This window comes from Cupressus sempervirens, chromosome 1, assembly GCF_028749045.1.
Source record: "Cupressus sempervirens isolate cs-2001-9-10 chromosome 1, ASM2874904v1, whole genome shotgun sequence".
Lineage (NCBI taxonomy): Eukaryota > Viridiplantae > Streptophyta > Pinopsida > Cupressales > Cupressaceae > Cupressus > Cupressus sempervirens.
In genome coordinates, this window is record NC_143118.1 from 250,656,110 (window position 1) to 250,728,198 (window position 72,089).

The following is a 72,089-nucleotide window of genomic DNA, read 5'->3' on the forward strand; positions in this document are numbered from 1 at the left end:
TATATATTAACTATGGTAATATTGTGAGTTTATGACATTATATGTTTTGAGATTTAAGATTTGATGTCATTGTATACTCAGTTCATATTTTAGATTGGTCTCATGATGATGTGGTTATCAGTATTTGGTTTGGATATGTATGATGACTTGTTGGGTCTACAAGTTGTGCAATGTTGTAAGAGGTCTATACTTACAGGTTGCATTTATAGCTTGGTTATGAGTTTTATTTTCTCATTGATCTTTCATTATTGTTGCATAGTTAGATTGGTGGCTTAGATTTGGGTTGTCTATGCCCTTAAGTCACATGATTTGCTGATTTTTTCTTCATATAGAAAGGATGAGATGTTGTTACTAGGTACAATCATGGTGGAGGATTGTGGTTGACTATTTTATGTTGATAGGTTGGACATATTGAAGGTTACATGCTCAATTGATGGATGTGATCACGATGTCATAGATTTTGGTATGACATGATTGGATATAAAGGTACATCCTTAATATTTATTGGCTTGAATTCTTGATTTGGTTATGGTGGTATATCTTCTTGGTTGAGGATCATGGTTATTTGTTTTTTCTTTCTTTTGAGGAGCTCATGATGTACACTTTGAGTTCTTTGATAGTTTTGATGCATTGATTGATTCTCATGGTTAGAGGAATATTTTCCATCATGATGTCATAGATATCTTGGATACATAGTTTAGTGGGAGATTGTGATAGTGATGAGGTGGTAGAGTAGATTAGTTCCTAGTTTGGTTTGAATCTTCTTGGTTTGGTGATCTTGGTTTCACTTGGTATTGACACTTAGGTTTTATGTATAGACTTAGAGGATCTTTATTTAGGAGTTGGATTTTATGATGCCATAGGTGACTTGATACCACAATTGACTGGGAGTTTTTGGTATTGATATATTTATTAAGTGTTTACATATGTTGGAGGTTTTCCTTAGATCCTATCACTGCAGAAGAATATTTGAAATTTTCATGGTTCTTGGTTATCTTTATGGTGTGTGGAGATGGTTGCATCTTGAGGACTAATGGGGTTCTGGGTAAAGGTGTGGTTTATACTTTCATTTTACATATTATCCTTGGTGTGAGGATGGTTTCATGATGCAAGAGAATAGAATTTGGATTTTGGTGGGGTTATAATTTTCATGGTTAGGGATGTGTTGGATACACATTTGAGAACCTTTTCTCATGATTGCATAGAGATTGGATGGATTGAGTTGAAGTTTGAGCTATTTTTACCTTACTGTTGGAACTGCATTTTTCTAGTTTTTGGGTGCCTGTTGTAGAGCATGTAACTAATTTTTCTTAATTAATGAGAATATTTTCACTTTAGGGATTAAAGAGGGCCTATATTAATATCTTTTTTTAATATAAAAAGTCCTAGTTCATTATAGGTTTGGAGATGTGGTGATTGTCTTGTAGTATCAATTTTTGGTAGTTTTGCATGACAGTCTGGTATGTGTGACTTTTAGGATGGATGCACACTTTTAATTAGGGAATAATAATTTAGGAATTTAAAGGGTTCTAAAGGACCTATATTTATACCTATTTTTTGAATCATGAGTTCTATATCAATTGGAGGTAGGTGATATCATGATTTTACTTAGATATCGATTTGTAGACATTTAATTACTGTTGTAGGCTAACTTGTGGCATTTAATTTATGTATTTGTATTTAATTTGTGTTCTAAGAATTTTTTTGGATTAGATTGGTATAAGTAGGGGTTTTGGGGAAGTATTTATGAATTATTCATCCATCATGGAGAAGAGGAGGCGGTCGAGGAGTAAATTTGGAGAAGAGCTAGTAGTTGCGGCTTGGAAAACAAGGAGATTGCTTGGTGGGCATGTGAGCACAAATTGAGATATTCCTTTGAGGTTTCTACCAGAGGGTGGATCTAGAATAGCTAATTTTTGGATTTGATCTTAAGGTATCTTGCATAACTATTACTTGCTTTGTATTTGGCCATAACTGGGAAGTCCTTATAGCCCAACACATTACAGGAAATCAATTATATTTTATGAATATATTATTGTAATTTGGTATTAGATCTTGCATTGTTTTTTCTTACTATTGTGTTTCTACTATGTGGTTGTGAAATGTCCCTTTTCTGATTTTTCATGATATTTCCAACCTCTAATCAGATCTTTAAAATCAAACAGCTAATATCCCAAAGATCCACCAAATTCCTCAAGAAACCCCAAATCGGGTATGCTGAAAATAGTGCTAAAAGCTTCACAACTTCACAAATTATTAATGAATCTGAAAATGGGAATTTTTACAGAACTTTCAGCAGCATAACAGACTACAAATTTACATTTCCAGATCCGTATAGCCTTTACACAACAGCTCGAAAATGTAGGACCAAAAACTATGCTCATCGGGCTCCCGAAATAGCACAAAATATGCCCGAAAACACCACAAGAACACTAATAATCTATCCCATAAGTTTAATCACGTCCCAATAAATATATTCAGATCTATTTTAACAGCTTAAAGTATAAAATACAGCAGCAACCAAAACTGATATGAAATACTCAACCGGAAACATCAAACTCTTACAAAAATACACCCGGAAACTCACAAATCCGCACTGTTCAGCACAAAGGCAAACTCTGTATGAGCATGCACATGGAATGGCTTCAAACTCCTGTCCTTAGCCTTCCTGGAAACCTGCAAACTCCCGTTCTTGGGTCTCCCTAGAAACCTGCAAACTCCCGTTCTTGGGTCTCCTTCTCCACAGGTTTGGCAGCCTCTGAAGAATAACAAAGAATGAGCAAAAATCAAGTTCTGGAATGTGCCCAAAATGCCTCCAAACCCCTTAAAAGAGGGCATAACTGTAACTCACGTCCAAGAGAGGTTAATGAAATTTATTTTAATAATAATTTTCATTTATTAGTCCAGCGGTTTCCAAAGATTAACCCCCTTTTCCGAAACTTCACTTTCTTGGGCCTGCCTGCCTTAGCAAAGATTTTCTTTTTTAATTATTTGAAAAGGGGACATGACAAGTCCTCCCCTCCCAATCATTGCTTGTCCTCAAGCAATGGCTGAACAATAAACCAATCAATCCACCTGGATCCCAAATGTAGTCATGAACTATACTACTACCAATTAACACAGGCTCCTTCGATATCCTCTGCAATATGACCAAGAGGAATCCATAATCAAATTGACAATTATAGCTCAACCAAACTCCAAAATCACCACTACCACAATCAAAAACCCATGAGGCACAAACTCTTAGAACATCAGAACCCAAGTAAAGTGGACAAATCAAACTACCAACACAGTAAATACCATCAACGCATCCCACTAGCCTATATGGAATGTACAATCCAACTCTGCAACAATGGTGAACCCTCTCGAATGAAACTGTACCAAGTATGGAGAATCCACACACTGTACAACTCCTGCAGTCAACACAACTCTGCAAATCATCGGCCACTATCTCATAACCATAACTCCCATACACTGCTGATGGTGAAAAGACATTACAAGATAAAGAGTAAGAAATGGAATCCAAACCAAATTTGTCTGCCATCAACTCCTCAGCACAAGGATCAAATGCTAACTGATGTACATACCCTGTAATATAATGTTGATAAAAAAAACCAACCTCAGTCAACAGCTCACCATGAAGAAGTGATACAACCCACTGTGACTGATCACCAGCTAAGTCAAGAGATGTCATAGCCAAAGGAGTAGAATCAACAACAACACCTGCTAAAGCATCACTCCAAAACTCCTGCTCTAAGTCATGTATTATCAACCTGTCAATTGCAGGACCTATCACCATGTCATGCCCATCACAACTCTCATCCCGAGGCATCAAACTATCCCATAACTGATGATAAGCACTAGGGACCAAAGTACATCTCTGTATCATCATCTCATCAACATGGTCATCAAAGGTAGATAGATGAGCATACCTCACAGTGTAATGCCGATAGAATGCACCAATCTCAGTCAGTGGCTCAGACTGCAATCCAGATGTAACTAACTGCAATTGATCATTAACCAAGTTGGAACTGACTACTACCTCTGAAGACATTGCGAAGGGAGTAGTATTACTAGTAGGAACCATGCCAACTATCAGCTCACCAACGTCACACATGGTCTTAGATACAACATCTCTAGTCTTCGTGCCATTAGTACTAGAGGTCACCACCATGTTAGGCACACCAAAAAAATCTGCTACAGCACTCAACTCAATTGAACCTGACTCTAGTGGGAATGAACCTGATATGCCAATGTTAGTATCAAGGATGGATGCATCCCCATCTCCACTGTCTCTAACAATCTCGGCCATGGACATCCTCGGATCACCAAACACCACAGCTTGTGACTGTATAGAATCAGGTAAAGACTGTAGTCGCTCTAACTCCATGGTCACCTTAGCCAAATGAAACTGTGACTCCTTGAGAGCCAACTGTGTACTCTCAAGAATCTCAGAAGTCACCTCAAGCTGCTCAGTAAGCTCACTCACCTCATCTTCTTTGGCCAACAATGCATCATATGCTGTACTGCCCCACTCCATAAGATAATCTCTGTCGGCTACCAACTGCATATAATTTTGTCTCAAAATCCGAATAGCCTCCCATAAAGAGTGGATCTCTGTCAAGGAAAGATAACTTCCTTCCTGCTCATCACTAGTAGGAGAACCCCATCCATAAACTGCTAACAACTGACGAGCAGCATCGAAATGTTGGCAAGTGATAGCAATGCCTTGGTCACTAACTCTCAACTGATTAGACACATGATGGCACTGGCTTGACTGTCTCCTACAAACCTCCTCTGATGCACTGTCTGAAGGAGTGTCCTCAAAGTTATTAGTCTCTAGAGTATTACCATCCATATCCTGTGAATCAAATCTAAAGCTCATATCAACATACAGAGTATCAAAAACATTAGCATTGCTGTCCAACTCCTCTGTACCCAAGGAAACTAAGTCTTCAAAACTGCTCACTGCATCCTCCTGGATGTCATCAATGCCAATATGATCCTGGGACTCATCTATACACACTGCCAAATATGAAATATCATCAACACATTCCAGAAAGTATGGTTGACTGGATATATGAACAAAGCCCAACATTGGTGTATAAAAACTAATACCAACATCAAACAAGATACTGGCACAAGAAAAGACAACACCGTGTAATCTGCTAATCAAATCCATGATAGCACCCAAACAAACACTGCTACCAAAAAGTGTTAAAGATCTCCAGTCAACTGAATCCCAAATGCCAATATAACAATCTCGAGTCCATATCCGTAAACTAGAATCAACTGGTAACTCAAGCAAACTCCTCACCTGAGTAATATGACCAACACCAACTAACTCCACATACCTGTCATGATGAGATAATGAAGTCACAATACTATCTTGGTTCACCTTCAGCTGGCTGGACAAATCATGTGAAGTACTACCAGCCTCAACCTCATGTGATGAAGCATCTAACTGTGCCTGGTACTCTTTCTCAGAAAAGTCATGAATGCTCAATGTCTGCTCATCTCTACCAGGTATCTCACCATCCTGCACAACAACATCCTCATAATCATCATCTAAACCCACTACACTGTAGTCACTGCCTGTTGTAACTATACCATCTTGAATACCTGTGGCATCACCCTTTGACGACCTGTAAACAATTGTCTCAATTTGAGTATCAAGTTGACTGTTACTATCAATCTGTGTGATATCCTTTCCCACCACCTCCTGTGGCAGAGTAGAATCTGAGACCTCTACCTGGCTATCAGCTAGTTTCTCAAACTCTTCATTCAATTTCTTGGGAATTGTGTCATCTGTCCTGTGAGAAAATCTGCCAAATAGAAATCTAGTCAACTTATCCACCTTAGCTGGGTCAGATAACATGTCATTTATACGATGGTGCTCAACCAACTGTTTAGACATGTCATGGCTTATTTTCATAAGTTTATCTCGAATGTCTAAATAACCATCATTTCTGCTATTTTGACTCTGGCTATCAATTGTCCAAGATCGTTCCCTCTGAGACTCTGTACTATACCTGTCCATTCTGGATAAAGTAGAGTGTAACCCCAATAGGATATAACTTCTTCAAGCACCAAGAACTAACATGCAAATGATTAGAAGTAGCATGCAACCATAGATTTGGACATGCAACTGATTAGAAGCAACATGCAAGCACCAAATTATGACATGCAAGATCTGGGTAGTTGTCAAAACTGACATGCAAGATCTGGGTAGTTGTCAAAACTGACATGCAAGATCTGGGTAGTTGTCAAAACTGACATGCAAACTTCTACAACCACCAAATTCACTAAGAACTAACATGAAAATTATTAGAAGTAGAATGTGACCATAAATTTTAACATGCATTTGATTAGAAGAAACATGCAACCATAAATTATGACATGCAAAATCTGGGTAGTTGTCAAAACTGACATGCAAGATCTAGGTAGTTGTCAAAACTGACCTGCAACTTCTACAAACCCTCAGGCTGGCAAGATCATGGCTCTGATACCACTGAAATGTCCCTTTTCTGATTTTTCATGATATTTCCAACCTCTAATCAGATCTTTAAAATCAAACAGCTAATATCCCAAAGATCCACCAAATTCCTCAAGAAACCCCAAATCGGGTATGCTGAAAATAGTGCTAAAAGCTTCACAACTTCACAAATTATTAATGAATCTGAAAATGGGAATTTTTACAGAACTTTCAGCAGCATAAAAGCCTACAAATTGACATTTCCAGATCCGTATAGCCTTTACACAACAGCTCAAAAATGTAGGACCAAAAACTATGCTCATCGGGCTCCCGAAATAGCACAAAATATGCCCGGAAACACCACAAGAACACTAATAATCTATCCCATAAGTTTAATCACGTCCCAATAAATATATTCAGATCTATTTTAACAGCTTAAAGTATAAAATACAGCAGCAACCAAAACTGATATGAAATACTCAACCGGAAACATCAAACTCTTACAAAAATACACCCGGAAACTCACAAATCCGCACTGTTTAGCACAAAGGCAAACTCTGTATGAGCATGCACATGGAATGGCTTCAAACTCCTGTCCTTAGCCTTCCTAGAAACCTGCAAACTCCCGTTCTTGGGTCTCCCTGGAAACCTGCAAACTCCCGTTCTTGGGTCTCCTTCTCCACAGGTTTGGCAGCCTCTGAAGAATAACAAAGAATGAGCAAAAATCAAGTTCTGGAATGTGCCCAAAATGCCTCCAAACCCCTTAAAAGAGGGCATAACTGTAACTCACGTCCAAGAGAGGTTAATGAAATTTATTTTAATAATAATTTTCATTTATTAGTCCAGCGGTTTCCAAAGATTAACCCCCTTTTCCGAAACTTCACTTTCTTGGGCCTGCCTGCCTTAGCAAAGATTTTCTTTTTTAATTATTTGAAAAGGGGACATGACAGGTTGTATAGCTAGGGGCTAGGACATATCCTTTGAGGATTCTCCTACCCTACACTACATCAGATGGTATCAAAGTGAAGGTTGTTCCTAAGTATGCACATAGATCACTGAAGCTGAGGCACTTTGTACAAAGACTTGGGTTAGAGAAGTAGATTTGATGGTTTGCAAGATGGATTGATGGATGTGAAGATGGAAGATTGATCTTGTTGAGGCATTATTGTAGAGGTTTTTTGGATTTTAGATCCATTTTCTTGGAGTTTTGATTTGGTTTTGATTGTTCATGCAAGTTGGTAGCTTGCAATTTGACTTGCAAACAATTTAGTTTTGTCACAAGAAGCATGGGAAGGATTTGTTGCAGAGGCTTTATGAAGATCTTGGGAGATGGCTTTGAGAGGATTAGGAGCTAAGATGATTTTAAATCTCCATGATGTAGTGGAGAGGAATTTTTCTAAGATGTCAGCTTGGTTTGAAGCTAGTTTGGCTAATCAAACTAAGAAGGTGGTTGCTTAGTTAAGAGACTTGTTCATGAGAGAAGATGGCATGACAAGGTCAAGGTGGAAGAGGTTTTTTTGGTTGATTAGTTTGTGAAGTCTGATATATAACTTGTAGAGTAGCTGGAGGTTGTTACTAAAGATATTCCTAACCTTGTTGATGCTGAGATAGAGATTGGTTTTCATGATCAGTTGGTTGGATCTGACATAGAAATTGCAGAGCACTTGGTCATGGATGATTTGGTTACTATTGGTGATGAGTTGAATGTTGCAGAGCATCTTGTTGTGGGCAATAGGATTATTGAGATTGCTGATTATAAGGATTTGTGTGTAGTTGTTGATATGGATTTGAATTCATAAGTTGTTTTCGAGATGATTGAGAGTATAAATGTTTCTGTTGATGTTGCTAGTGTGGATTCACTAGTTGCTGATTTGGTTTTGGGTCTACATGATATTATGGATTTTTATGTTCTTGATTTGCCTATGGTTGAAATGGCTAAGGATTTACATGTTCTTCTTATTGGGGATTTGAATCTACATGCTGCTACTGATATGAAGTTTATTACTGTTGGTATGGATTCACTAGTTGTTGATGTGGATGAGGGTTTGCTGATGAAGCATTATGTTCAATTTGTTCTTGGGTATGAGCATGTCGATTGAGTTGTTGATATGTATTTGATTCTAATTTTTTAGTGGAAAAATCATATATGGTTGATTTTTTAGATTTTTTCTATTGACTTTGATGAAGTGGAAGCCTTTGGTAAAGATGAAGTTGGTTGCAGGTCTTTCTTTGGGCATCAAAGTATGGGATATACTTTTCTATTTACCTAGGGAGTTTGATGCATGAGCATTGAGTTTGGATTTTTGTGGGGTTATGATTTTCAAGGTTAGTTATGTTTTGGAGACACATTGGAGAACCTTTCCTCATGATTGAATAGAGATTGGATGGATAGAGTTGAAGTTTGAGCTATTTTTACCTTGCTATTGGAATTGCATTTTTCTAGTTTCTAGGTGCTTGTTGTAGAGTAGTATCTAATTTTTATTAATTAATGAGAATATTCACACCTAAAGGATTGAAGAGGGCCTAGAGTAATATATTTAGTTAGGAGTGAAAGTCCTAATTCATTATAGGTTGGGAGATATGGAAATTCTCCTAGAGTATCAATTTCTGGCAGTTTTGCACAATAGTTTGCTATGTGTGACTTTCAGGATGGATGCACACTTTTCCTTGGGTAATAAGCCTTTTTAAATTTAATGAGTTGTATAGGACCTATATTTATACCTAAAATTCAAAGTAAAAACTCTAATTCAATAAGAGCTAGGAGATATTGCAATTTTACTCAGATATCAATTTGTAGACATTTGATTATTGTTGCAGGCCGACTTGTGGCATTTAATTTATGTATTTGTATTTAATTTGTGTTTTGGGAAAGCTTGTGGATTATATCAGTATAAGTAGGGGTTTTTGGGAATTCTTTAGGAATTATTCATACATCATGGAGAAGTGGAGGTGGTAGAGGATCAAATTTGGAGAAGAGCTAGTAGCTACAACTTGGAAAACAAGGAGATTACTTGGTGAGTTTGTGAGCACAAGTTGAGATCTTCCTTGGAGGTTTCTACTAGAGTGTGGATTTGGACTAGATAGTTTTTGGATTATATCTTGAGGGATCTTGCAAGACTATTACTTTCTTTTTATTTTTCCATAAGTGGAAAGGTCTTACAGCCCAACACATTGGATGTAATTAGTTATATTTTAAGAATATATTATTGTAAGACTCCAACACCTTATTAAAAGTGTACCTTTCTAAAGGATTTACAAAATATTAACTTGGAATGTCACCTTGTTAAAGGATTTACAAAATGGCTATTAAACCAACCTATCTTCATAGGATTTTCATTCTCCTAATACAACAACTAGAAAGTATAGTAGAATGTGTTGACTTGATCACTTACAATCTTCAATTGCTAATTTTAGATCGATGTTTAGTCCATTCTGATTTGATCCTCTTTGATCTAATATGATTTTGTATGAAGTGCTAATTATCTATTTTCTTGTTAACTGATCAGACAATTCTCCTATATTACTAAGTCACCTTGAATGCACTCTTTAGCCTTTTGTTGTTCACTCTCTTTCACTCTATCATTCCTCTCCTTCTCAATTCTCAAATTATGGAGCTTTGTCCCTCTTAAAAGGTTTTGGTGACTTAGGGTTAGGTATGAATCTATGCCTAAGATTCATCTATTTTGCCTCTTTAGCATTACAATTATTTGATTGGTTGCATACAGAGTACATAGGAAATCTAATAGATTAGATCTTATCTTTAAGATTCAAAATCGATATATTAGCTATCATGCAACATGATTTGCATATGAGTTTTTGAAGGCATATGATGTCAAGTCTCCTTCCAAGCTCATAATCCTCTGGCTAGTTTCCTATGTGAAGATGGAAGGATCACATAGCTTTGTGTACAATGATAAAATGTTCTCAAGTACTTCCTTCATTTTTTCAATTTTCTTAGCTAGTTCAACTTGTGAAAGTGCAATTTCAATAGAGATTTTCTCATTTACCTTCATTTGAAATTTCCTTTTTGACCATTGTAGTAGTTTGGCATTTGTATCAAGGTCTTCATTTTGCACCTAGTCCACTATATTTTAAAGTTGTTCCATAATTGGCCTTGTTTCATCAGGTGTTTCCAAGCTAAAGGAATTTAGAAAGATGTCCTTGATTTCATGTAAAGCTTGCCTTTACTTGTACTAATTTCTAAGTATTTCTTGCTTCTTTTTCCTCTGTAATGCCTCTTGCATTAGATTGATCTTCTCAATAGTAATATTATCATATTCATACTTGGGGATGATTATGTTCTCATCTAATATAGGGTCTCCATAGTGAAGTACCCTTGCTACTCTTATTGAGCTCGAGCCTAGTGCAAATATTTACAATGGCATGGCATTAGTGCTCAACTTCTGAAGCATTGTTGGAGTCCCTATTGTAGGAAAATTTACCAATGTTTGTATTGGCTTTTGCTCCTTCTCCTTAGGAATTTCCTTGTCCTCTTCAAATCTTTCCTTATCAATTATTATGATTTGTGGGGCTGCACCTTGTACTTGTGCTTTAGAGATAGATGTATCTATCTATCCTATTTGCTCCCTTGTAGGCTCTTTCTCCTCTGTACTCTGTGTCTTTTTTTCAATCATCAAGATTTGAATTATGGAGTCAACCTTTGTAGATGTGTCTACTACTATTTGCACTATTGGTTGTCCACTTGTAGCTATAGGGATGTGAGAAGGTGGTTCTTGTGGATTCACCTTATCCCTTGTTATATCTGCTACAACCTTTTGGAGTTCTTCCACACTGACCAAAATTAGATTTGTACACAATTGTGCTTGCAATGTAGTTTGGTCAAGAATATTTTTGAGATCCTCTATAGTTAATGGATTGATTTTCTAACTAGAGTTTTTAGGGACATCCTTTTGTAGTTATTATATTTGTAGGTGTGGTGGTACCATGTGGAGGACTCAAGGGTGATAGTTGTGTGTGTTGTACACTCTGTTCTTGTTGCTGCTCCTCAGTAGTTACCACTTTATCTATCCTTTGTTGTGTCTCCTCCATTGTATTTTCCCTTGAATCTTTTTTTGCTTCCTCCTCCTTATCATTCTCTTCTTCTTCTTCATTTTCTTTATCTTCAAGGGGATCTTCTTCTCTGGTTTTATTTTTGTCAATCCATTTATCAACTTCCATATCTTTGTTGATTTATTTACAACATCTTCAATGTTATTCTAAAGAATGTTGAAGGCTCTATACTTGGGAGAGAATTTACTCCCATGCTTTTTACTTTCCTTAGTGATCTGACCTTTCATTAGCTCAGGCATTACCCTAGCTAAGGTAGATTTTATTATTTCCTCTTCCATGTTAAGGTAGTAATGCCATTTATCTTCAATAATTGAATACAAATCTTTTGGTATTATGTTGTCAAGTTGAACTAGAGTTATCTTGAACTTGGACACCATGGTGTAGATAGATTCTTCCACCATGTTTTTCTCTTCTCCACTCAACTTACCAAAATCAACACTTTTCAAGCTAGTCAAGTCAGTATTATCTTTAATATTATCATAGGTGTTCTCTAAACTAGATTTAGATGCATGACTTACCATTCTAAATTTTCTTATGTCCTTTGACTCAGTCTTCTCTTCATTAGAGTTAGGTTGAGAAACATATTTTCTTCTCAACTTTTTCTTTACTAGCTCTTCTTGCTCTATTTACTTCTTCTTCTCTTTGGCCTATTCTTTGACTTTCTGAGTGGTTTCCCTAGTGCTTGCTCTTGTTGTGGGCTTGATAGGGCTTGGCTTGGCAACTTTCTTGGGCTTTGCAACTAGTTTGGTGTTAGCTTTTCTTTTCTTTGACTAAGGTTTAGTAGGTGCTTCCTTGACTTCCTCTTCCTTGGCATCTTCTTATATGTCTTCTCCCATGCCTTGTGTCAAGGCAAGTGGCTCTTGATCCTACTCTGCTTCTTCCTCATCTTCTTCTTCATCATCCTCTTCACCTTTTGCTTCTTTACTAATTTGTCTTTCTTTTTCAAAACTGATACTATTTTTAGTTCCATCTCCACCTTGGAACTGACAACATTATAAGTGCCAAAGGTTTCAAAACTTTTATCTAATTCCTTTGAAAATAAAGTTGTTATTATCACTGAAGCTTCATCAATATTGATTTCATAGCCAAGTGGCCTTAGCCATCTAACTATTTGCACTGTAGCTTGAATATATGTATAATTAATTCCAACTAGGAAACATATATCATTTTTGTGCTACTCAACTAAGGAAATAGGTATCCTAAGCCTCTATTTCATAGACTTCTTAAAGTCTTCAAAATATCTTGTCAAAATTGTTTCAAAATTTTCCCCCATCTACTCTATGTATTCATTGATATGTACAACAACTGATCTATTTTTTTTCCAGCCTATCTTGCCAAAGGAAGGGAATTCATTTTGAACATAAAAGAATATGCATATCAAAATTGATCCAAATTTGAATTGGGCACTCTTGGACCTTCTTATGGCTCCCAAGTTCTCCATGATTTGTTGTAGTTGCAACTCAGCTAGGTCATATGTATTATCCTTCTTCACAATCTTATATCCTACATCAACTGCAATGTAGGGCACACTGTTCAATCTGCTTGATTGATAGAATTTATGAGAGATAATTCTAACAGAAAATTCTATGAGAGGGTCCTTAATTTTTTAAATTATCATACCCCTCTTATTCCATTGAACATTAGTGTTCTTTTAAGTGATCTCCTTTGAGTCACTTCTTAAGGTCTTAGGCCGATCTAGGGTTGGATACCCTATAACTTAGTGAATGATTCTCTTGGTTATCTTTATTGGTCCTCCTTCTAACCATAAGAAAACATCATGAATTATGCTTAGAAAAAGTATAATCCATTCCATTTTAAAGACTATAGGGAAGTCTAGGGCATGAGTAGGTCCCTTTTTCTCAACTATGCTGTATTCTTCCTTCAAAACTCTGTTGTCACATAGTTTATTATATACTTCCCTAATCTCCATGTATCCTATCCCACCTACTTTGCAATTATAAAAATTTTGAACATCTTCAACCATGACTACTTTAGGGGGAATGATGGATAGGTCACCAATTTGATCTTTCTTGTAGGCTACCTTAGGGATTGGTTTGAATTTTGGCTATTTTACCTCCCTACTAACTAGTTGAACTTCAAACAACTCCTTATCATTAGGGTTTCTAGAGCTAGATGCCATTTTCACAAACTAGGGTTTAACAAATTCAAACACTATGTAGCTCAACACTTGAATAAATACCTTTAGATTGATGAAATTTCTTTGAATCACTGCTCAAATCTATTTGAATATTTTTCCTTCACTTGAAATTGCTTCTTTGCTCTACTCATTCTTTTCTCTAATTTTGAATGATGAAAATGGTAAAAAAATCAAACAAATAGCCTTCAATACCTAACATTAAATGCTTAGTTCTCATACAACTGTTAACTCATCTTGTATACATTTTCCTATGTTACTCGACATCAATGCAATTTTCCTTTTACTCGACAATTGAAGGATTTACCCTTATTCGACATCAACTATCACAATTTTACTCAGAAATAACTAACTGCTCAGCTTCCACTAGTTTTGTCTAACAAATCAGCACATACTATAATTTTTCTTGGCAACTAAAGGTAACTTTTCATACTTGGCAACAATATGAAATATTTTGATGATAAACTTGCATCTTTATTCATGTTGTTTATATCTTTTGCAGTACTGACTTGTCTTAGAACTGATGTATGATAAAACATTTTATATCAGTTCCTCATACCTTCTTTTTCTTAGTTGGATGAAGTGTGACCACTTGACCTTTTAGGTGAAGTGATCCCTCCATTGGATGTGCTACTTCCATCTCTTTTCTTCCATATCTTATTCATCTCTCCTCTGATGTGTTCAACATCAACTTTCCCTTTTCCTTTGTTGAACTCAAAGTTGGGTGCCTTTGATCTTGTTGGAAAATACTTGCTGATGTGTCCTATCTTTAGGAAGCTGAAACAAGAGGTTTGGAATCAACCACCTATTTTATTTTCCACTAAAGTGTGTTCTTATGTAGTTCTTAGGAATGTGTCCATATTCTTTACAATAGTGACAACTCTACCTAGTGTTATAGTCCCAATTATAGTGATGTCCATGACTATTTGTCTTTTCTGGTTGGTGTGGTGTCCACATAGGCTTGGATATGCATTCAAAGGCTTTATCTCCATATTTCTTGTAATTGTAGCAGTGACCTTCAAATCTTGGTGTCCTGATGGTTCTAGTCTTGCAGTCATGTGCCTGATGACCTTGCTTGTTGCACTAGTAATAGTGACCCATGTTTTTAGGTTTTTCATGCTTATTAGCATTCTTTCTCTTACACATATTAGAGGTATGTCCATTTTTACCACAAAAATGACAAGTGGGTTTTGTGTTCTTACCTTTGTCACTTCTTTCTTCTATAGTCTTAGATGACTCTCCTTCTTCAGTGCTGGTGTATCCTAGTCCTAAAGTGTCATTATTGGATCTTGGTGATTTTAGTAGCTATTCAAAGTACTTGATGGCTTCATTAGGTTTGTTGAATATTTTTTTCAATTTATTTTTCTCTTGTCAAGTCATTTTGCATATTTAGTGTGGAGATCTCAATGTCCTTGACATTTAGCTCATGATGGGCATTCATCATTTGGCTTAGGGTGTATAGCTACATGTTGGAAACTCTTGAAAAATCACTTGAATTTTCCTCTAGTATATTGGCAAGGTTTCTCTTATCATCTTCTATCATAGCTTTATCTTCAATGGCTATCTTCTTCTGCTCAGTCACTTCACAAAGCATCATGGCTTGTGATTCTTGTTCAATCTTTAGAGTTTCGATCTCTTCTTCTTGAGCTTTGTTCTTCTCCATTAGGTCTACAATTGCTACATAATACTCCTTAGAATCTCCATTGGTAAACACTTTTGTGGTGTCAATCTCCTTGTACTATGTATCATTCTCATCTATGGAAATGTCTTTTCTTCTCTTTAGGAATTTCCTCAATTCTTCTCTAGCTTCTTCCAAAGAATGAAGAATGAGATGTATTTTAATCTCTCAATTCTCTATAATCTTCCCAAGCTCTTAGACTTCCATTTCTAGATATTTCTTCAAGATGTAAGGCTTCTCCTTGTAAGAACTTAGCTTTGATACTAATTGTTGGAATTTACAAGTAGGAACTATACTTCTAAGAGGGGGGGTGAATTAGAAGTACCAAACTTTAAGCTATAAAACTTTTAACTAAAATCAATACATGCATGTAACATTTCTAATTAACATGAATGTAAAGGCATGCATGAAAATAGATAACACAATATTTGATCACCTAGAAACCATCCAAAATGAGAAGGTAAAATTGGGGTGGGGATGACACCCACAACTTATCATTGCAACAATATGTAACTTGTCAAGGTTACAAAGTTTGACCATCAACAATGGTTTTCCTTGTGAGAGGCCTACCTTGTTAAAGGCTCCAACACCATATTAAAAGTGTACCTTTTTAAAGAATTTACAAAACATTCACTTGGAGTGTCACCCTATTAGAGGATTTACAAAATGGCTATTAAACAAACCTATCTTCATAGGATTTTCATTCTCCTAATACAATAGTTAGAAAGTATAGTAGAATATGTTGAACTGATCATTTGCAATCTTCAATTGCTGATTTTAGATTGATGTTCATTCCATTTTGATCTAATCTACTTTGATTTGATATGATTCTGTATGAAGTGTTGATACTCTATTCTATTGTTAACTGATTGGACAATTCCCTTGTTTTATTAAGTCACCTTGAATGTACTCTTCACCCTTTTGTTCTTCGCTCTCTTTCACTCTATCATTCCTTTCCTTAATTCTTAAATTATGGAGCTTTTTCCCTCTTAAAAGGTTTTTGTGACTTAGGGTTAGGTATGAATCTATTACTGAGATTCATCCATTTTTCCTCTTTAGCATTACAATTATTTGATCGGTTGCATGCAGAGTACATAGGAAATCTAATAGATTTGATCTTATTTTTAAGATTCAAAATCTTTATATTAGCTGTCATGCAACATGATTTACATCTAATTTTTTGAAGGCACAAACTCATATCTCAATATTATGTCACTCAACACTTGTTGATTACTATTGCTTGGTACATATAGAAATTCTATCTTGCTTAGCACCTATAGTTTACTCGACACATATATTGGCTCGATATCTATTAGTCACTCGATAGTTGAAACTTGCCCAACACTTTCTATCTGCTTGGCATTTGAATGAATTGACACTTGTTGAATTTTTGGCTCAGCACATATTATAACTCAACATCTATATTATACTCTACATAAACTTAGAAAGTTTCTTAAGTGTGTTGACACTCAATTGTCAAAACTAATCTAAGATCAAAAATTTCATTATTATGTCATGGAGTAGTCTTGATATGTGTTTAGAGTTTTGACATATTATAATATGTTCATATGGAGCATGTTGTCTTTTTTGAGATGTTTTAGATCATGTTGTCATGTTTATGTTCCTGAGGCCATGGTTGGAACTTTGACATTGATCTTGGTTTAGTTTCTTGGTATTGAGTATATTGATCATAAGATGGATACTTCATGTTATTGCTATGTGGAATTTGGAGTTGGCATGGATTGATCAATTACAGGTGCTTATGGATACTTAGAGATGGTGGTGATGCTAATTTCTCTTGGATTAGAGAAGTGTTTGTTGGGACAATTGATGGTTTCAATAGGAGGGTCTGAGGGGCATTCACCTTATATGGACTTGAGATGAGGTTGTTCTTAGATGAGTTTTGGTTGGAGAATTGGATATCTTGATGAGCATTCTCATTACCTACTCTTGGTCTACTCAATGATTTGGTACTTGAGAGGTATAGCCCATTGTTTGGCTTAGGTGCATTTTATTTATGCTTGTCTTTGATAGATATGTATCTTGAGCTACAATGCATGAGTTATTTTTAGAGAGTTAATTTAAGATATGGTTTAACATTACTTATCTCAGTTTGAATATGTTGTTATGCTGGTTGAGTGTGGGAGATGGTGTTATATTGGACATATTCCATGGTTTAGGAATGGTTATTCCTTGAGTTAGGAATGGTTTATGAGGTTGATCTTCTTGTAAGAGGCTTACATCCATGATTAGTTATATGATATGGTTTGGGTATTATTGTGGCTTCTTGGTTGGGGTTTTATGGAGGAGATTATACTTGCATAGTTTACATCTAGAGGTGTGTGTAGAAGCACATGATACAGGTTATGATTTTCATGGTTTATCTTTGGTCTTGGTTATCTTCCTGGATGTTTAATTTTTCCTACATTGGATTTGAGATTGGTTAGAGATTGTGATGACTAGTTTGTGGTCATGTATGTCATGTGAGAGATGACATGGTTATTCCTTTATCTCTTTCCTCTATTGGTTGTGGGAAGCTTGGGAGAATGTTGGATATTTTTTATGAGAGTTGTTCTTGTAGGTTATTGGTTTATGTGTTGTGGATGTCTTGAGACTACATGGATTCACTTCTTTGAGATGTTGCGAGTGGATTCATTATAGATTTGACATTATCTTTTTTCACTGGAGCTTCTTGCTATATGTGGTAGGTATTGCTCTTGAGGCTTGTGATTACAGGTTATAGATTGGATATGTTGATGATGTGAGATTCACTTGGTATACCTTTGGAGGTATGGATAGTTGGATGGATTGGCACTTGCTATGAGTTTTATTTCAGCTATGGATATTTTGACAAATACAAATACATGTGATTACCTTTGGATTAGGTTTTTGTGCTTGGCATTTTAATTGATACATGATTTTATGATCTTCTAATGTGACAGGTTGGGTGGCTTTCTCTTTGGATGGCTTCTATCTATGTTCAGTGGTAGTGGCATAATAGGAGGTGAGATCATTCATGTTTGAGATGTTGGATACTTTGATTTTATTATAGGTACTTGGATAGAGCACATGGTGTACTCTGATCCATGATGGTGGATGTGCTAGGAGGACTTGTTCCCTTATTCTTTTATGTGGCTATAGATTGACCCTATGAAATGTATACAACAAGTGGGAGATTGTTGAAATTATGGGTGTTGCACACATTGCATAATATTTTTATATTTTACTATTTTATTTTATCATGTGATGTTGCACCTAGATGGACACAGAACATGTAAAGATTTTTATGGGATATACTTGATGAGTTGTATTGTAACATCGTGATAATATTTCTTGTAATTATTTAATATTGGGGAAAAGAATTAAATTTCTAATATTAAATGTGGGGTCAATGGGTTAGGTAGCACATGGTTTTAGCACATGGTTTATATAATACCCCTTGGTGGTTTTGTGGGACTTGCTACTATATAAGAAATCACAAGGGTAGTTGTTGTAAGAGAAGATATAAGGAAAACAAGGTAAGAGTCAAGTAGGACAAGGCTTGATAGGTTAGCCAAGGGAGCGTTGTGAAGGTTGGAAGCATGGAATGGGATATGTAGATTTATGCTTGTATACATGGATTGCTTGGTTGTGGCTATGGCTTTGAAGGCCTCCATAGATGTATTACAATGGTGTTTTTGTTGAATAATACATGGTGATGGATGCTATTGGAGGTTGGGTTTTTCCCTCAATGAGGGTTTCCTAGGGTATATCTTGTGTCATATTTTTGTTGGTATGTTGTCTATTCTCTTGCATGTGGATTTCAGTTGCATATTTATTTTAGATCTATTATGAGTTATGTGGAAATGGTTATATTCTTTATTGCAAGAAGTTGAGATTATGGGTGTTTCACACATTGCATAATATTGTTATATTTTTATTATTTTATTTTATTATGTAATGTTGCACCTAGATGGATGTGCACCATAAAAAGATTCCCATGGGATATATTGGATGAGTTGTGCTATAACACTATAATAATATTTCATGCAATTATTTAATTAAAGAAAAGAATTAAATTTCCAATATTAAATGTGGGGTCAATGGGATAGGTGGCACATGATTCTAGCATATAGTTTATGCAATACCACTTGGTGGTTTTGTGGGACTTGCTACTATATAAGTAGCCATAAGGGTAGTTGTTGTAAGAGAAGATAGAAGGGAAACAAGGTAAGTGTCGAGTGGGACAAGGCTTGATAGGTTAGCTAAGGGAGTACTTGTGAATATTGGAAGCATGACATGGAATATGTGGATTCATGCTTGTACACATGGATTGCTTGGTTGTGGCTATGGCTTTGAAGGCTTTCATGTTTGTATTGCAATGGTGTTTTTGTTGAATAATACACAATGATGGATAATTTTGGAGGCTGAGTTTTTCCCTTAATGAGGGTTTCCCAAGGTATATCATGTGTCACATTTTTGTGGGTATGTTGTCTATTCTCTTACATGTGGATTTCAATTGCATATTTTGTAATGCCCCACCCAGAGATCCTTGGAAACAAGGATTCAAATCAAGCCAAGATATATATATATATATATATATATATATATATATATATATATATATATATATATATATATATATATATATATATATATATATATATATATATATATATATATATATATATATATATATATATATATATATATATATATATATATATATATATATATTTACAAGTATGAATGCACAAGACAACATCATACAGGGATCACAAAGATTGCAATGGAAGACTTCAACACAATCCCAACAACCAACGAATCTCCAAACACCACTACCAAAAGACAAACACGAACAAAAGCCAACAACCACCACAACGAGATGAGGGTACAAGAAATGAAAATTCATCAACAAAACACCAAGTTGGGTTAAAATGCAGAATCCTGGAATTTGGCTAAGCCTGAAATCTTGAAGCCCTAAAAATTGGCTGTCTGGATTTCTGAAGCCCTCAAATTTCCTAGAATCCATAACTTATCTCCGAGAGGTCTGAAACCTATCTCAAATGATTTGTTGCATATATTAAAATATATCTTAAGTAAAAGTAATTAAATATACTTAAACAATATATTTTAAACCCCAAGAGACTAAAACAGAAACACAAAAACTCGATTCCAAGAGAAACTAACATAATTCAAAATGCAACAACATAGGGTCGAAGATCGCCCAAAAGGGTATCCAAAACCACTCTCGAGAAGATCGGATCATGAAGAAAAGTGCCCGCTGATGGTACGTGCAGGTTTTTCACAAAAATTGTGCGACACTTCTCACTAAGGGAGGGTGACACTTCTCCTTTACTGCGTGTGACACTTCTCAAGAAGGTGTGCGATACTGGAAAAGTATTGCGCAACATTTCTCATAAAGTCGTGAGAGACTCTTCCAGTGTCGTACGACACTTCTCCAGTAATGCGTGCGACACTTTATAGTATCGTATGACATTCTTTATTGGGCATGCGATACTTTATCAGTGCCACACAATGCTGAACAAATGTCGCCCATAGAAAGTAAAAACACTTCCAAAACTCAAAAATGGGGAAAAACCAACAAAAGAACCTCCACACCGGGGAGTACTGGATCCACAAAGGTTCAAGGAATGAACACTTGAGTGCAAGAACAACACAGAATGAAGAACACCAAACCATCTAAACTACAACAACAAAGACACACTGAAAATAAGCATTGCAGAGAACAAAAGCAATATTGCAATGTACATAAACACATCTCAGGAACAAAACAACCAAACTAAGTACGCAGTTCCTCTCAACCGTCAATAGCATCATAAGACCATCATGGGTCCTAGCCATCCCCCGCGCGTAACATCCCAAGCCACCGACCAGATCATTAGTACTGTCAAAATAGGGATGTCACTACTAAAACATGCAACAATATAAGCATAAGGAAATCTAACATGCTAGTAGTAAAGCATAAGATAATCCTACAGTAGATAACATCTCCTATTACATGCTAAATAGCAATAAGCAACATATGTACTACTAAATCAAATAGCATCATCTAATCATATGCTAAACATCATGATAAGGGAATGCGTCAAGTAAACTAACATAATCTAAACATGATATCCAAGAATTCTAATGAAAGCATAAATCGAAAGAAAGCATACTCTGAAACCCGAAGTACCGAGTGAAGCCATCCAACAATGGTCGCACTAGGACAAAAGATCATCTTTGTACATTGATCCCTAGCAGTGGTGAAGGTAGCTACGCCTCCCAACCATGTGGCACCCATAGGTCCACACCCACCGTGTTGATGGAGATAATGATCCAACCACAAACACACATAAAGCACAACATCCAAGGCTAACACTCATGCCAGATAGTATGATGGCTGCAACCAAGAACCTAAGACAATGCAAGGAGTACAAGTCCTGGTCAGACACTCAAAAGGCTACTAAGTAGGGGCTAACATCATGGAGAGTCACTTGGCATCTAAAATCCCAAGCTAGAATAGGCAGCTACTCTTCTCAATAGAAGGCGCACAACCTAGGGTAGCAACTCTTCTCCATGGAAGGCGCACAACCCCGGGCAACAACTCTTCTCGATGGAAGGTGCACAACCCACACATGTTATTAACTTATCACTTAATCAAAGCTCCTCTCAGCCATACCCGTGGCGTCATGATCACCCGACTGTGAGATAGAAGCCCCCTCCATATGCTACCCTACCCTACCCATGCTCATCCTATGACAAGTGCCTATGGGCATGCATACTCCCATCCCAACCCCAATGATCATAACTTCTGGAAAATCCACGGAAGATCGGGCCTCACAAGTCACCCAAAAAATGTACGCGTACGTACTCATGTGTGGCGCATCACCATCACGAAGATCATAACACAAGGATAGGAATGAGAACACAATATAAAACAAAACACCAATTGAAAGCAACTCAAGAGGACAGATTCTACACGAATCCCAAAGCCAATAAAATCATACATCATGAAATCACTCAATCGGCCTCAATTTGAGAGTATGGATTCTACATGAATCCCAATGATGTAACAAGACCAAAAGTCATGAACTTACTCAACCAACCTCAATCTGAGAGTATGGATTCTACACAAATCCCAATGTCTATGAAACAAGGCAAAGATCCAACAAAAACCATAACAAGTGTAAAATCACTCAACCGAACACAACGTCGAGAGTACGGATGAAACACGCATCCCAATGCAACATAAAAGTGCAAAAGTGGTCTGATTGATATCTAAACAGATCATCCAAGTCGACAACCCACATTGTGCCAAGAAAACCCGAGAAAATAGGGCAGCACACAAAATGAGGTAAAAATCTCAAATTTTGGAAAAACTTTAAAATTAAAACCCATTTGGCCTTTGGGTTCAAAAACCCCAAAAATCTAAAAATAAATGAAATCGGACATCGTATGCAAAAATGGCCAGCATAACGGCGTAAAATTCCAAACCCTCATCCCAAAAAATAGGGAAATGTTCATACCTGCCCAACCAGGTAGAACTAGCATACAAAAATAGAGGGGAACACTAGTTCTCAGCCTCCAAACAAACGGCTACCAAAAATAGAAGTAGAAACAGAGCATAAACAATAAAATAGGAAAGCCCTACCTCACATCCAAAAGGGCAAAATGAGAATCTGAACCATAAAATAAATATCTCACAGAAGTAGCTGAAAATTGTGGCAATCCAAGGTTTCCCTGAGCTGGATCCAACGAGCCCAACCTCGTGATGATCCCACGCTCGTAGCTCCCACCACAAACAAAATAGTAAATCCTCATGAAGAGGATTTTGGGTTTAACTCTCCAACTTTCCAATTCAAAAGTGAGAAGTGGGAATTAAATTCCTCTTTGGATACTTATTCACTTTTCGAGTGAGTAATCGATTAGGGCAAATAACCAGCCAACCTAGTTAAATCCTGAATCCACCCAAACGAAAATAGGCTATTCCTATAAATAGGAATTCATCTATAGCAAAGCTGCTAGAAATTAAAATAATTCAATTAAAAAGCCCGAAAACCCAAAAACACATAAATCTCCTAAACAACTTTCGCGACAAAGTGAAACTCTAAATGCACAAACACACTTACTGATCTAATCACATAATGCAAATGAGTTCGGATTTAATAATCACCAAAAGGTTTAAATTAAATATTTAATTAAGGATACGTCGACCATACAAAGGCGACATTGGCAAAATATGAACGGCTGAATCACTAACTCCATGTGCCACTGCCAGGGATATAATCCTGCACACTAAACAACACGATCAAGTGCAATTGCATCTAATAACATAGCCAAAGAAATAAATGCATTAAATCACCTAATTTAACCATTTATTTAATTATATTAAAATAATCTATTTACATCACTCACGTTCACAAAAGGCATAGCAACGCAGGAATGAAGTAAATAACCATAGCATTAAATCTATCATATAGTGAAATCAGAGGTATGTCCAAATACCAGATAATTGGATAACCAGATATCACCATAAAACACATTGTCATCTCAAAATGGCATCATCATGCAATATGATTAAGTGAACAACATAGTAGTCTAATATCTATGATACTGGAATCAAAGAGTAACATTTGACCCTCAGGTCATCTCAAATGTACAACATAACATGAGTAAAAAATATCTCTCTAATCAGAAATATGACAAGGTAAATGTCTACAAAACATAACCAAAGAATCCAACATGAACAATCCATTCTAATTACTTAAGCATTTAATAAGGCACTTAAAACACATAAGCGAACACAGTCATAAACATGACTAACCACTGCTACAGGAACCTAGTCCAGTGTAGCATGGTAATAGTACACAGTGCAATCTCTGCACACATTTCAGGGTAATCATAGAACAACCTCATGATACCAGATCGATCCTGGTAACCACTAGCACAAACCTCAGTGAACCAAAAATCACATCATAATCTCAAAGATCAGTCAACAGCATAATCAAAGCAACTGATAAAGAAACATAAATCGAAACACCTCAACGGTGTAGACCACTCAGGGTCACAGTCATGATCCCATCACAACAAAAGATTAGCAAGGTTGCATCCATCAGGACGACTTACAAAAGTCAAATGGGAGAGGCACTACATATTTATTCCAAATCTATTATGGGTTACGTGGAAATGGTTATATTCTTTATTGCAAGTTTCCTTACACATACATATTGAAGCTACATTAAAGAAAGAAAAATTGGAATAGCACCATGGAAATGATTTTAAGATCCTACAAACCATTTTTGGAGAAATATGGTATACTTCTTGGCCCCTAGTTGCAAAAAAAATAACCGTGACAAAAATAATGGGGAATAAATGAGTAAGGTATGATCAAAGGTATTTCCAAGCCTACCGGATATGATTTTTTTGTAATTTTGTTGTATATACTACCGGAATTTTATTGGAAAACTAATATACTAAAGGTGGGGGGGTGAATTACAATCTTTTTAAACCTTTATCCTTCAATAGAACTTTATTGTATTCACCGTGTTAACCATCTCATTTTTAGTGTATGCATAACATAACTAGAAATATCAAATGATGAAATACATATAAGTATGTATCACATCCATGAAATGTAAATACATAACAAAAAGATATTTTGGTAATCCAAAATCACTTCAAGGTGAAGGTAAAACTGGGGTGGGGATGACACCCACAATCTTCACTACTATAGTAACAAAGTCAGCCTATTAGGATTATAATTTTGATCACTTCTAATGATCTACCTTGTGAGGGTTCTTCTCTATTAAAATATTTACAATACAATTAGGTCTATCTTGATTAAAGGATTTTACATTTAAAATGAGGTAAGGACTTGGTTAAGACATTTATCTTGATTCAATCTATCAAAATTGATTCAATACATGATCCTTCAATTTGGACTTACAATTGCTGATTACAGATCTCCTCCTTCCACTATCTAATCTGATCTCTAATATGATATATCTTTTCTTCGTCCTTTATTTCTTGATTAGGTCACTAACTCTATTCTTGACATCTTTTGCATGCATCCTCCAAAACCTAATTCCTTTACATAATACATCATTTCCCTTGCTCACATTGCATTGTCATCCACTATATCAAAATAGAGTTTGGATCTACCTATTTAAATACATTTGTAGAGTCTTATAGAATAAGATCAATGATCTAAATATTTCCCATTTTTCCTCTTCATCTGATTGGTTGTTCATCCCTCATACGGATTGGTGATCCATGTCAAAATGCATAACAACCATTGTAACAAACTCTACGATTATTACATGATATTTACATATCAGCTTGAGATGGTTTAGCTTAAAGTTTGTACCATTTTGGACATTTTTGTTCTCTCTATGTTACTTTGCACATACTATCTCTAATGCTATAGAGTCTTATAGAATAAGATCAATGATCTATATATTTCCCATTTTCCCTCTTTATTTGATTGATTGTTCATCCCTCATAGGGATTGGTGATCCATGTCAAAATGCATAACAACCATTGTAACAAACTCTACGATCATTAAATGATATTTACATGTCAGCTTGAGATGGTTTAGCTTAAAGTTTGTACCATTTTGGACATTTTTTTTCTCTCTATATTACTTTGCACATACTATCTCTACCTATTTAAATACATTCGTAGAGTCTTATAGAATAAGATCAATGATCTAGATATTTCCCATTTTCCCTCTTCTTCTGATTGGTTGTTCATCCCTCATAGGGATAGGTGATCCATGTAAAAAATGCATAACAACCATTGTAAAAAACTCTACAATCATTAAATTATATTTACATGTCAGCTTGAGATGGTTTAGCTTAAAGTTTGTACCATTTTAGACAATTTTGTTCTCTCTATGTTACTTTGCACATACTGGCTCTGATGCTTGGTCATAGTTGTTCTTCCTATTTTTGCTTTATGTTAACTTACTCGACTCCTTTTCTATAACTTGACAATCTATGTGCTCTATCTACTCAGCATAAATTGTACTTGACTTGTATTGGAATTAATCAGCAACCAAAAACTTTCTCAGCTCTTATAAAGCTTGAATTATACACGATTACTTACAAGTCTTTAAAAGACTTAGCCTATATAGAGTAATAGTCACAGTGATGACTAATTAACTCTTCCTTATTTATGACTAAGTGTTTGACACTAATAAACAACAATACTTAGAGAGACCAACAATCTCCCCATTTAACTTTAGTGGAGAAATAAAATTTTCATAATTACATCATTACATTACAAAAATAAAATAAATTAGTACTCCCCCTAAGCCAATGACTCAATTCTTATAGAACTTAAAAAAATTATTTTACAACACAATTATACAATACATACTTCACATGACTCAAAATAGTCTGATTGTAGCTTGTCATACCTTATCTAATTTCTAACATTTTGAGCTTTGATTCTCAAATTATTTCATCTTCTTATCCATCCCCTATCACTTTTCTTCATATCATCTATCCCCTTTATATAAATCCTCTATCTTCCTTGCTTATTTTCATTTACATCTACTGCTGGGGTTGTATAGATGGAATCACACTATATTTATCAATGAATGGTTTGTGAGTTTGAATGATCATGGAAATATTATGATCCCATTGGCTCTCATTGATTCCAAAAATTGAATTGTTATCTCTAGATTCGCAGCTAAATCAATTAAGCTATTAAACAGTAGAAAGATTATGATCTATTTGAACTAGATCCTTTGTTGAAGTTAGCTCTCATTGCATAACCTCCAAGTGAGGTATCAACATTGACTAGATGGAGATAAGTTTGTCTTGCATTCTTCTATCTATTTTTTGTAACTCAACCAATCATCCTTGTGTAAACAATAATTTTTTATAATCCATTGGACTTGATTCAGTTGACCAAGATATAGAACATCCTGATAGCTTCATGCCAGTTTGATTTTTTTTAATGTTTTCCTAAAGATCATTAGTAAATTTTGGCACATAACAAATAATATTGCATAGATCTTGTACCTTTTTCACAAGTTCTTCTAGATTCTATACTAGTGTATGCAATACTACTTTTCTTACTACAGTGATAGTAGAAAATTTCTTTATTACTTTCATTTCAAACTTCTTTTTAGACTAGGCCATTAGTTTTTCATTTACCTCAATATCCTTAGTGTTGAATTTTTCAACAATTTGTACTAGTTGATAGATAATGGGGGATTTCTCTTGAAATGGTTTATATATCAAAGTCATTGACAAATATGTCCTTGATATCATAAAATACTTATGTCTATTGCTATTCTATTTTCATCTCTTCTCACCTTTTCTTTCCTGCTAAAATATCTTGTAGGATATAGTTTGTTCAAATGTGAGATTAGTTAGATCCCATTTTGGCATTTCTATGAGTTCATCTAGAGTAACCATATTACCTAAAGAATTGTCCCTTTTCTTATTTCCTTTATATTTCTTTCGAGTGTTGCTACTCAGCATAGTTTGAGTTAGAGTAGGTGAGGGGGTGTCACCACTTAGTCTCACTTATATTTTAGTGCTGGGAACATCAATAGTAGCACTGAACACCACAATCTCTTTTTATTTTTTTGCTTCATTCTATACAATCTCCTCATCTTGATGTCCTAAGATGCATGCTGATGTTTGACCTATAGTAGATGCCTCTACATTTGTTTCCTTTTGTTCTTGCTTCTCCTTAACCAACTTCTCAACATCTATTATCAATGTTTTGATTTGAGAAGTCTTTTACTGTAGTTTCTCCATCTACTTTATTTGTACATTAAAATCAACACTTTGGATTGATATTTTGCCTACCTTAGGATAGTCCTTTACTTGTTGTAATAAAGGAGTGTCAAGTAAAGTATCATGAATAGGTGATACATGTCCCTATGGGCTTTGCACACTTGAATCTTCTTCATTACTTTGAACATCCTCAATAGTTATAGTGTCTACTTCTTTCTCCTATTTATCTTCTCCTATTGTTAATCCAAAAATTCTCTTCCACAATATTTCATATAGCTAGACAACAACCTCAATTTAATTTTTCAAAATCATGAATGTTCTAGATTGAGGAACAAATAAATTCCTATATTTCTCCAAAAATGTTATCTTTTTCTTATATGTCAACTCAAGCATAATTTTGGCTAATGTGCCTTCTCTAATTTTCTTCTTAATTTCAATTGCTTATTGCCACTTTCCATCAAGTCTACTATACAAATCATATAGAAACTTGTTTTCAAATTCTATAGGTGCTAGCTTATTGTTATCCATTATTTCTAACATGGCCTCCTCTACCTTGGATTTATAGGCCTCCAAAATTTCTAATGTTGGAACATACTTCATCAATAGTTCTAGGCTTTGTAGGTACAATGAATTGGTGGTGACTAGGTTCATCAAACTCAGTCCTCTTTACATCTTCCTCTTCAACTTATTTCTTCTTTATTAGCTTTCTCCTCTTTAGTTGATCTTTGGTGGCTCACACTTTCCTCTTAACTACACTTGAGACACTTGGTTTTGTGATCTTTACCACTCCTTTCTTTGTTGGTGGCTCATCACTAGTTGCTGCCACTATGATGATTCTTAGTATTTGTGGTATAGGAGGAGATAGGGGCTTAAGAGTTAACTTCTTTTCTTACTTCCTCACCTTAGGCTTAGAAGTTTCCATTTTTTTGGTCTTTTTCACTAGTGGGGTAACACGTGCTAGGGCTTTACCCTATTTCTCTGCCCTTTCTTCCTCTTCCTCTACATCACTATTATTTTATTTATCCCCTCCAAGACTTTGTGTAAGAATTAAACATTCTTTTCCTTTAGCTTGTGTTCCTAGCTTTCATTCTAGGTCTTCAATCATTTTCTTCCTTTTCTCATCAATAGAAGCAATCTTAATGTCTACAATTACCCTAGCTTTTGCTTCCTCATATTTTTTTAAGGGCTCAACCTTTGCATCAATTTTTTCATTTAGTAGTGAAATAATTGATGCACTCACATCATCAATGTCAATTTCATAGCCAAAATATTTAAGTTAAGATATCCTCATCTTAACTACCTATACAAATGTGTTACTACTATCAACTAGATAACACACATCATTACAATGCTTCTCAACTAATGATGCTGATATCCTTACTATTTTTTATATTTATGTTAGAACTCTTCAAAATATCCATCTAGAACATTCTCAAAATTTTCTCCCAAATTTGCAATGTACTCATTGATATGCCTTGTATCAGGTTTGCCTTGTTCCTATATAATATGTCCAATAGATAGAAAATAATTCTGAGTGTAAAAGAAAATACACATGATCAATGATCCAAACTTATGCATTGAGTTCTTTTCTTTCCTAATTGATATCAAGTTTACTATTGTAACTCAATAAAATCATATTCATGATCTTTCACCAAAATATTCTATGCCTAATACTACCATACACAACACACTATTCAACCATCTTGAGTGATAAAACTTATGAGAGATCATTCTCACTACAAACTCAAGTAATGGATCAATGATGGTTGAAATAGACATGTCATGAACATTCCACTCAGCCTCGGTATTTGCCCCTACAACTTCTTTTCTTTGACAATGAACGACACATTATCTTCTTCTTGTTGAATGTTGGGTAACCACTTACAATGCGAATCATATTCTTTGCAATTTTGGCTGGTCCATTCTCTAGCCATAACTCCATGTCTTGAACTTTTCTCAGCACAAACTTAATCCATTCAATTTTGAAATTTCTTGGAAAATATAGGGCACAAGTTAACCCTTTCCTCTCAATAATTTTAAACTCATTCTTTAGTAATCTTTTGTCACACAATTTTTCATATGCCAATCTTATTTCATAGTCTCCAACCTCACCAATTTTTCACATATAACAACTCCATACATCATGAATCAAAATCAACTTAGGTGGTATCAATGATAACACACCCATTGAATCTCCTTTCATAGCAATTTTAGGAATAGCATGATACTTAGGTGGAGAATAAGTGTCACTCTTAACCAATTGGACATTTCTTGCCTCTCCTTGATTCTTTTCCATTGATGTTGATGAAGATGCCATTTTCCTTGTTAGGGTTTTAAAACTTTGTTTTCTTTATGGACAAATCAACACAATTGAAAATCAACACTCAATCACACTTCCACTTCTGAATATGAATGAAATATTTCTAGTATGCCTTCAAATTTTTTATATATACATGCATTCATGAAAGTTAGGGCCCCCATTAATGTTGTGTCCTCTGTTAGGTAGAATCTACCTGTCTTGGTTGCCATTAACCTTTCAAAATTGGTCTTCATTATATAACTCGGTCAATACCATCTAACTCATCCTATAAATTAGTTTTAGATTTTAGGGGTTATCAGTCCATATTGCAATACTTGGTCAATATAGACAATATTACTAATGCTCAATACCCAAAATGTAAATGCTTCTGTTGCACTATCTTTCCATAAATTAGTTCTAATGCATCTTATCTCATGCATATATGAACTTTTTCACAATTTATGTTAGGAAGTAATGTAAGATAAGTCATTAAATATTTTTTTCCTTACATACCTTTCTTGATTAGTTTGAGGTGGTTTGATCACCTTCTCCATTGGATTTGGTGATCTCAACTTCATTTATTCCACTACTTTCAACTTCCACCTTTTTCTTCCATGTTGGATTTATCTCCTCCTTTATTTATTCAACATCTACTTTTCCCTTATCCTCGATGTTTTTATTTTTTAGTACATTTTCTCACATGTGCAACCTTATGACAATTAGAAAAAACTCTCTTAGGTGCATTGACTTTCCTTTTGTTTGTCTAGTTAGGTTTTGCCTATGATTTGTATTCATATTCTCTATGTCCAAACTTTTGACAATTGTAACAATATCCCTCAAATCTAGGTGCAATAGGTGTATTGTTCATCTTTGATCTATAGTCATGTATTTGATGTTGTTACTTCTTGCAATAAATAAGTAATCAATAAACTTAGGTTTAGGGTTTTACATACCATTCTTGCCTTTGAATTTTTTTGTAGTATGTCTAGGTTTACCTCAATGATAACATGTAGGTTTTTATTTTGATTATGCATTCCTTAGCTCTCCACTCTTGGATGATTGTCATTTTTCAATAGATTAATCTTGCTTTATATCTCCTAGTCCAAAAGTGCTCCTAATGACTGAGGTGATCCTATTAGTTATTTAAAGTATCTTATTTTTTCACTAGTATTATTCATCCTTTCCAAAAGTTCTTTCTTAGATCTTAAATCATTCCTTAGTAAGTCACTCTATGATCTCATATTTTCTATCTCCATGTCTTTTCTTTTTAGTTCTTGAATTTCTATCATTAGTTGATTCATCATATGTAGCTAAGCGTTTGTAAGATTTTGTACATCAAGTGGCCTTTCTTCAAGTCTGATAGCCATTTTTCTTTTTTCTTCTTCGGCTATAAATTTGTATTCTTCAACTTTCTTCTTTTGTTTAAACACTTTATACAACCTTACTAACTAGATTTCATGTTCTCTTTTCAATCCCCTGACTTCTTCATTCAGAATACTATTCTTTTGTTGGAAATATAGTTAGATAAATTTCATGATGCTTGTCATTTATGAAAATATATATATTCAACATTTCATTTATGCATTTAGTGATAGAAAATTCTAAGTGTTAGACAATTTGTAGTAGCATGGAGAGAAGATGTGATGTGTATAGGCAACTTGTTGAGAGATAGCTCATGCATAGTTGAGGAAATTTCTAATGAAACTATCATGATGATGTGTACCACTAGTGCATAGGTGTGTAAAGAGAGTACACCATGAGTTATGATTGAAATACTAGTACAACTATTTAACAGTGTAGAATAGAGCATATAAAAGAGTTGGATTGTACGAATTGAGGAATTATTTTGGTAAAAAAATAATTACTAAGTCATGATGATCTGACTATGTGGATATTATTTCATAAGTTATTTCATAATATGCCAAGCATGTGAAAGCATGAAGGCTGACTAAGTAGTAAATTATTTAAATGCAAGGTATAATTAAAGATCTTATCTTATGAAGATAAGTGTGCAAGATGTGTATTAAATATGATGAACTATGTGACATATATTTGAATGATGATTGATGTGAAGTTGATGATATGTGAACTATAGCTAATATATGATCAAAGCAAGTGTGAAGTACAATAGATAGAAATTATTGTATGCATATCTATTCTTGAGAAGAATTGAATTGTATAATTGCATGTTATGGAAGTGGGCTCTTCTTACATACATTGTATTTGTTCTACCAACTCCTAATAGGTTTGAGGCTTCTAACAAGGCCTAGTCCTCTAACAAGGACTCAAGACACAATATTTACTTCATAGAATCCTTACATGGTCAATATTCTTAACAAGATCCTTTTTTTTAGTGAATCATCTAGTGAGTATCATCCTCATTGGGATTTTCAATTAGCCAAGGTTTCCCTAGTTAAAAAATAATGGTTTTATGAGTCCTCTATGTGCATGGTTGTATTTACTATTCAACATTGTTTTTGATTAAGTAAAATAGGTTATACAGGGATCCTGAAACCTAAATGTTTTTACAATGTATCAAATATATAAATATTCAAAAAAGTCTAGCATCTGTAAAATTGCTTAGAAAAAGCCAACCCTAAACAATAGGCCCACGAATAGGACAAAAAAATAGCTAAACTAGAACAAGAAAAAAAAAGCTACACAAGGAAAGTACAAGACAAAAAAAAACCTAACTATCAATTCTCTCTATCAAGAACCTATAGGGTCTCTACAACTTCATTGGTCTTCTTGTTGTTTGCATCCTCTTGGTCTTGGTTCTAAGCCTCCACTGGGTCCTTGGTTTCTTTTGGATCATCCTCTAGTTGCCCAATATCTAGGTTGGTCTTCTCTATCTTATCCCCACCAAATCCAACACTAATTAGTGATTGACCCAGACTATTAATATTCTCATTCAGAGTGGCGATCATCTAATTTTCTAGGTTCTGATGAAAGAATTCCATCCTTTAGACTTTTTGTTCAACCTTAGTGATTCTGTCTTCCTCATCTATCCTATGTTCTTGGATGTTGAAGAGCTATTGGCTTCCATCCTAGCTTTTGTCCTCTTTATTGTACCCCTATTTGCAACCGATATTTTGGTTTCCATCCTAGCTTTTTCTCCCCTTAAGTTCTTCAATTTCATGGAATAACCATTTGATAGACTGAAAGTCATCTATCATTCTATTCTTAGCATTTTTCAATAGGTTAAGCCCCATTTCCCTCACATTATTAGAGATCACAACCAGACCAGGGTCAATGAGATAATCATAGTGGGTTTTTTCATCAATGTCCTCCATCACTTGAATATTCAATGACTCCTTGACAATCCCCAATTTGGCTACATTTGAGTTAAAATTCCTCCAAGACCTCCTCTTATTTTTTGTTATCACCTTCCTACTCTCTTTACCCAAAATAGATGGGGAGGAAATGGGGCTAGGGCAAGGAATCTAAGGAATCTGGTCTTTGGTTTCAAAAGCCTCATCTAATTTCCTTTTCTTAGGATTCCCTGACATGTCAGCTAAATCCTCCTCCTCCTTTTCACTTTCCCTCCCCTTCTCCTCCTTCTCATCCTCATACGCCTTCGCCTCTTCCTCTAAGTCAATATCCTCATCATCATCATTATCCTCCTCCTCCCAAGGCTTAGGCTTAGGGGGGATGGGGGGAAGACCTCTGGGACTCTTTTTCCAGGGAATGTGGGCAAAGGGTTTCCTTTATTCCTTGGGTTTAGAGGAAAAAATGTCCTTTTCTTCTGATTTTATGCTTTGCACATCCTCAAAGTTTGAGCTCCCCATTTCCTCAGATACACACCCAGAATCACCAAAGGATTTTCCCCTGGTTTGAGACTTTAGATACTCATAACCAAGAGGAGTAATCCCTTGTGGAGAGCTGGGTTAGCAGTTGGTTTCTTCTTGAAACCTTTGATACCCTTGCTCATGGAGGTGAAGAGATAAAAAGGAAAATAAAATTTGATACCATGCCTAAAGTGATTAAGTAAGACAAAATGATGCATTCTTATCCTATCAAATATGGGGTCTAGGGAAATATATTCAATGATAATCTTGAGAATATACCTCCATAGCTTTTTAATTTATTTCATCTTGTAATATGTCTCCACCTTGACAAGTTTATTCAACTCCTTTTTGTCCTTTGCAAAAGATTTGATAACATTTGTTGACACTTTCTTATCTCTTAAAAAATTACTTCTTTCCAGAGGGATTTTCACAACCTGAGCTATCAAATCCACATTGACATGGTGGGTGACCCTGTCAATTTTGACTCTCCCATTTTTCTAGGAATCCACCATAATCTCACCATAATCTTGGTGATCGTCACATCAAATTCATGGAGCTTCTCTAGGAATCTAGTGATTCTGCCCTTTTCTAATTTATGCCAAACCTTTGATTTCTCTTTCTAGTTCTCTGCCTCTCTTGACGGCTCCCTCCTGCTTCTCTCCCCCACCATGGCTTCCTTTGATATATATGCCCCCTTTTTCTCATAGGATGCTTACCCCACTTTCTCACAAAATGCTTACAGACATCAACCTCCTTCAAACTATGGAACTTGAAGAAATATTTAAAAATACTAGTATTAATGGTAGTATTCAAAATAGCCCTTAAAGTGTACTTTACATACATGCAATTATATTTTGAAAAGAGTTTCACATGATTTTTATTGATTTCCACTCTGATGTGCAATCTAGCAAATCTTCCCATTATTGATTTTGGATATTTCTAGTACTTCACTGGATGCAATCTTGCAGGATTAAATGATTCACTACCACTAGAAAGATGTCACCGATATCCCACATCATCTCCACATTATTGACAATTTCTTTATTAGCAAACCAATCAGTTGCTAAGTTGGCTTCATATACATATGGCTAATATAGGTCTTGTTGAACTTTCCTATGTTAGACTTCAATTCCTCGATAACATTTGCAATGGTCCAAGAGGGTGTAGAGAAACCTTTGAGAAAATTTATGATGTTTAGTGAGTCCCCCTCTAGCCATAGGTTTTTTTAATCCCAGAAGCCAAGGCTAGTTTAACAATGTGATTGGCAGCACTAGCTTCAGCAAAATGGTTCATCTGGTGTCTAAGTGAGCAAGAAAAATTTGCCACTCCACCACCACGGTTATTTTTGATGATCCCACCACTACCCATGGGGCCTGGGTTCCCTTTAGTAGCCCCATCAAAATTGGCTTTGTACCAATTTTTAGGGGGAAAACCACCTGGCCTCTTATCTTTTCCTGTCCCTATCCAATTTCCTTTGTCTACTATTCCCACCTTCTTCAATATTTCCTTCCTTTGTGGTGGTGAAGTTCTCCTTCATCAATCCTTCAATTTTCTTAGCAATGATGAACTTAGGGGATTCCCTATCTTTGAAAATTTGGTTATTCTACTCTTTCCAAATACCCTAGTAGAAATGCGGTAGGGACCAGGAGCAAATTAGTTGGGTGATTAAACCTTTGTGTGAACTCCTCCATTGGATGAAGAATCCTTGAATGTTGATAAGGGGGCACTAGCTGACCCCAAAGTCCCTCGTCAAGAGATTCCAAACCTTGGAGGAGTAGGAGCAATGAATAAATAAGTGATAATCTGGCATGCTTGCATAAACTACACCTATTAGGGATAATCTAGCCTCTCTTAGCTAAATTGTCCAGAGTAAGGATTTTTTCTTGGAGAAAAAGCCAAAAGAATATATTGATTTTTGGGGTAAGGCAAGAGATCCATGCCTTAGCCTAGATGGGTTTCTTCATTCTATCCCACAAAGAAAAGTACCTAAAGGCAACATAGTAATGGCCATTCAAATCACCTCCCCAAATGACTTCATTCCCCTTGTTATTTATAATAATAACATTTAGGCTAATCATCAAAGAATTAAGTTTTAGGGAAATCATAGACAAGTCTTACCATCCATTGCCTATTTTTTAATCATTTACTTTTAGACCATATCTTCTTATGCATGGCTCTGCCCATCTACCATAAATGGGGTGGTCAATAAGAGGTCCTTGGATCATCTAGTCATCCTGCCAAAATAAGATATTCTCACCTTTACCAATTTTTCATTTAGCTTTGGACTTAGCTAGGGCCTTAGGCTTTAGGATCCCATTCCATATGTAAGATCATTGAGGAATCTTAGTCTCATGAAGCAAAAAGATGAGCTATTTCTTTCTTGGGTACTTTTCAATCATAATTTCCCTCCATTCTCCTAAACTCTAAAAGATGCACTCGATCTATTTGGCTAAAAGGGCATTATTGAGATGTCTAATTTTTCTAATACGTAAGCCCCCATAGCATTTGGAAAGACAAACAAGGTCCTAGGCTACAAGATGATATCTTTTGTGCTCTTTAACCATAGTCCATAGAAAGTCCCTCTAAATCTTCTCCATTCTGTCAACTTTCTTAGAGGGTATCTGAAAGAGGCTTAAGGCATAAGTGGGGAGGTTTTGGAAAATTGATTTCACCAAAGTGCATTTTCCAGTCTGGCTGAGAGTCATACCTTTCTAGCCAGCTAATTTCTTGTTGAATCTATCAATGATACTATTCCAAAAAGATTCTAGGGGTTTGGACCCCACAGGCATACCAAGGTAACTAGTAGGAAGGGTACTAATGCCACTCTCCAAAATAAAATTAGTTTTCCTCTATCTCTCTAGTGGAGTATTGATGAAGTAGACCAAACTCTTTTCCCAGTTAATAGCCTGGCCAAAACCCCTAGTATAAGTATTCAGCAAGCCCTTAAACACTCTAGCCTCTTGGACTATTTCCTTATCCCCCAGAATAGTATTGCCCACAAATTGTTGGTGGGTAAAAGAAAGATTACCAAACAAAGGCTTAAGGCCTTGTAGACTCCTATCCTATCTTTTTCTTAAAATAAGACTTTCCAGATAGTCAGCCAAAATGATGAAGAGAATAGGGGATAGGGGATTGCCCTGTCTCAGCCCTCTTGGAGGGAAAAAGAAATTTTAATGGGAACCATTAATCATAATAGAAAAGGAAGGGGAAGGTATATGCTAAAAAATGAGTTTACAAACCTTGGGATCAAAGTTAGAAGCTTGGAGGACCACCATCAGAAAATTCCAATCCACCCTATCATAAGCTTTAGACATATCAAGCTTGAGCAAGAAACCTTCCCTCTTGCTAGCTTGAAGAGAGTGAATCACCTCATGCATCATGATGATAGAGTCTAGAATCTATCTCCCTAGGACAAAGCTAGTTTTCTAAGGGGAGATAATCAAATGAAGAACTCTAAGAAGCTTGGAGGTAAGGACTTTGGAAATGATTTTGTAAAAGGAATTGCAAAGAATGATAGGCCTAAACTTATCCATCAAATCTACCCCTAGGATTTTTGGAATTAGAACTAGAAAGGTGGAATTGAGTTCTTTCAAAAGGTTTTTGGCCCTAAATAATTCTTGCATAGCCTTCACAATATCCCCTTTAACCACTTCCTAGTAGACTTGGAAAAAGAAAGTCAGAAAACCATCTAGGCTAGGGGCCTTATCACCTAGAAGGGAAGTGAGAGCTTGAAAAATTTCCTCTAGGGTTGGGATAGCTTTCAACATAGAGTTGTGGTGGGCTTATAGAATAGAAGGAATAGCCAAAAAAATCCTCTTGATAAGGCATCGAGAGAGAGAGTGATCTTTAGAGAGAGAGGAGAAAAACTACATTGCTTTATCTGCTATCTCATTGTCTTTAGATAAACAAATCTGACCTTTCTTGATGCTGGAAATCCTATTAGTGGCCCCATGTTTTAAAGTAGATAAGTGGAAGAACCTGGTGTTCTGGTCCCCTTCTTTAAGCCAATTAACTCTTGATCTTTGTTTCCAAAAGTGTTCTTCCCTGGAGATGATGTTATGAAGGTTAGAGAGAATAGACCTTTCCTCCAACCAATTTTATTCATTATATCCATCTTGCTAAATCTCTTCCTAGATTTTGTGGAGCTGACTAGTCCTCACATCTTTATCCTAGAAAATGTGGCCAAAGTCCATTTTATTCCAAATTTTAATATTTATTTCACATTCTACAATTTTTGGGCTACCCTGAACATTGAAGTACCCTCCACCTCAATATTCTACAATGAAGAAATCTTGGTTTCCAAAGTTTGTTGGGAAATCCACATTTTCTCAAAATGGAAAGGGAAGGACCTTTTGAATGTAAGAGGACAAATAGAAATAGATATAGGGGAGTGGTCCAATCCCATTCTAGGAAGAAGGGAAAGCCTGTAGGAATGGGTTTGTAACCAAATAGGGTAAATAAGGGCTTTGTCAAGATAGACTTGGATACAATCCCCCCCTAATCTCCTATTAGACCAAGTGAATCTACCCCCTGTGAGATCAACATCCATTAAGGCCAAGTTGTTGATGAAGTTTGAGAGGTCTAACTTACTCTCCTAATCTGGGGCGAGCTCTCTACTTTTATCATCATCAGATGGGGGGGAGTTGAAGTCCCCCATAATAATCCCTTTATTTATATTGTTAGAGTTAATAACCTCTATTAGCTTAGCCCCAAATACCTTTCTCTCCCATTTGGAATTGGGTGCATAAAGGTTTAAAATAAACCAAGATTCATCACTATGAATATGAGAAACCTTGCATAGGAGGGCATTACCTACATTATGGATAGTAAATATCTGATAACCCTTGTTATTATAGAGAATTAACACCCCTCCTATAGCTCCCTTTGAGTCTGTAGCCTCCCTGCTCATGTTTTTGTTGAAGGAGATCTTGGCTACCACATCTTTTCTCATTTTAGTTTCTTGAATCAATAAAAAATATAGTCTTTAGTCTTTGATCATGTTCCTAGCTAACTCTTGTCTGTGAGCCCCATTTAGGCCCCTTATATTCCAAGTCTTTAATGGTTCTCTAGATCTCATCTACTAAGTTCTTTCTGGTCTCTTCTTGTAGTAGCTAGTTCATGTTTTTCCCTCTTGGAGTCTTGAGTTTATCCTTGACATTGGCCTCCTGCTTTTGGTTGTCACTGGTGAGAGAGGAGGGTGGTCATGGTTCTTCTTTTTTTTAAAAACCAGACTCCAACCATTGATACTATCTTGAGAACAGTTGTCAATCCAATCTTCCCATTGTGAGATCATTTCTAGGGAAGAGTTGTTAATGAGCTCTATGATCTTAGTCCCCAAACCATTGGATGCTACCATGTTTGTTAGAAGACTAAGGCTTCTCACCTGACCAAACCCATCACCAACCACTTCATCACATTGATTGTGATCCACCACCCTCAAAGAATCATCAACACCATTATTCAGGGGGTTTGAGTAAGAGACCATTGAAATCTCCACCTAGGGGGTCTCCTACCTTCCTACATTCTACTCCTTAGAGATCACATTACCTTTTGCAACAGTTAATGCCACAATAATTGGGCCATCCACTAAGGGCTCCTTTGGAGCATTACCTTGGAGACCATCCTATATAAAAAAGTTAGGGATGTGTAGACTATTACCATATTTATCACCTTGGACTCCATCCTAACTAGTAGTGTTACCCTTAGCCACCTTGCCATCCTAGTTCTCGGGTTGTTTAGAAGGTTTATGGCTCCAGATCAATTTTTTCTTTCCCTTGCTTCTTTTCTTTGTCCAATTTAAAAGGAACCTAAATTTTTTGACTTTTTTGATTCTCAGCCCTTGGGCACTGATTTTCCTTATGGCCAACCTTCAAGCAAAGGAAGCATGCAAAAGGCATTATTTCATAGATCCATTTTTTGTCATGCACCTTGAGTTTTGAGTGAAAAGCCACAATTTTTGGCATGTTTGTTCTTTCTCGTAGATGCGAGCATAGTTGAGTCATCTTTTGGAGGCAATGATTGGATCAATAGATATAAGTTCTCCAAAAAAACTAGCTAGCCCCTCAAAAACATCTTCATTCTAGAATTCTAAAGGCAATTCAGGCAGTCTAACCTACACAGGGGCTTGAACAAAAAAATAGTCATTTAGATTCAGCTTGGAAGACCACTTTTGAAGGACCAAAGTGGAATGACCAATAGCCCATTGACCTTCACTAAGAATGGAAGAAAGGTCTTCCATGCATGTGAATTCAAAAGACAAAAAGCCCTTTGCCATGGCCGTGATCAAGACATGACCTCTAAGAGCCCATTTCTTCTTTATAAAAGTCCTCACAACATCTATATTCAATCTAGGCCCCAAGAACTTTCCAATCAAGGTAGAAGCCATGGATCAAATGCTGTGATCCACAATTTTGTCCAGGATGGCAATGACACAAGAACCTTTCTCCATCTCAGGAAGAATCTTAATAGGTAGGAAAGAAGACTTATCTAAGGGCTTGATCCTGAAGAGGGATGACCACTTAGCTGGCTGACCACCTTTGGGAACCAAAGGAATCTTGACCACTTCCTTGGGGGAAGCATCTAGATCCCCATCAAAATTTTCTAACTAATCCCCTGTATAGGATCCCTGACCATCCCCCTTCTGCAGCCCATGCTCCAGTCCATGGATATGATTCTGATAGTCTAAAGGGATCCTGCCCTTTTCCAAATTCAAATCTTAAAAACCTCCCCAACCACCACTCACACTCACCATTTTTAGTTTTTTCCTATCATTACTATTCAACATTTTTGTTTTACTTTCATATGCATGTTATAAAGTAATTAACAATATTTAGTTGTGGGAAAAAGTTTGTAGAATACTGATTCACAAACCCCCCCTAGTATTATCTATTTCTAACAATAGGTATCAGAGCCCAGTTACTTAGAAGAAGTTTAACAACTTGAGTAAGATCACTATAGATATGGAATAGTTGAAGATAAACCTTGAAGAACCTCTTGAGTAGATTGACCTTTTTATTGAAAAAAGAGATAACCTAAAAGATAGGTATGAAGATGCAACAATTTTTATTGGAAAGTTAAAAGATAAGATTAATAATTTGAAATCTGGAAAGGAATCATTTGTGTAGACTAGTGACAATGATGGAGGAAATCTCTAGAAGGAAAATGAGATTTTGAAACATAAACTAAACATAGTTGAACTTAAGTTGAGTCTTAAGAAAAATGGTGGCAATAATGAACCTAAACTAAAAAATGAGAATGCAGATCTTAGATCCTAGTTAAGTCAAGTTACATTTGAACTAGATTCTATCAAGATTCAATAGGCAGAATTAGAAAAGTACAATATCATTTTTAAAAGAGAATTAACACAAGCAAAGAAAAAGTTAGAGAAACTTTATTCCAGGAATGAGAAGATAGATCAATGGATATTTCACCGAAGACCTTCTTATGACAAGACATGAATTGGATATTTGATTGGAGAGAAATTAGCCAAGAAAGTTGAAATCAGAAGAGAACTAGATCCAGTTATTGAATCCCCTAAGGAATCTAATATGAGTAAGGTAGAATTAAAAACATCTATTGAAGTATCAAAGGAAGTAAGATATGAGCTTAGAGGTAGATGCTTCATATGTTATGAAGATGGACACATGAAAAATGATTGTATAGGTAAATCTTTTAAACCCATTACCAATTTCTATTGTTATAATTGTCATGGTTATGGACATAAGGTTGTAGAATGAAAGAAACCTAAGTTTGATGGTAATAATGAAAATAGTAGAATATTTAGGATTACTAATCCTACAAGTAATGAAATAGGAAGATCATAGAAAAGGTCCCATCATGAAGAGAAATCTAATGGAGAGAATGCTACAAGTATAACAATCATGGACACATTGTAAGGAATTGGAGAGCACCTAAGAATAAAAATGGAACTAATTAGAGAAGAAATACATAGAGACATAGTGAGATATTGTAGAATGGACAAAAGAAACTTTAATAGGAATCCTAATATCAGAAGGAATAATAACAAAAATGATAGAAGGAATGATAATGGTAGTGACAATAGTCAGAAGGTAGAAATTAAGGAACATGTTGATGAATTAAAAGAAGTATTTGTGATAGCTAAGGATCCAAAAAGCTATTATACAGTTTTGGAGGAACATTATTTTGATGCACTTGATAAGACATTGAAGTCATAGATTGTTTGTGACTCATCCTACTTGAATTAAGTAGTTCTAGTAGAGGCAGTGCAATAGTTGGCCAGAACTAATGGCAAAGAGAGAATTAGAAGTTGCATAGTTAAAATAAGGTTAAGGACATAGAAAGAAGGCTATGGTCAAGTGTGCAAGTCTAGATATGATCATAGTGAGCAGGAATTGAGAAATCAAGCTTATTGGTAAATAAAGATAGTATTTGAATATGTAGTAGAAACACATTTAATGCACAATGCAATTTGAAATGATTTAAAGATCACAAATAAAACCAATAATAGGGTCAAGAAGACTACTAGTGGACTAGGAAAGAGGAAAAAAATGATGCAAGTAAGTGATTTAGAGAGTTCTGAGGATGAAACTAGAGATAAACCAATAGTGTAGGATGTGTAGGAAGGTAGAACTATAGCTAGAAAAGAGCATGGAAACCAATGTAGAGAACCTTAACATGTAGATAACAAATGATGATAATTTTTTTCAATTGAATAACTATTATAGCTTGTACAGTTTTATGGATAGAAGGTAGTTATACAATGCCATAGTGAGAAATATGATTTTGAGGAATAAGAAATTTGAGAATATACATAATAAGATACCAGAAGATCTATATAATAGGCTTATAAATAGAAAGAAGAGAGTATTGGAAGAAGATCTAAATGTGAGGATTTCTATGATAAAAAGCCATGTGAGGTTGACTCTAAGGAGGGCACAAACAAAATTTTGAAGGGTATTGAACCCTTGCTAAGGAATAAAAGAAGAACAATTCTTCTAATGGAAGGTAATCATGAGGAGATAAGGAAAGAAACAAAGGATGCAATTGTGAAATTCATGACCTTAGTGCCATAGGTGAGTGCGAAATCAAAATCGATGAACCCAATGTATGTGAAAGCAAGCACACCTACTGGTGAAGAAGAAGAAGTAGAAGAGATACAACAAAAACTCTCACCACTGCATATTGATATGGGTACTAAATCCATGCTAGTGGATAATATACACATAATTGTAGACACAAAAGAACACCTATTTGTAGCTTATGGCCAAACTATTGTTAGTAATATTACAACTTACTTTAGCTCAGATGATGATGGAGAAGAGGATATGAAAAAGAAAGAAGAAGATGAGTAGAAGAAAAAGGAAGGAGAAAATAACAAAAAGGAAGAAGATGAGAAGAGAAAGGAAGTAAAAAAGAAGAAGAAACAAGAAGAGGAGAACAAAAAGGGAGATTATATACTTAATCATAAGTGGAGGATTGAGATGCCAGAATCAACATTCTTGCCAAATCTAAAACATGTGGAGTTAGAAATTGGGAAGGTAGTGTTCTAGCATGAGGCTGACATACCTTATATAGCCCCAAAAATTATATATGTTATAGTACCAACAACTAGCCCATCAGCAACAATATTAGATGATGAAGACCAAAAAGGATTAATGAGCTCACTAAGAAAGTTGTTTGAGAAGAACAAATCAATAAAGTCTTTGGAGAAGACATTAAATAAAGTCTTATATAGAATGCAGAACATAGTTACTACAACCATAGACAATCTAGGCTTGTAGTCAAAGGCCAAGGAGTTGGTGAAGATATTTGATGAAGATTTCACAACTCTTGCAAAAGTAGCTTCAACACAAGCACGAGAAAAACATGATGCATCACTATTTGTGATGCAGGAGCATCCAATGGTGTAAGGGAAATCTTGTATCACCCAAAAATATTCTTAGTATTAGTTTCTATTTAATGTGTTTTCATTTTTGGATACCCATTTGGGTCAAACAGAGATTCTAACTTTCATAGTTCCACTATTGGTTTTCTGGGTTAGAGTTTTTGAGCACCTTGGGATATGTGCCAATATAGAAAATAGGTATTTTATAATTGCGACATAATTATTATGAGTTAAAAGGTTTAATTTGGAAGGATTATTATAATTTTAATTTAAAGCACTCCAGAAAAAGAATTCAGTCAAAGGGCTTTACGGTTTAAAAGTTATTGTAGTTTGAAGTTGCCTAGAGATCCCCTAAGAGCACTTCAAAGTCAAAATTGAGGCATTGAATGGCCTTGTATGGACCAAAAAAAATAGGGGATGATAAAATCTGGTCATAGGGCTATAGAGTTCTTAGAGAGCTTTCTAGAAATGTAAATAGTTCATCAATTGGAGTCCCAAATCAAAAGTTATGCCTCCCAAAAGTTGGACTACCATTTCTAGATTCTTCTAATTTTACACCGACTTTTGACATGAATTCTACAGCCTTCTATTTTGGTGGTGGATGCAAAATGGCATATTCTATAATGTATTCCTAACCCTCAACCTAATTTGTATTACTTAAGGACATTTCTAACATTGTAAATGTAGTTTTGGTGGAGTTTGGGAGAACGTACTAGAGGAGGGTTTTTCTCTAGAATCAAACAACATTGTAAGCCCACAGGGCATGTCTTTGGGTCTATTTTCATTATATTGAATGTAATAGCAGATCACTTCTGATAATAATATTCCCCTTTTCCTATTGTGTTCATTTTTGTCTCAGGTTGTGTCCTCATCAAGTCAGATTTGAGGCACTAAATGACCTTGTATAGGCTCAAAAAATGAAGAATGAGAAAAGCTTGTCCATCAAGCTATAGAGTGCTTGGAGAGATTTTTCAAAATATAAATGGTTCATCAATAAAAGTCCTCATCAAGTGGTATTAGAGTGGGTTTTTCTAAATGTGCAGATAGAGCACTGACTATGAGGCATTTTTTACCAGGACTATGTGGTTGTGGGTTTTGATACAAGAAGATGCCTCCATGAAGGGAGCATGGTAGAAGGGCTGGAGTTGTTCCTCCTGAGGTTAGAGCCCTCTAGATACAAGTCCAAGCATTACAAGAGGAGATTTGTAGAGGGATGAATGTTGTTGTAGGTGATGAAAGTGAGGAAGAAAATGAAGAAGAAGGAAATAATGGGTAGGAAGGGGAAGGAGACTAAGAAATCCTAAACTAGGTAGAGCAAAAGCTTTTTAGGGCCATTACTAAGCTTGGAAAAAGACCTAAAATTGAGGTTGACATGTTTTCAAGAAATCTAAACCAAGATGAGTTTAATGACAAGATCAATGAGCTAGAGGAATATTTTGAGTATGAGGATATTGGGGACTATGAAAGGCCAAAATGAAAGGCCATGCCAAAATTTGGTGGCAAGAGATTCAGTTGGAAAGAAATAGAAGAGGAAAGGAGAAAATTACAAGATGGGATGACATGGTGGACAAACTAAAGAAGTAGTTCATTCCTATTGATTGCAAGCTTGATTTTTTAAAGAAGATGCAAGGGTTAAAGCAAGTGTGAAAATCTATCTAGGAATACATAGAGGAATTTTATTGAGTCCTTATTAGGGTGGGGCATGTAGAATCAAACAAGGAGAAGGTTTCCCATTACCTTACTAGGTTAAGACCTAACATTCAGGAGGAGTTAGGTTTGGTTAGAATGACTAGCATTGAAGAGGCATACTAGTTTTCCTTGTGAGTTGAGGAGAATTTAAACAAAAAGTTTGATGGAAGGAAAAGAGGGCATGGTAAAGGAGGAAGGGGTGGTGGCAGGCCATTTGGAGGCTAAAATGAGAACCACAAAAAAAATGAAGACATGGGCACTAGCCAAAACTAGAAGAACAAGGGTTTCAACCACTCCCATGATCAAAAATTTAGAGATGATAGAGGAAGAGGTAGAGGACATGGAAAAGGTTTAGGAAGAGGAGGCTTCCATCATACCTATTTTAATTGTAATGAAGAAGGTCATCATGCCTTTGAATGCCCTCAATGCCAAAGAGGGAAAGATGGGAGAGCTGATGGTTAGGCAAGGGTTGCTCATGTGGATGATGATGCACAATCATCACATTTAGAGGATGCAAAAATAGGAGAGGTTATAGTTAGTGAAAGGGTCTTACTAAGCGGGGAGACTGAACCTACACAAAGGAGGAGTTTGTTTTGTACTAGGTACAAGTGCAATGGTAAATGTAAAGATGTGATTGATGATGGTGGAAGAACTAACAACTTGTTGCTAGAGGAGATGCTCTCAAAGCTAAATCTCAAGAGGGAGAAAACCCCCTAACCCTATTAGATTTCTTGGGTGCAAGATGATCATAAGGCCTAGTTAGTGAGCAATGTTTGAGAAAGTTCAAGATTGGGAGTTACCATGATGAGGTTCTCTATGACATTGTTCCAATGGATGTCTACCATTTATTGTTGGGAAGGCCATGGTAGTTTGATAGGAATTCTATAAATGATGGTCATGCAAATAAATACTCTCTGACAAGGGATGGAGTTCACCACAAATTGAAGCCCTTAACAAAGTAGGGTGAAAAGGTATGCAATAGTGCTAGGGTATGTCTTGTTGATGGAAGAAATTTTTTGGATGGCATGAAACATCAACATATGTGTTTTGCTTTGATTCCTAGAAAAGATAAGGAAGGTAGTAGTGAAGTTCTACTTGAAGTTTTAGGCCTATTAAGTGATTATGGAGATGTCATCTTTGATAATGCTCCACAAGGGTTGTTGCCAGTAAGGCAAATTGGTCATCAAATAGATTTAGTCTCTGCAGTTAGTTTTCCTAACAAGGCTACTCATAGGATGACATCTACTAAGACTGAGGAGCTAAATAGACAAGTTTAGGAGCTATTGAGGAGAGGTTTGATTTGAGAGAGCCTGAGTCCATGTGTAATATCTATAGTGCTTGCACTAAAGAAGGATGGAGAGTGGAGAATGTGTGCAAACTCTCAGGGTATAAATAAAATAACCACCAAGTATTGGTTTCCTTTGCCAAGAATGGATGATCTTATGGATTGTTTGAGTGGAGCTTAGTACTTCAAAAAGATAGATCTCAAGAGTACCTATCACTAAATATAGATACAAGAGGGAGATGAGTGGAAGACTGCATTCAAGACCAAGGAGGATCTAAATGAGTGGTTAGTCATGCCTTTTGGATTGACCAATGTGCCAAGTACCTTCATGCAACTTATGAATGAGGTAGTAAATAAATTTTTGAAAAAGTTTTTTATGGTCTATTTGGATGATATTTTGATTTTCAATAAGTTTTTGGATGAAATTTTTTTGCACATTTGTGGTTGTCTTGAAAAGTTGAGGGAAGAGAAACTATTGATTAATTTGAAGAAGTGTAGCTTTGTCAAAAGGGAGTTAATCTATTTGGGGTTTGTTGTATCAGTTGAATCAAAATTGATCCAGAGAAGGTGAAGGTCATCTTGGAATAGCCTAATTCAAGATCTTCCACTATGGTGAGGTTATTCCATGGTCTGGATAGTTTTTACAAGAAGTTCATTAGAAATTTTAGTAGCATATGTGCACTCTAACTAAAACAATGAGGAGGGATAGAAAGGAGTTCAAGTGGACTATATGAACTACAAGGAGTTTTGAATTGTTGAAGAAGAAGGTGACAGAGCAACCTATGTTGGCATTTCTTAATTTCAATAAAGTTTTCTAGGTGGATTGTGATGCTATTGGGGTTGTGTTGAGCTAAGAAGGTAAACCTATTGCTTATTTTAGTGAAAAATTGAATGATGCAAAGAAGAAATATTCTATTTGTGATCAACGATTCTATGCAATAGTTCAAGCCTTAAAGAAATGGAGGCATTATTTTTTAACAAAATGAAAGTCTTGTATACTAACCATCAGGCATTGCAGTACCTAAATAGCCAAGGTAAATTGAATTAGAGACATTTGAAATGGGTAGAGTTTATGCAAAGCTATACATTTGTGTTAAAACATTGAAGTGGAAGGTCTAATACGGTTGCAAATGGATTAAGTAGGAGACAATTTTTGCTGATAGTAATGCAGGTTGAAGTGGTTCGGTTTGATGAACTCAAGAATATGTACCCTAAGGATCTTGGCTTTGCAGATGCATAGAAGGCTTGTAAAGAACCTATTACTCAAGACAAGACTAGATGGATAAATTACTTGATTTAGGATAGTATGTTGTTCAAGGGAAGTCAATTTTATATCCCAAGGAGTTCTATGAGGGAGAACTTGGTTAAGGAGAAACATAGTGGAGGGATGGCAGGACACTTTGGTCAAGATAAGACCATCACCATTATTAGAGAACATTATTTTTGGCCTCAATTGTCATAGGATGTGAAGAAATTTTTGTAGAGTTTTCAAGTATGCAAAACAACCAAAGGATTTAGTCACAATACTGGACTTTATTAGCCATTTCCTATTCCATTGAAGCCTAGGGAGGACATAAGTATGGACTTTGTTCTTAGATTGCCAAGGACACAAATGGGTAATGACTCAATATTTGTGGTGGTTGATAGGTTCTCTAATATGGCACATTTCATTCCATGTCACAAGAATCATGATGCAGTGCATATTATATATTTATTTTTTAGAGAGGTGGTGAGGCTACATTATATCCCAAAAAGTATTGTTTCTAATAGAGATACTAAATTTGTGGAGTAGTTGTGGAGGACTTTGTGGAAGAAGTTGAAGATAGAATTGAAGTTTAGTTCAATGCATCATTTGTAGATTGATGGATAAATAGAAGTAGTGAATAGGAGTCTGGGCAATTTTTTGAGGTGTTTAGTAGGAAAAAAACCCAAGGGATGGGATTTGATTCTACCACAAGAAGAATTTTCTCACAATAATTCTATAAATAGAAGTACAAGTAGATCACCATTCCAAATTGTGTATGGGAGTAGTCCAAGGATTGCACTAGAGATAATGAAGATGAGGGAAGGACAAAGGACAAGTACTGAGGTAGAAGACTTTGCTAAACATGTCAAGAATCTACATGAGGAAGTGCAAGCACATATTACCAAGATGAACCTACAATATAATGCTAGGGAAGATCAAAAGAGCAGATATAAGGAGTTCCAAGTTAGATATCTAGTTATGGTATACTTGAGGAAGAAATGATTTCCAATGGGTACCTACAACAAGTTGGAGATGAAGAAATTTGGCCCCTAAATTTTTTTGAAGAAACATGATGCAGGGAATATATATGAGGTGGAGTTGCCAGATGGGATTCACATTTATCCTATTTTAAATATTGAAAATTTAACAAAATATCATGATGATAGTGTAGATGAGAAGTTCATCCAGGAGCCATGTCCAATTCTTACTTCTAAGAAGGAAGAGATAGAAGAAATTTTGGATAGTCATGTGGGCCAGTGTACCAGAAATAGGCAGTATGAAGAATACCTAGTGAAGTGGAAAGGATGACCAATAGAAGATTCAACTTGGATATTTGTAATAGAGGTTTCCCATTTGGGTTTTACTCTACTAGCTATAAAGTGATAGGGTCACTTTTCAACCTACCCTAGGTGTCCAATGTAGAAGCATTTAATGGTGTAAGGGTAATCTTGTATTGCCCAAAAATATGCTTAGTGTTAGTTTTTGTTTAATTTCTTTTCATTTTTGGATACCCATTTGGGTCTAATAGAGATTCCAACTCTCATAGTTCTACTATTGGTTTTTTGGGTTAGAGTTTTTGGGCACCTTGGGATATGTGCCAATGCAAAAAAGGTTATTTTGTAATTGAACCATAATTATGATTAGTTAGAGGGTGTAAGTTGGAGGGATGATTATAATTATAATTTAAAGTACTCTAGAAAAAGAATTAGGTCAAAGGGCTTTATGGTTCGAAAGTTATTGAGATTTTAAGTTTCCTGGAGACCCCTTGAGAGCACTTCAAAGTTAGAGTTGAGGCACTAAATGGCCTCTTATGGGCCCAAAAAATGGGGGATTAAAAAAAATGGTCCATAGGGATATAGAGCACTTGGATAGCTTTCCAAAAATGTAAATGGTTCGTCAGTTGGAGTCTCGAATCAAAAGTTATGCCTCCCGAAAGTTGGACTACCACTTCTAGATTATTCTAATTTTATACCAAATTTTGACATGTTTTCTAGAACCTTATATTTTGGTGATTGATTCAAAATAAAATATTCTAAAATGAATTCCTAACCCTAAACCTAATTTGGGTTACTTAATGACATTTTTGACATTGTAAAGGCATTTTTTGGTCGAGTTCGGGAGAAGGTACTTGAGGAGGGTTTTCTATAAGATCAGACAACATTTAAATCCCATAGGGAATGTATTTGGGTCTATTCTCATTGTACTAAATATAATAGTAGATCACTTTTGATAATAATATTCCCCTTTTCCTGTTGTGTTCATTTTTGTCTTGGGTTGTGTCCTCATCAATTTGATTCAACATGCACTAATGTGATAAATGATTTGAAAGCACTTGATGGAAGCATCAAGAAAATTAGGAAATAAAATGATGAAGGGAAGATATTTTATAGATAGTGTGCACTATCATACAAGTAATTGAATGATATGTAGAGTAAAATAAAGGGTAAGTTGAGTGAACTTGAAACACTCACTGCTAATTTACAACTTCCAAAGACTAGTATTGAGGACTCTAAAGAAAAAGTTGAGAAGATACATTATGTGATTAGAGGCTTGGAATCTGATAAGGAGAAGGAAACAAAGAGATTATCTAGTATTAGATAATTTTTTTAAGAAAAACTCAACATTTTGCAAAGGCAATTGGAGATTCATCTTCTAGCATAGACTTCCTATGACAACGTTTCCTATACTGACTTGACTGCAATTGAAGTGGTATATTATGCACTATGTACACTAATCAATATTTTAGATACAGTGAAGAAGGAATAAAAGAAGGAAATGGAAAGACTAAAACTTGTATATGCAGATTACTTTTTGAGAATGTCAAGTTGATCAACAACAGGCCACCCAGTTTTTGTTGATATAGTTTTTTTTTATGCATTTGTCATTGATCTCAAAGGGGGAGTAATTTGTAAAGAAAAATTGTATAAAAGAAAATTTTATAGTTGTAAGTTGTATATTGTATATCTAAGGGGAAGTACACTTATATATCAATGTAAAGGACTGATAAGGAATGTAAGGATCCAACAAAACATGAATTAAATTGTTATGTTTTGAAGGCAATTTTGTGTGGTTATTTTTATTTATTAACGATTATTTATGACATCATTTTTGGAATTAGTCAATTTTATCAAATGTTTCCATCAATGCAAAAGGGGGATATTGTTGAAAATATGGTTAGATAGATGTCATGATGGTTGTCATTTATGGCAATAAATATTGAATATTTCATTTATGCATTTAGTGATAGAAAATTGTCTAAGTGTTAGACAATTTGCAGTAGCACATAGAAAACATGTGATGTATACATATGAATCATTGAGAGTTAGCTCATGCACAATTGAGACAATTTCTATGCCATTATCATGATGATGTGTACTAGTGCATAGGTGTGTATGGATAGTATGACATGAATTATGATTGAAATGCCAATACAAGTATTTAACAATGCAGAACAAAGCATAGAAAATAATTGGATTGTACGACTTGAGGAATTATTTTGGTGAAAAAATAATTACTAACTCATGATGAGCTAACTATGTGGATATTATTTCATAAGTTGTTTCATATTATGGCAAGTACATGAAAGCATGAAGGCCATCTAAGTAGTAAATTATGAAGATGTAAGATATAAGTAAAGGTCTTATCTTGCTTAGGGAAGTGGGCTCTTTTTGCATATGTTGTATTGTTCTACCAACTCCTAATAGTGTTGAGGTTTCTAACAAGGCCTAGTCCTCTAATAAGGACTTGAGACATTATATGTACTTCATAGAATTCCAATAGGGTCAACATTCTTAATATCATCCTATTGTTTAGTGAATAATCTAGTGGGTATCATCCACACCAAGGTTTTTCCTTGGCTAGGGTTTCCCTAGTTAAAAAATAATATTGTTATGAGTTCTTTATGTACATGGTTATATTTACTATTCAAATTTTTTTGTATACTTTCATATGCATGTTATAAAGTAATTAACAATATTCAATTGTGGCAAAAAGTTTGTAGAACACTGTTTGAGCCCCCTCTTAGTATTATCTATTTCTAACATCTTTTCCAATAGATTTTCAATAGATGCATCACTTTCACTAGATTTTCTATCATGAATAAATCCTTGCGTATCAAATTATTGATAATGTGTGTAATTATTTTGAATATCCATATATTTTCTCTTTCTTAGGGATTTCCTTAGTTCCTCACTTGCTACTTCAAGTTGCTGCTTTATGAGTTGGATGTCAATAATCTTTCCCAAATTGTAAGCCTCCATCTCCAAGATCTAGACTCTCAAGCTGTTTAACTTCTTCCAAGAGAACTATGCTCTAATACCAATTGTTGGAAGTTTATTGGGAAACTAAGATACTAAGAGTGGTGGTTTGGGGGGGGGGGGGGGGGGGGGCAGGGGGTGGGTGAATCATGATCTATCTAAACTTATATCCTTCAAAACAAATTTACTATATTCACTATGTTAACCATCTCATATCTAGTTTATGCATAGCATAACATGCAATATCAAATACTGAAATAAATCTAACTATGCATAACATCCATGAAATGTAAGCACATAATACAAAAGATTTTGGTAACCTAGAAACCATTCAAGGTAGAGGTAAAATTGGGGTGAGGATGATACTTACAAATCTTCACTACTATAGTAATAAAGTTATCCTATTAGGACTACAATTTTGATCACTTCAAAGGATCTACCTTATGAGGGGTCTTCTCTTTTAAAATCTTTACAAGACTATTAGGTCTACCTTGATTAAAGGATTTTTCACTTACAATGAAGTAAGGACTTATTTAGGAGATTTATAAAGGTCTATTAAAATAAATTTTGTTAAGAGATTTATCATGATTCAATCTATCAAAACTAATTCACTACATGATTCTTTGGTCTATACTTACAATTTCTGACTAGGAATCTCCTCATTCCAATCTTTGATTTGATCTCTAATATGATATATCTTTATTCTATCCTTTACTACTTCATTAGGTCACTAACTCTATTCTTTACAACTTTTACATAAAGCCTCCAAAACCTAATTCCTTCACATAATACTTCACTTCCTTCGCTCACTTCACATTTTTATCCACTATCAATTTTTTATAACATGAATGATGATGACACTACATTGAGGGAGTATCCTAAGCATTATAGAGTATTGATATGTTGCATTCATGACTATATTTTTTATTGATGTCAACATAACAGTAATTTTGCTCAAGATTGGAAGAGTAGTAGTAAGTAATCTTAGCATGCATAGAAGATGAGGAAGTTTCAAATGATGTACAGTGGAGGACATGTTCCTGAAGCTATCTTGATGATGTGGTTAAAAGGAATAAGTTTGATTCGATGTTGTACATAAATTAAACTTATTTTACTAGAAGTAGTGCAAAAATAGAGCATTGGAAAATAAAGTTCTGATGGTCTATCACTATCTTTCATCTGAGATGTAATGAAGGTGACATGGAGATAAAAATGATAGAGGACCATTGTATGGTGATGCCAATGTGTGTGCAAGATGTAGTTTCACCCTAGGAATATTTGTATAGACTATAAGCCAACAATATTGTTATAATTATGAATTAATTAATTATCTTATTTTAATTAATTGGAAAAAGCCTCAATGCCAACTCAAGGAATTATTATGAAGATATGGTATAAAGATTATTTTTTTCCTTATTTGTGATGAGACTTGGATTGAAAGGATCAAGTGCAATGAAAAGTATTAGTGCACAATTCAAGAAGGAGCATAACACTTGCTGAATGCATGTAGGATATCCAAGGGATCATTGGATGCATAGTATGAGACCTGGTTACAAGATCTGAAGGAGTAGAAGTCTAGTTGACATGATAGAGATAGATGAAGAAGTACATTTCAGTTCTACTATTCTGCAAGGAATAATACAAAGATCATTTTGATAGTGGGTTCTTTGATCTTAACCTTGAAGCTATTGTGGCAGTGGGTCTAGCTGTCTTCCAAAACTCTTAATAGGGTTGGCACAACTCCTAGCATGGTTAGAATCTCCTAACAAGTATTCAAAGTCTACTAATAAAGACTCATATGTACTGAATGTTGTAACAAAATCCTAATAGGGTCTATCCTCTAATAAGAAATATTTATATTAGTGCATCATCTTGTGGGTACTATCTACACTAGGGTTTTCCCTTTGGTGAAGGCTTTTCCTAGTTAAGATATCTGGTGTTGATCATGTATATCTTGTTGTGGTTTCAATTTATATTACTCACATGGTTAAGTTTGTTTAAGGTTAATCATTTTGATAATAGTTGTATGACTAATTCACCCCCCTCTTAGTTATATTAGTGGATTATATATTCTAACAATTGGTATCAGAGCATTAGTTCCTTGATGATAAGGCTTAACATGATGCAGGAGCATCTAGTGGTGTAAGGGCAATGCTGTATCACCCAAAAAAATGCTTAATATTAGTTTCTATTTAAAGTGTTTTCATTTTTGGATACCCATTTGGGTCAAATAAAGATTCCAACTCTCATGGTTCCATTATTGGTTTTGTGGGTTAGAGTTTTTGAGCACCTTGGAATACATGCCAATGCAAAAAATGGGTTATTTTGTAATTGAGCCATAATTATGATGAGTTAGATGGTATAATTTGGAGGGATGATTATATCTTTAATTTAAATCACTTAAAAAAAAGAACCAAGTTAAAAGGCTTTATAGTTTGAAAGTTATTGTAGTTTTAAGTTGCCTGGAGACCTCCTAAGAGCGCTTCAAAGTCAGATTTGAGGCACTAAATAGCCTTTTATGGGACCAAAAAAAGGAAGATGAGGGGATCTAGTCCATAATGCTATAAATAACTTGGAAAGCTTTCCATAAACATAAACGGTTCATCAATCGAAGTCCCAGATCAAAAATTATGCCTCCTAGAAGTTGGACTACCATTTCTAGATTCTTCTAATTTTATATCACCTTCTAAAATGATATCTACAACCTTCTATTTTGGTGGTGGATTATGAATGGCATATTATATAATGTATTTCTAACCCTAATCCTAAATGGGGTTTATTTAAGAACATTTATGGCATTGTAAATGCAATTCTTGGTGGAGTTTGGGAGAAGGTACTAGAAGAAGATTTTCTCTAGATTTAGATAGCTTTGTAATCCCATAGGCCATGTCTTAGAATCTATTTTCAATGTAATAAATGTGATATAAAATCACTTCTAATAATAATATTTCCCTTTTCCTATTGTGTTCATTTTGGCCTTGGGTTGCTCCTCCATCAAGTGGTATTAGAGTATGTTCTCTTGAGTGTGTAGACATAGCACCAACTGTGAGGCAACTTTCACCAGGACTGTGTGGTTGTGGGTTTGATATAGTGCAAAGATGCCTTCATGAAGTGAGTGTGGTGAAAGGGTTAGAGTTGTTACTCTTGAGGTTAGAGCCCTCCAGAGACAAGTTCAAGCATTTTAAGAGAAGATCCCCAAAGGGATGAATGTTGCCGTAGGCCATGAAAGTGAGGAAGAAAATGAAGAAGGAAATATTAGGAAGGGGAGGGGGATAGAAAATTTATAAACTAGGTAAAGGATAGGCTTTTTAGGGCCATTTCTAATCTTGAAAAAAAGACCTAAAATTGACATCAACATGTTTTTTGGAAATCTAAATCCATATGAGTTGATCAACTAGATCAATGAACTAGAGGGACATTTTGAGTATGAGGATACCAGGGAGCTTGATAGGGTTAAGTTTGTGAAGGCCAAAATGAAAGGCCATGCTATAATATGGTGGTAAGAGATTCAATTCAAGAGAAATAAAAGAGGAAAGGAGAAAATCACAAGATCGGATTGCATGGTGGACAGACTAAAGAAGCAATTGTTGAGATAATGGGTGTTGCACACATTGCATAATATTGTTATTTTATTATTTTATTTTATTATGTAATGTTGTACCTAGATGGACGTGCAACATGTAAAGATTCTCATGGAATATTCTTGATAAGTTGTATTGTAACATTGTGATAATATTTTATGTAATTATTTAATATTGGGGAAAAGAATTAAATGCCCAATATTAAATGTGGGGTTAGTGGGTTAGGTAGCACATGGTTTTAGCACATGATTTATGTAATACCACATGGTGGTTTTGTGGGACTTGCTACTATATAAGCAGCCACAAGGGTAGTTGTTGTAGAGAAAGAGTAAGAGTGACAAGGAGAAGACAAAAGGCAAGAGTCGAGCGGGACAAGGCTTGATAGGTTAGCCAAGGGAGCATTTGTGAAGGTTGAAAGCATGGCATGGGATGTGTGGATTCATGCTTGTTCACATAGTTTGCTCGGTTGTGGCTATGGCCATGAAGGCTTCCATGGTTGTATGGCAATGGTATTTTGCTGAATAATACATGGTGATGGATTCTTTTGGAGGCTGGGTTTTTTCCCTCAATGAGGGTTTCCCAGGGTATATCTTGTGTCACAATTTTGTGGGTATGTTTTCTATTCTCTTGCATGTGGATTTTAATTTCGTATTTATTTCAGATCTATTATGAGTTATGTGGAAATGATGGTTATATTCTTTGTTGCCAAGTTTCCTTACAAGTGGTATCAGAGATATGGTTTTATTATTGTAACCCTAGATTGAATCCACGGGAATGCATGAGAGGATAAAAGAAAAGGGCAAGATATATGAATGATTTATTGCAGATCTAAGGGTTTTGGGTTTGTTGTTATGATGGAATGTTAAAAGATTTGGGCATGTGAAATTGTTGGACAAAATGATTTTTTTGGATGTTTCATTTAAATGAGGGTTTTAGGGGGTAGCTTGCATAAATGACCTCCTGGGTAAAAAATGACCTCACCATTGGATCCGGGTCAACATTTCCATAAAATTTGATATATAATATGCCCTAGTTTGGCCATGTTCAGAGGAAATGAAAGAGGTTTTTTTGGTTTCCGCCCATGATGGCCATCAAATTTAATCCCGTCAAAATTTTCGTCACTGAAAAAATAAAAAATAAATGAAAAATCGTACTGAAAATGGTAAAAAGACTGTCTTAGTAAAACGACCATAACTTTCTCTCAGAATATCAGATTTTAGAGTTCTTATAGGCGTTGGAAAGCTAATTTAGAGCACTACAACATGGTGTAGGTTTGGTTCTATGATTTTAAAATTTTGTCAGGTTTTTAGAGCCCTAAAGTCAGATGTTATTTATTTTGAGCACAGATTAGGGCATAACTTGGGCATACAGAGTCAAATTTTGGACTTCGAGTAGTCAACAGGAAGCTCTTGGAGAGCTCTACAAATTGGTTCAGATTTGGTGTAGGTTTGGCATGATTTATTTATTGATATATTGATCTGAATAGTTTATAGGTATATTTTGACTATGGTAACATTGTGAGTTTATGGCATTGGAGATTTAAGATTTGATGTCATTGTATACTCAGTTCATATTTCAGATGATATGGTTATCAATGTTTGGTTTGGATATGCATGATGACTTGTTGGGTCTACAAGTTGTGCAATGTTGTAAGCGGTCTATACTTATAGGTTGCATTTATAGCTTGGTTATGGGTTGTCTTTGCCCATTGATCTTTCATTATTGATGCATATTCATATTGGTGGCTGGGATTTGGGTTGTCTATGCCCTAAGTCACATGATTTACTATTTTCTTCATGTAGAAGGGATGAGATGTTGTTACCAGGTACAGTCATGGTGGAGGATTGTAGTTGACTATTTTATGCTGACAGGTTGGACATTTTGAGAGCCAGATGCTCAGTTCATGGATGTGATCATGGTGCCATGGATTTTGGCATGACATGATTGGTTATATAGGTACATCCTTGATGTTCATTAGCTTGGATTTCTGATTCAGTTATGGTGGTATATCTTCTTGGTTGAGGATCATGGTTATTTGGTTTCTTTTGAGGAGCTCATGATGTGCACTTTGAGTTCTTTGATGGTTTGATGCCTTGGTTGATTCTCATGGTTAGAGGATGGATTTTTTTTTTCATCATGATGTCATGGATAGCTTGGATACACAGTTTAGTGGGAGCTTGTGACAATGATGTGGTGATAGTGCAGGATTAGTTCTTGATTTAGTATGGATCTTCATGTAGGAGATGGATTTTATGATGCCATAGGTGACTTGGTACTACGGTTGAGTGGGAGTTGTTGGCATTGATATATTTATTGAGTGTTTGCAGATGTTGGAGGTTTGTCTTAGATCTTGTTGCTGCAGAATCATCTTTGACATTTGCATGGTGCACTTGTTATCTTCATGGTGTTTGAAGATGGTTAGATCTTGAGGACTCATGGAGTTTTTGGTTATCTTCATGGTGTATGGAGATGGTTCTTCCTGGTATGTGGAGATGTTTTTCTTCATGGTGTGTGGAGATGGTTGCATCTTGAGGACTCACAGGGTTCTTGGTAAAGGTGTGGTCTATGCTTTTATTTGGCATGTTATCCTTGGTATGAGGATGGTTTCATTATTATGTCATGGTATACTCTTGATACGCGTTCAGAGTTGTGACATGTTATAGTGTGTTCATATGGAGCATGTTATCTCTTTGGTTGAGATGGTAAGATCATGTTGTCATGTTTATGTTCCTGAGGCCATGGTTGGAACTTTGACATTAATCTTGGTTTAGTTTCTTGGTATTGAGTACACTGATCATAAGCTCGATACTTCATGATATTGCTATGTTGCATTTGGAGTTGGCATGGATTGATTGGTTACAGGTGCTCATGGATACTTAGAGATGGTGGTGATGCTGATTTCTCTTAGATTAGAGAAGTATTTGTTGGGATGGTTGATGGTTTCAGCAGGAAGTCTGAGGGGCAGTCACCTGATATGGACTTGAGAGGAGATTGTTCTTAGATGAGTCTTGGTTGGAGACTTGGGTATCTTGATGAGCATTCTCATTCCCCACTCTTAGTCTACTCGGCAGTTTTCTACTTGAGAGGTATAGCCCATTGTTTCTCTCAGTTGTATTATATTTATGCTTGTCTTTCATGGATATGGATCTTGAGCTATGGTACATGAGTTAGTTCTAAAGGGGTCATTTGAGAGATGGTTTAGCATTGGTTATCCCCATGTGCATATGTTGTTATGCTGGTTGAGTTTGGGAGATGGTTTTATATTGGGCATATTCCTTGATTTAGGAATGGTTTTATTGAGTTTGATCTTCTTGTGAGAGGCTTACATCCATGATTAGTTATATGGTATGGTTTGGGTGTTATTGAGGCTTCTTGTTGGGGTTTTATGGAGGAGATCATACTTGCACAGTTTACATCTAGAGGTGTGTGTAGAAGGACATGATACAGGTTATGATTTGCATGGTTTCTCTGGTCTTGGTTATCTTCCTGGATGTTTAGTTTTTCCTACATTAGATTTGAGATTGGTTAGAGATTGTGATCACTAGTTTGTGCTCATGTATGTCATGTGAGAGATGACATGGTTATTTCTTTCTCTTTCCTTTGTTGGTTGTGGTGAACTTGGGAGAGCATTGGAGACTTGTTATGAGAGTTGTTCTTCCAGGATATTAGTTTATGTATTGTGGATGTCCTTGATACTACATGGATTCACTTCTTTGAGATGTGTTGAGTGGATTGGTTATAGATTTGACATTATCTTTTGCAGTGGGAGCTTCTTGGTATATATGTGGCAAGTATTGCTCTTGAGGCTTGTGACTATAGGTTATAGATTGGATATGTCAGTGGTATGAGATTAACTTGTTATACCTTTGAGGTATGGATAGTTGGATGGGTTTGGCACTTTTTCGTGGGTGCTATTTCAGTTATGGATATTTTGACAACTACGGATATAGGTGATTACCTTTGGATCAGGTTTTTTGTGCTTGGAATTTCAGTTGGTACAAGATTTTATGATCTTCTAATGTGATAGGTTGGGTGGCTTTCTCTTTGGATGGCTTCTATGTATGTCCAGTGGGAGTGGCATAATAGGAGGTGAGATCATTCATGTTCGAGATGTTGGATACTTTGATTTTGTCGCGGGTACCAGGATGGAGCACTTGGTGTATTTTGATCCATGATGGTGGATGTGCTGGGAGGGATTGTTCCCTTGTTCATTTATGTGGCTACGGATTGACCTTATGCAATGTATACAACAAGTGGGAGATTGTTGAGATAATGGGTGTTGCACACATTGCATAATATTGTTATTTTATTATTTTATTTTATTATGTAATTTTGTACCTAGATGGACGTGCAACATGTAAAGATTCCCATGGAATATTCTTGATAAGTTGTATTGTAACATTGTGATAATATTTTATGTAATTATTTAATATTGGGGAAAAGAATTAAATGCCCAATATTAAATGTGAGGTCAGTGGGTTAGGTAGCACATGGTTTTAGCACATGGTTTATGTAATACCACTTGGTGGTTTTGTGGGACTTGCTACTATATAAGCAGCCACAAGGGTAGTTGTTTTAGAGAGAGAGTAAGAGTGACAAGGAGAAGACAAAAGGCAAGAGTCAAGCGGGACAAGGCTTGACAGGTTTGCCAAGGGAGCATTTGTGAAGGTTGAAAGCATGGCATGGGATGTGTGGATTCATGCTTGTTCACATAGTTTGCTTGGTTGTGGCTATGGCCATGAAAGCTTCCATGGTTGTATGGAAATGGTATTTTGCTGAATAATATATGGTGATGGATGCTTTTGGAGGCTGGGTTTTTTCCCTCAATGAGGGTTTCCCAGGGTATATCTTGTGTCACAATTTTGTGGGTATGTTTTCTATTCTCTTGCATGTGGATTTTAATTCCATATTTATTTCAGATCTATTATGGGTTATGTGGAAATGGTGGTTATATTCTTTGTTGTCAAGTTTCTTTACAACAATTCATTCCTACTGATTATGAGCTTGATTTGTTCAAGAAAATGCAAAGGTTAAAGAAAGTGGGAAAATTTATCTAGGAATATATAGAGGAAATTTACCAAGTTATTATTAGGGTAGGGCATGGAGAAGCAAAGAAGGAGAAGGTTGCCCGTTACCTTAATGGGTTAAGACCTAACATTTAGGAGGAGTTAAGTCTGGTTAGAATGACTAGCATTGAAGAGGCATACTAGTTTTCCCTACAAGTTGAGGAGAAGCTAAAATTTTTTTTTTATGGAAGACCAAGAGGGTATGGTCAAGGAGGAAGGGGCAGTGGCAAGTCATTTGGAGGCAGAAATGAGAACTAGAAGAAAAATGAAGATGTGGGTACTAGCCAAAACTAGAGGAATGAGGGTTTCAACCACTCACATGATTAGAATTGGAGATCAAAGAGGAAGAGGTAGATGATGTGGAAAAGGTTCAAGAAGAGGAGGCTTCCATGGTACCTATTTTCATTGCAATGAAGAAGGTCATCGTACCTTTGAATGCCCTCAATGAAAAGGAAGGATAGATAAGAGAGCTAATGGTAAAGCAAGGATTTCTCATGTGGATGAGGATACATAGTCATCACATTCAGAGGATGCAGAAAGAGGAGAGGTTCTAGTGAATGAAAGGGTCTTACTATGTGATGATACTGGACTTAGTCAAGGGAGAAAATTTTTCATACCAAGTGCAAGTACAAGGGTAAATGTTGTCATGTGATTGCTGATGGTGGAAGCACTGACAACTTGGTGTTAGAGGAGATGGTCTCAAAGCTAAAACTCAAAAGGGAGAAACACCCCGAACACTATCAAATTTCTTGGGTGAAGGATGGTCATAAGGTCCTAGTTAGTGAAAAATGTCTAGTAAAGTTCAAGATTGGGAGTTACCATGATAAGGTTCTCTGTGACATCATTCCAATGGATGTCTACCATTTATTGTTGGGAAGGCTGTGACAATTTGATAGGCATGCTGTACATGATGGTCATGCAAATACATACTCTCTAACAAAGGATGGAGTTCACCACAAACTAAATCCCTTGATAAGGGAAGGCAAAAAGGTATGTAATATTGCTAGGGAATGTCTTGTTGATGGAAGAAAATTTCTAGATGGCATGAAACATCAGCGTATGAGTTATGCTTTGATTCCTAGAAAGGATAAGGAAGGTAATTGTGAAATTCCACTTGAAGTTTTAGGTCTATTAAGTAAGTATGGAGATGTCATATCTAACAATTTTTTAAAAGGGTTTCCACTAGTAAGGAAAATCAATCATCAAATAGATTTAATCCCTGGAGCTAGTTTGCCTAACAAGGCTACTCATAGGATGACTCCTACTGAAATTGAGGAGCTAAATAGACAAGTTAAAGAGCTATTGAGAAAAGGTTTGATTTGAGAGAGCCTGAGTCCATGTATAGTACCTATAGTACTAGCATGAAAGAAGGATGGAGAGTGAAGAATGTTTACTAACTCTCAGGCTATAAATAGAATAACCATCAAGTATCAATTCCCTTTGCCAAGAATGGATGATCTTTTGGACTATTTGAGTGGAGCTTAATACTTCACAAAGATAGATCTTAGGAGTGTCTATAACTAGATATGGATATGAGAGGAGATGAGTGGAAGATTGCGTTCAAGACCAAGGAGGGTCTAAATGAGTGGTTAGTCATGCCCTTTGGATTGACCAATGTGCCAAGCACCTTCATGTAGCTTATGAATGAGGTACTAAATAAATTCTTAGGAAAATTTATTATTGTCTATCTGGATGATATTTTAATTTTCATCAAATCTTTGGATGATTATTTATTGCACATTTTTAGTGTCCTTGAAAGGTTGAGGGAAGAGAAATTGTTGATTAATTTGAAGAAGTGGAGCTTTGTCAAAAATGAGTTAGTTTATTTGGGCTTTGTTGTATTAGCTGAGGGTCTCAAAATTGACCCAGAGAAGGTAAAGGTTATCTTGGAATGGCCTAATCCAAGATCTACTACTCAGTTGAGGTAATTTCATGGTCTAGCTAGTTTTTATAGGAAGTTCATTAGGAATTTTAGTAGCATGTGTGCACCCCTAACTGAAATAATGAGGTGGAATAGAAAAGAGTTCAAGTGGACTACATGAGCTATAAAGAGCTTTAAAATTGTTGAAAAAGAAGGTGACAGAGCAACTTGTGTTGGCATTTCCTAATTTCAATAAAGTGTTCTAGGTGGATTGTGATGCTACTAGAAGTGCTATTGGGGCTATATTGAGCCAGGAAGGTAAGCCTATTGCCTAGTTTAGTGAAAAATTGAATGATGCAAAGAACAAGTAATATATTTATGGTAAGGAGTTCTATGCAATATTTTAGGCCTTAAAGAAATGGAGGCATTATTTGTTTCCAAAAGAATGTGTCTTATATATTGATCACCAGACATTATAGTACATAAATAACCATGGTAAATTGAATCAAAAATATTTGAAATGGGTAGAGTTCATACAAAGGTATACATTTGTGTTGAAACATAGAAGTGGAAGGTTGAATAGGGTTGTAGATGCATTAAGTAGGAGATAGTTGTTGTTGAAAGTAATGTAGGTTGAAGTGGTTGGGTTTGATGAACTCAAGAATTTGTATCCTAAGGATCCTAATTTTGCATAAGCATGGAAGGCTTGTAAAGGATCTATTACTCTAGATAGGACTAGGTGGCTAGATTACTTGATTTAGGATGGTATGTTGTTCAAGGGTAGTCAATTGTGTATTCTAATGAGTTTTATGAGGGAGAACTTGATCAAGGAGAAACACACTAGAGGGATGGCAGGACACTTTGGTCGAGATAAGATTGTTGCCATTATTAGAAAACATTATTTTTGGCCTCAATTGTCATAGGATGGAAGAAGTTTGTGCATAGTTGTCAAGAATGCCAAACAACCAAAGGATTTAGTCAAAATACTCGACTCTATCAGCCATTTCCTATTCTATTGAAGCCTTGGGAGGACATAAGTATGGATTTTGTTCTTGGGTTGTCAAGGAAAAAATGGGGTAATGACTTAGTATTTTTGGTGGCTGATATGTTCGCCAAGATGACACATTTCATTCCATGCCACAAGACTCATGATGCAATGCATATTGTAGATTTGTTTTTTAGAGAGGTGGTAAGGCTAAATGGTCTCCCAAAGAGTATTGTTTCTGAAAGAGATACTAAATTTGTGGGGTATTTCTGGAGGATATTGTGGAAAAGGTTGAGGAAAAAATTGAAGTTTAGTTCTAAACATCTTTCATAGACTGATGGACAAACATAAGTAGTAAATAGAAGTTTGGGCAATTTGCTGAGGTGTTTAGTAGGACATAAGCCCAAGGGATGAGATTTGACTCTACCACAAGAAAAATTTTCTTACAATAATTTTTTAAACAAGGGTATTGGTAGATCACCATTCTAAATTATGTATGGGAGTAGTCCAAGGATTGCAATAGAGCTGAGGAAGATGGAGCAAGGGGAGAGGACAAGCATCAAGGTAGAAGAGTTCACTAAACATGTCAAGAACCTACATGAGTAGGTACATGCAACTATTACCAAGATGAACAAATAGTATAAGGCTAAGGAAGATCAAAAGAGGAGACATAAGAAGTTCCAAGTAGGGGATTTGGTTATGGTATTCTTAAGGAAGGAACAATTTCTAGTGGTTACCTACAACAAGTTGAAGATGAAGAAATTTGGCCCCTAAATTTTTTAAAGAAACATGACTCAAGAAATGCATATGAGGTGGAGTTGCCAGATGGGATTTACATTTCTCCTATTTTCAATATTGTAGACTTAATAGAATAATATCATGATGATGGTGCAGATGAGGGGTTGATGCTTGAGCCATGTACAATTCCTACTTCTGTGAAGGAAGAGATTGAAGAAATTCTAGATAGTCATGTGGGCTAGAGTACCAGAAATAGGTGGTATGAAGAATACTTAGTGAAGTGGAAAGGATGACCAATATAAGACTCAACTTGGATATCTACAATAGAGGTTTCCCATTTGGGTTTTCCTCTACCAGTTATAAATTGATAGGGTCACTTTTAAATCTACCTTGGGTGTTTGATGCAGGAGCATCCAGTAGCATAAGGGAAATCCCATATCATCCAAAAAGTGATTAGTATTAGTTTTTTTTTAAAGTGTTTTTATTTTTGGATACCCATTTGGGTCAAATAAAAAATCCAACTCTCATAGTTCCACTATTGGTTTTCTGGGTTAGAGTTTTTGAGCACCTTGGAATATGTGCCAATGCAAAAATGGGTTATTTTGTAATTGAGCCATAATTATGATGAGTTAGAGGGTTTAAGTTGGAGGGATGATTATATTTGTAATTTGAAGCACTCCAGAAGAAGAATTAGGTCAAAAGGCTTTATGGTTTGAAAGTTATTGAAGTTTTAAGTTGCTTGGAGACCTCCTAAGAGCATTTCAAAGTTAGACTTGAGGCACTAAATGGCCTCATATAGGCCCAAAAAATGGGGGATGAGAAAAGTTAGTCCATAGGGCTATAGAGAACTTTGAGAGCTTTCTATAAATGTAAATGGTTTGTCAATCAATGTCTCAAATCAAAAGCTATGCCTCCCAAAAGTTGGATTACCATTTTTGGATTCTTCCAATTTTACATTGACTTCTAATGTGATTTCTATAATCTTCTATTTTGGTGGTGGATGCCAAATGGAATATTCTAGAATTTATTCCCAACCCTAAATGTAATTGGGTTTATTTAAGAACATTTCTAGCATTGTAAAGGTAGTTCTTGGTGGAGTTTGGGAGAAGGTACTAGAGGAAGATTTTTTCCAAATTCAGACAACTTTGTAAGCCCATATGACATGTCTTAGAATATATTTTTATTGTATTGAATGTAATAGTAGATCACTTCTTGTAATAATTTTTCCCTTTTCCTATTATGTTTATTTTAGTCTTGGGTTGTGCCCCCATCATAATAGCTTTGGGATATCAATGAAGAATATGTTCAGGAAGGATAGTCCAAGATTTGATGGGGCCAACTATGATAGTTGAAAAGAAAAGATGAAGACTCATATACTTTGCATGGGTCTAGGATATTGGATTTTGATGAAAGATAATATGGTAATTATTGAAGAATCAAAGCCAGAGGAATACAATGAGGGATAGAGAGATCTATTCATGTGTAACATAAGACCTATAGAACCCCTACTATTAGATCTTCCTGAGAATGAATATAGTCAAGTATAGACATTTCAAACTTCCCTTGAAATTTGGAAAGCATTAGAAGTTACTTTTGAAGGTGATGATCATGCAAAAAGAATGAAATTACAAAGTTGGATTTGTGCATTTCAAGATGCTAAGATGATGGCAAATGAATCCATTAGAAATTATGTAGGAAGAATATCAAAAATTGTTGTAGGTATTCAATCTCTTGGTTGAAATAAACATGATGATGAGCTTATATGGAAAATATTGAAAAATTTAGCACCACCATTCAAGAAAATAGCTCAGATGATTCAACTAGTAATGCCCTGGACCAAAGATTTCACAAAGGAAACTTTTCTAAGAAGATTAGAATTTGTAGAAGCAGAAATGAGACAATCTGGAGAATTAGCCAGAGTTGAGACAACTTTTAGTGCTATGAACATTCGACCTAATCTATCAAGAAGTACACACACAAGAGGAGAATTTTCTAGTTGTAGTATATCTAAATGAGATAAGAAGATTGAAGAAGGAATAGCCCTTTTGGTAAGAAGAGAGAAAGATGGTATGAAAATCTATATGTGTTAGACTTGTGATGAAGATGGTCATTTTGTATTTAAATATCCTGAAAGAGAGAAAAATTTTAGAGGAAAATTTAAGCCTAGAATAAATAAGGATAGAAATTTTTTATATTCTAATGAGAATGAAAAATATAATGAAAAATCTTAGAGTGAAAGTGATGATTGTTAGAGTTTTAGGTGACTCTACAAAACCCCCAGGATCAAATGAAAGACCAAGATAACTTCCAAAAGAGAATGGTAAAACAATTGCATCAAGATGTAAGAATGATATTATGGATAATGGACTTGATTTAAATCCAATGGATTTATTTTAAATGTACATACTAGGCTTCCTTATATAGGAGAGGCAATAATAGACAATGATAAGGAGAAGATAAGCTATCACCTGCACAAGTTGGAATCACATATCCACCAAAGGTGGATCATCCTCCATTATGCAATGAATAATGCACAATGATGAGGATGGTAATATAATAAGTGCAGTAAAGGTGGAATGAGATAACAACTATGACCACCTACAGTGGAATTCTCCTACTCCATGTTTTTAATTAAGGTGCAAACTCTCAAGTGTCTCAATCAAAAATTACTATGCAATGCATTATCCTAAGTAAGCTTAAGTAAGTGTAATTAGTGAATATTTAATTACACCAACACCCCCCTTAAGTAAAACTTAGGGGAATGCACTTAAACCTAAAATGCAAGATGGGTCTCAACTACTAGGCCATTTTAGGTACCCATGTACAATATGCAATGCAATACATGAAATGTAATCTCTCATAAAGTGGAGAAAGAGAGAAAACCTCATGCAAAAAATTCTCATCCAAAAAGAGAAATGAAAACAAGATGCATGGATGGATGAAGTACTAAAGACCCCCCAAAAATTTCATACATCATGTATATACAAAGAATGATCCCCCCATAGGAAAGAAATAAGGAGACATGATATCCCCCCATAATGAAGAAGCTCCAATGTAGATGAAGAGTACCTGCAAGAAAAATATAATCCAATGCCTACTTGAAACATGTCTCCCCTTTTGAAGATATAAATAAATAAAATTATGAAGAACATACTTCATATAAAAAGTGAGGAAGGAGAAAGAAGGTCTCCATGTATGCATCTCTAAAGATTGAATAGCTATCTCCAAGCTCAAAGATTTTGTCACACCATCAAGCTGACTTATGAGATGTGAAAAACTAAGAGAACATGAAGAGTTGGGAAATCCAATCTCCAAAGAAAGTGAAGAAGTATCTCAAAGAGAAACCTCTTTAGATGTATTAATAAAATTTTCATTATGAGACTCATTTGAAAGAGCATCCAAGAATTCATTCCACATTGCAAGAACTAAACCATCAAGATCATCTTGTTGAATAGTAGAACTCATGTCTAAAGAAGGAGGTGGAGGAATAGGAAGTTCAACACTTGTCTCACGAATAAAATGATTCAAGTGTTTAATGTTCTCCTCACATGAATTATTCACCCTTGATATAGGGTTAGGTACATCATTAATATCATCATTCTTATAAACAAAATGTGCAAAAGAATAGAAGTGTTATGCATGATCAACAACTCCCATAGCTATGACATCTCTAGTCTCCATATCCCTAATATAGACATAATCAAGAGTGAACTCAACAATTTTACCTTGTTTCCCATGAGTAATTTGGTAAATGTAAAGGATATTAATGGTCAAGGATGGTACATAAAGAACATCAATACATATACCCTCTCCAATAGGAATGGAACCGTTGTATGCCCTACCCAGAGATCCTGGGAACAAGGTTAAATATAAGAGGAGATTTTTTTTTTAAAAACAAGTATGAAAGCACAAGACAACTATCATACATGGATCATAAAGATTGAAATGGAAGACTAACCAACAACCTACCACCAAAGATCTCCAAGTATCACCACTAACTAAAACATAAATAAGAAAACATAAGAGATCAACCAAGCTAAAAGACAAAAGTTGACTCCTAAAAATTGGCTAAGTCTAAAATCCTAAAGCCCTAAAAATTCCTAGAATCTTTATCTTAGCCCATAGAGGTTTGGAACCTATCTCAAAAGACTTGTCACAGATATTAAAATATGAATTAAATATACATCAACTTATACTTAAACAATATATTTTAAACCCCTTATAAATTTTTTTTTGAACTAGGAGGGTGTAAAACCTAAAAGGGTGTCCAAAACCAAATTTTGAACTTTTCCCCAACAAGCCTAGATAGCCCCTATTTTTTGTGTGAAGCCAATAGAGTGCTAGATTCTTAAGAAAAGATGTACCATATGCCATGGGAAGAAGTACATTTTCACATGAGGAAGTGTATTTTTGTGCGAGGAAGTGCCTTTTTGCATAAGGAAGTGCTTGGCCATACCACCAAGACACCCCAACACTGGTGTAGGGTTTTGTGTAAGGAAGTGCCAAGCTATGAAAAGAAACCCAACATGCCATGCAAAGACTTGCATCCTGACACAAGAAAGTACAATCTCACACAAGAACCCAAATCAGCATTCAAAAGAAAAAAGCATAAAATAAAGAAGGAAGCTAAGAAACTAAGTAACAAAGTTCCTCCACACTAGGGAGTACCAGATCCACATTTCAAGGCATGAACACTCGAACTATTATTGAAAGATGAAAAGATGGAAATGAAATCTAACCATCTAACCACACAGTGAAGAAAAAGAATAGAAGGGAAACATCATGGTGTACTAAAAGAAACATTACATTTAAACATAAATAACATTGCAATGAGAAAAATAACTAGACTAAGTACATGGTTCCTCCCAACTATCAATGGCATCATAAAACCATCATTGGCCCTAGCCATCTCCCATGTGTAACATCCAAGCTACCAATCAGATCATCAATACTATCATAATAGGGATGTCACTACTAACACATGCTACAATATAAGCATAAGGAAGTCTAACATGCTAGAAGTAATGCGTAAGATAATCCTACAAGTAGATAACATTACCTATCACATGCTAAACAACATAACAAGGAAATGTGACAGTAAATAACATCATCTAAACATGATATAAAAGCATTCCAATGAAAGCATAAATTACAAGAAATCATACTCTAGAACCTAAAGTACCAAGTGAAGACATCCAACAATGATCGTGGTAGAACAATAGATTGTCTCTGTACACTGGTCCCTAGAAGTGGTGATGGTAGCTATACCTCCCAAGCATGTGGCACCTATAGGTCCACACCTACTATGTTGATGGAGATAGTGATCTAACCACAAACACACAAAAAACCAACATCCATGGCTAGCACTCATGCTAGGCAGTACGATGGTTGAATCCAAGACATAGACAATGCATAAACTACAGGTCCTAGTTAGACAACTCGATGGGCTACTAAGTAGGGGCTAACATCATGAAGAGTCACTGGCATCCAAAAGCCCAAGCTCAAACTTGTGTAGATTCAACTCCTCGACAAAAGGCTCTAGTACACCACATCTTTTATTATCTTAAGTTTTATTACCACCCAATATTTTATTTAGTTATTACTTAATTAAAAGCTTCCTTCACCAACCCTCTAGGCATAATGATCACCAAGCTACAAGGTAGAAGCCCCCTCCATATGCTACCCTACCCTACCCATGCTTATCCAATAATGAGTGCCCATAGGCATGCAAATTCCCAACCCAACCCTAATGATCACAACTTCCAAAAATACCATGGAAGATCAGGCCCCACAAGTCACCCAAAAAATGTACAGGTGTATACTCTTGTGTGGCACACCACTATCATGAAGATCATAACACAATGATTGGATGAGAACACAAGTAAAAAGTTACTCAACTAAAAATAGACTCAGGAGGACAGATGCATCCCAATGCAACATAAAAGTGCAATAAAGGTCTGAGCGACATCCAAATGGATAATCTAGGACCACAACCCAATTCATGCTGAGAAAACTTGAGAAAATAAGGCAACACGTAAAATGAGATAAAAACCACCAAAAACTAGAAAATTCTAAAATTAAAACCCATTTGACCTTTGGGTACAAAACCCCTAAAAATCCAATAATAAATGAGTTTGGACAATGTATGCAAAAATAGCCAGCATACAGCTAAAAACCACAAAACCTAATCCCAAAAATAGGAAAAATGTTCATACCCAACCAACCGGGTAGAACTAGTAAATAGAAACAAAGGGAAATACTAGTTCTCAACCTCCTAACATACTGGTACAAGAAATGGAAGCTGAAATAGAGTAAAAACAATAAAATGGGAAGGCCCTACTTGATAGCAAAAGGGGGGCAAAACTGAAACACACAAAACAAAATAAATATCTTGCTAAAACTCCTGAAACTGATGACAAAGCAAGAATTCCCCAAGCTAGATCCAATAAGACTGACCTCACAAAAAACCCATGCTCATAGCTCCCAAAATGAACAAAATTTGAATCCTTTAGAAAAGGATTCTCAAAATACTCTCCAATTTTTTATTTCAAAAGTGAGAAGTGAATAATAAAATCATATTTTCAATACTTATTCACTTTTCAAGTGAATAGTCGATTAGGGAAAATAGCCAACTAGAGTAGCTTGACTTTGAATCAACCCAAAAAAAAGAGTTTATTCTCCATAATGGGAATTCAACTAAGGAAAAGCTACTAGAAATTAAATTTGAAAAGAATTAAAGCTCGAAAACCCAAAAATCATAGAAATCACTAAACAACTTTCACAACAATGCAAACTTTTAAATGCATAGACATGCTTACTAGTCTAGTCACATGATGCAAATGAGTTCGGATTTACTAATCATTAAAAGGTTTAATTTAAACAATGAAATAAGGATACGTCAACCATACAAGGATGACATTGGTAAAATATGAATGGTTAAACCACTAACTCCATGTGCCACTACTAGGGATATAATTCCTGCACACTAAAATACATGTTCAAGTACGATTGCTTATAATATTATAGTTGAAGAAATTAATGCATTACATAACTAATTAATCCATTTACACCACTCATATTTACATAAATATTAAAGAACAAGGATGACATAAATAACCATAGCATAAAATACATCATATAACATAATCATAAAATATGTCCAATAAACCATATAATAAGATATCATCATAGATATATTGTCATTTAAAAATAGCATCAACATGTAGATATGATAAACTGAACAACATAGTAGTATAACATCTATGATACTAAGTCAAAGTATAACATCTGACCCTTAGGTCATCCTCAAAGT